This window comes from Tachysurus vachellii, chromosome 3 (assembly GCF_030014155.1).
Source record: "Tachysurus vachellii isolate PV-2020 chromosome 3, HZAU_Pvac_v1, whole genome shotgun sequence".
NCBI lineage: Eukaryota > Metazoa > Chordata > Actinopteri > Siluriformes > Bagridae > Tachysurus > Tachysurus vachellii.
The window spans coordinates 5,187,913-5,254,421 of record NC_083462.1 but is presented as its reverse complement, the minus strand read 5'-3'; the positions used below and the strand labels follow the sequence as shown (position 1 = coordinate 5,254,421).

The following is a 66,509-nucleotide window of genomic DNA, read 5'->3' as shown; positions in this document are numbered from 1 at the left end:
TTTTTTCATTGCCATATTTGTACTTTTATTTGCCCTTTTGTCCTGGGCGGCTGGGTGTGGCTGCAGGGTTTCATTCCATCCAAACAGAAGACCATGTCTGAGTCTGTTGAAAGCCAGAATTAATCAATTTACAGAAATCAACTTATTTTTATTCAGTGTAAACAAATGAGCGAGTCTGTGAGTCCGATCTAATATGTTTTTCTTTCAGTGTGTTTTAAACGTGTGTTTTTCCCTCTGTTGATAATCTTACACTGAATATTAGTGGTGAAGATAAATCTGAGCTGCATTTTAGATGAACAAACACTTGGAGCATCTCAAAGAGCAGAAATGGTTTTGATATCAACATTTATTCTGAAGATACAAACATCTGTGTGGAAAAAAATAACCTTTTTTTTTTTTTTTTGTACTTGGCCATGAATAAATCACCTCCTAGTATTGCAGAGGAAAACAGAAAACTATGTTCATCTGAGCTTCCTATTTACACCAGTGTGGAGTGAGACATGACAAAGACGTTCAGTGATTAACACGGACCCAACAACAACAGGAGCAGTCGAGCTGTTATGTACAGCGTGAGTGTTAGAGAGGGTGAGTTTGTGGAGACTGGACTGCTCTAATGGTACAGTGAGAAGATCTCCTGTTGTGGATGCAATGTGTGTGTTGATGATCTTCACTAACAGATCTGTCTGTGTTCAACTCGGCTGCCTGATGTCACTCCCCTGCTACAGACTTTGACCCTGATTCAAAGAAAACTCTGTAACACAAGAACATTTTCTTCTTCTGACTCGCATGATACTGGGACATGAGGAACCGATTACACTGTGATCTGATACTCACATGTGCCAGAGTTTCTGTCATAATCTACACAAATATACAGCAAAGAGTTTAGTACAGTACAAAGAAATAAAGGCTAAATCCTGCATTGCTAATCTTCTTCAGTTTCTTGCAATTGCGATTTTCTTTTACTTCAGTATCCATTTTTATTTGTTTCGGGTAAATTAACAGAACTGTATCAATGGGGGTCTTTCTTTCCAGTCCTTGGGTCAGACTTTGAAAAGGCTTTTCTGGACAATCATTGTTCACAAAACTCTCTCTCTCTCTCTCTCTCTCTCTCTCTCTCTCTCTCTTTCTCTCTCTTTCTGATGTCATGTCTCTGAGAAAAAACTCCAAGAAGTCACTCAGATTAACAACATGTCAGAGTTAGGAGTTAGAGTCAGCTATAAGTTGCACTGAAACTCTAAGATACAGTAAATTATTAATATACGTCATAGCAAATTTTTCTCAGTTATAGTAAACTAAGTTCGAGTAAGATGATTACTGTATAAGTCAGAATAAATGATTAAAAATTATATTAAATTGGTGCAAGTACAGTAATAGAAAATTATTTAAAGATGTAGGAAAACTACTTAAAGCTATAGTAAAAGATTACTTTTATATGTTATAGATTCTAATACATTATAATTTATAGTCAAATTATAAATATTTTATAACAAATTAATTCAATTAAGTAAATTAAGTTACAGAAGTTTGTTAAAAGTTGTAGTAAACTAAAATTACAGTAAATTATTTAAAGTTATAGTAAATTAAGTTATAGTAAATTACTTAGTTACAGTAAATTATTTAAAGTTATAGTAAATTAAGTTATAGTAAATTACTTAGTTACAGTAAATTATTTAAAGTTATAGTAAATTAAGTTATAGTAAATTACTTTTTTTAAATTACATTAAATAAAGTTACAGTAAATTATTTAATATTACAGTAAATAAAGATATAATAAATTATTTAATATTACAGTAAATAAAGTTATAGTAAATTATTTAAAATCACATTAAATAAAGTTATAGTAAATTATTTAAAATTACAGTAAATTGTAATTTCCCAACACTGAGTATTTAAACAGATGTAAAAACTCCACACTATGATGGAACTGCAAGATTAGGAGACAGATTGTTAACTTCTAAGACAAATATTAGTTTAAGCTTATGGAGCTGATTTTACTATGAAAAAGATCAGTGAGAGTTTTCTAGCTGCATTATATGTCAGTATGGCTGGGCGATATGGCCGAAAACTGTATCACGATATCAGTGTTTCATATCGGTCGATATCAATAATTATTGAACTTTTTTATGACCCTTTTAAAATAAGGACCAGGAGAAAAATATATTACATTTAAACATTATTTTAAACTTAACCTTCCTCTGATCATAATTTCCTCAGTTATTAAGACAGAAATGTCAACAAGCAGGAAAACCCCAATAATTAAATGTAAACATAAGTCTAAAGTCACAAGGTGCAAAATGAAAGAAAATGTAAGAAATGCTTAATAAAGTGTAATTTCAGTTTTTCTGCTCTCTTTGGATTAGCGGTGCGATTCCTGAGCCACACCTCCAACAGTGAGATCTTTTTCTTTTTATTCATCCTCGACGCTCTGAAGTGCTCTGTTCTGATGAGGAAGGTTGTAGTGCACTGCGAGACTGTCGTGTCCTACACGCACTCTTACCCTGAAACACTGCTGGACTTCCAGCCCCCTCACTCACAAAGCCTAAAAACTGGACTGAGAACAATGACTCTTTTGCCTTTTTTTTTTTTTTTTTTTTTTCTTTTGGGGGGGGTTACTCACAGGGAATTAAATATTCGCTCTTCTTCTACAAGTTTTGGCTTTTCCCGTTAGGGGCCACAGCAAATCATTTGTTTCCACCTAACTCTATCTTCATCATCCTCTACTCTTTATAACCATCTCCCTCCTCTGTACATGTCCAAACCATCTCAATCTAGTCTCTCTGACCTTGTCCCGAAAACAGCCAACCTGAGCTGTCCCTCTGATGTGCTCGTTCCTAATCCTGTCCATCCTCGTCACTTCTAAAGAGAACCTCAACATCCTCATCTCTGCTTCCTCCATCTCTGGCTCATGTCTTTCCCTCACTGCTTCTGTCTCTAACTCATACAGCAGAGCTGCTCTCACTTCTGTCTTCTACACCTTTCCTTGGATGAACAAACATCTGAATCTGTAGAGTTTCTATCTCAATACTTCATAATGGAAATCAAACACCTTGTTTTGTTATCAAAAATAACTTCTATTCATCTCTAAGAAGTTGAGAATTGAGATCACCATGGTGATATTATACACTCATATTTTATGGGTTTGTTTTGATTTTTTTCATTGCCATATTTGTACTTTTATTTGCCCTTTTGTCCTGGGCGGCTGGGTGTGGCTGCAGGGTTTCATTCCATCCAAACAGAAGACCATGTCTGAGTCTGTTGAAAGCCAGAATTAATCAATTTACAGAAATCAACTTATTTTTATTCAGTGTAAACAAATGAGCGAGTCTGTGAGTCCGATCTAATATGTTTTTCTTTCAGTGTGTTTTAAACGTGTGTTTTTCCCTCTGTTGATAATCTTACACTGAATATTAGTGGTGAAGATAAATCTGAGCTGCATTTTAGATGAACAAACACTTGGAGCATCTCAAAGAGCAGAAATGGTTTTGATATCAACATTTATTCTGAAGATACAAACATCTGTGTGGAAAAAAATAACCTTTTTTTTTTTTTTTTGTACTTGGCCATGAATAAATCACCTCCTAGTATTGCAGAGGAAAACAGAAAACTATGTTCATCTGAGCTTCCTATTTACACCAGTGTGGAGTGAGACATGACAAAGACGTTCAGTGATTAACACGGACCCAACAACAACAGGAGCAGTCGAGCTGTTATGTACAGCGTGAGTGTTAGAGAGGGTGAGTTTGTGGAGACTGGACTGCTCTAATGGTACAGTGAGAAGATCTCCTGTTGTGGATGCAATGTGTGTGTTGATGATCTTCACTAACAGATCTGTCTGTGTTCAACTCGGCTGCCTGATGTCACTCCCCTGCTACAGACTTTGACCCTGATTCAAAGAAAACTCTGTAACACAAGAACATTTTCTTCTTCTGACTCGCATGATACTGGGACATGAGGAACCGATTACACTGTGATCTGATACTCACATGTGCCAGAGTTTCTGTCATAATCTACACAAATATACAGCAAAGAGTTTAGTACAGTACAAAGAAATAAAGGCTAAATCCTGCATTGCTAATCTTCTTCAGTTTCTTGCAATTGCGATTTTCTTTTACTTCAGTATCCATTTTTATTTGTTTCGGGTAAATTAACAGAACTGTATCAATGGGGGTCTTTCTTTCCAGTCCTTGGGTCAGACTTTGAAAAGGCTTTTCTGGACAATCATTGTTCACAAAACTCTCTCTCTCTCTCTCTCTCTCTCTCTCTCTCTCTCTCTTTCTCTCTCTTTCTGATGTCATGTCTCTGAGAAAAAACTCCAAGAAGTCACTCAGATTAACAACATGTCAGAGTTAGGAGTTAGAGTCAGCTATAAGTTGCACTGAAACTCTAAGATACAGTAAATTATTAATATACGTCATAGCAAATTTTTCTCAGTTATAGTAAACTAAGTTCGAGTAAGATGATTACTGTATAAGTCAGAATAAATGATTAAAAATTATATTAAATTGGTGCAAGTACAGTAATAGAAAATTATTTAAAGATGTAGGAAAACTACTTAAAGCTATAGTAAAAGATTACTTTTATATGTTATAGATTCTAATACATTATAATTTATAGTCAAATTATAAATATTTTATAACAAATTAATTCAATTAAGTAAATTAAGTTACAGAAGTTTGTTAAAAGTTGTAGTAAACTAAAATTACAGTAAATTATTTAAAGTTATAGTAAATTAAGTTATAGTAAATTACTTAGTTACAGTAAATTATTTAAAGTTATAGTAAATTAAGTTATAGTAAATTACTTAGTTACAGTAAATTATTTAAAGTTATAGTAAATTAAGTTATAGTAAATTACTTTTTTTAAATTACATTAAATAAAGTTACAGTAAATTATTTAATATTACAGTAAATAAAGATATAATAAATTATTTAATATTACAGTAAATAAAGTTATAGTAAATTATTTAAAATCACATTAAATAAAGTTATAGTAAATTATTTAAAATTACAGTAAATTGTAATTTCCCAACACTGAGTATTTAAACAGATGTAAAAACTCCACACTATGATGGAACTGCAAGATTAGGAGACAGATTGTTAACTTCTAAGACAAATATTAGTTTAAGCTTATGGAGCTGATTTTACTATGAAAAAGATCAGTGAGAGTTTTCTAGCTGCATTATATGTCAGTATGGCTGGGCGATATGGCCGAAAACTGTATCACGATATCAGTGTTTCATATCGGTCGATATCAATAATTATTGAACTTTTTTATGACCCTTTTAAAATAAGGACCAGGAGAAAAATATATTACATTTAAACATTATTTTAAACTTAACCTTCCTCTGATCATAATTTCCTCAGTTATTAAGACAGAAATGTCAACAAGCAGGAAAACCCCAATAATTAAATGTAAACATAAGTCTAAAGTCACAAGGTGCAAAATGAAAGAAAATGTAAGAAATGCTTAATAAAGTGTAATTTCAGTTTTTCTGCTCTCTTTGGATTAGCGGTGCGATTCCTGAGCCACACCTCCAACAGTGAGATCTTTTTCTTTTTATTCATCCTCGACGCTCTGAAGTGCTCTGTTCTGATGAGGAAGGTTGTAGTGCACTGCGAGACTGTCGTGTCCTACACGCACTCTTACCCTGAAACACTGCTGGACTTCCAGCCCCCTCACTCACAAAGCCTAAAAACTGGACTGAGAACAATGACTCTTTTGCCTTTTTTTTTTTTTTTTTTTTTTTCTTTTGGGGGGGGTTACTCACAGGGAATTAAATATTCGCTCTTCTTCTACAAGTTTTGGCTTTTCCCGTTAGGGGCCACAGCAAATCATTTGTTTCCACCTAACTCTATCTTCATCATCCTCTACTCTTTATAACCATCTCCCTCCTCTGTACATGTCCAAACCATCTCAATCTAGTCTCTCTGACCTTGTCCCGAAAACAGCCAACCTGAGCTGTCCCTCTGATGTGCTCGTTCCTAATCCTGTCCATCCTCGTCACTTCTAAAGAGAACCTCAACATCCTCATCTCTGCTTCCTCCATCTCTGGCTCATGTCTTTCCCTCACTGCTTCTGTCTCTAACTCATACAGCAGAGCTGCTCTCACTTCTGTCTTCTACACCTTTCCTTGGATGAACAAACATCTGAATCTGTAGAGTTTCTATCTCAATACTTCATAATGGAAATCAAACACCTTGTTTTGTTATCAAAAATAACTTCTATTCATCTCTAAGAAGTTGAGAATTGAGATCACCATGGTGATATTATACACTCATATTTTATGGGTTTGTTTTGATTTTTTTCATTGCCATATTTGTACTTTTATTTGCCCTTTTGTCCTGGGCGGCTGGGTGTGGCTGCAGGGTTTCATTCCATCCAAACAGAAGACCATGTCTGAGTCTGTTGAAAGCCAGAATTAATCAATTTACAGAAATCAACTTATTTTTATTCAGTGTAAACAAATGAGCGAGTCTGTGAGTCCGATCTAATATGTTTTTCTTTCAGTGTGTTTTAAACGTGTGTTTTTCCCTCTGTTGATAATCTTACACTGAATATTAGTGGTGAAGATAAATCTGAGCTGCATTTTAGATGAACAAACACTTGGAGCATCTCAAAGAGCAGAAATGGTTTTGATATCAACATTTATTCTGAAGATACAAACATCTGTGTGGAAAAAAATAACCTTTTTTTTTTTTTTTGTACTTGGCCATGAATAAATCACCTCCTAGTATTGCAGAGGAAAACAGAAAACTATGTTCATCTGAGCTTCCTATTTACACCAGTGTGGAGTGAGACATGACAAAGACGTTCAGTGATTAACACGGACCCAACAACAACAGGAGCAGTCGAGCTGTTATGTACAGCGTGAGTGTTAGAGAGGGTGAGTTTGTGGAGACTGGACTGCTCTAATGGTACAGTGAGAAGATCTCCTGTTGTGGATGCAATGTGTGTGTTGATGATCTTCACTAACAGATCTGTCTGTGTTCAACTCGGCTGCCTGATGTCACTCCCCTGCTACAGACTTTGACCCTGATTCAAAGAAAACTCTGTAACACAAGAACATTTTCTTCTTCTGACTCGCATGATACTGGGACATGAGGAACCGATTACACTGTGATCTGATACTCACATGTGCCAGAGTTTCTGTCATAATCTACACAAATATACAGCAAAGAGTTTAGTACAGTACAAAGAAATAAAGGCTAAATCCTGCATTGCTAATCTTCTTCAGTTTCTTGCAATTGCGATTTTCTTTTACTTCAGTATCCATTTTTATTTGTTTCGGGTAAATTAACAGAACTGTATCAATGGGGGTCTTTCTTTCCAGTCCTTGGGTCAGACTTTGAAAAGGCTTTTCTGGACAATCATTGTTCACAAAACTCTCTCTCTCTCTCTCTCTCTCTCTCTCTCTCTCTCTCTCTCTCTCTCTCTCTCTCTCTTTCTGATGTCATGTCTCTGAGAAAAAACTCCAAGAAGTCACTCAGATTAACAACATGTCAGAGTTAGGAGTTAGAGTCAGCTATAAGTTGCACTGAAACTCTAAGATACAGTAAATTATTAATATACGTCATAGCAAATTTTTCTCAGTTATAGTAAACTAAGTTCGAGTAAGATGATTACTGTATAAGTCAGAATAAATGATTAAAAATTATATTAAATTGGTGCAAGTACAGTAATAGAAAATTATTTAAAGATGTAGGAAAACTACTTAAAGCTATAGTAAAAGATTACTTTTATATGTTATAGATTCTAATACATTATAATTTATAGTCAAATTATAAATATTTTATAACAAATTAATTCAATTAAGTAAATTAAGTTACAGAAGTTTGTTAAAAGTTGTAGTAAACTAAAATTACAGTAAATTATTTAAAGTTATAGTAAATTAAGTTATAGTAAATTACTTAGTTACAGTAAATTATTTAAAGTTATAGTAAATTAAGTTATAGTAAATTACTTAGTTACAGTAAATTATTTAAAGTTATAGTAAATTAAGTTATAGTAAATTACTTTTTTTAAATTACATTAAATAAAGTTACAGTAAATTATTTAATATTACAGTAAATAAAGATATAATAAATTATTTAATATTACAGTAAATAAAGTTATAGTAAATTATTTAAAATCACATTAAATAAAGTTATAGTAAATTATTTAAAATTACAGTAAATTGTAATTTCCCAACACTGAGTATTTAAACAGATGTAAAAACTCCACACTATGATGGAACTGCAAGATTAGGAGACAGATTGTTAACTTCTAAGACAAATATTAGTTTAAGCTTATGGAGCTGATTTTACTATGAAAAAGATCAGTGAGAGTTTTCTAGCTGCATTATATGTCAGTATGGCTGGGCGATATGGCCGAAAACTGTATCACGATATCAGTGTTTCATATCGGTCGATATCAATAATTATTGAACTTTTTTATGACCCTTTTAAAATAAGGACCAGGAGAAAAATATATTACATTTAAACATTATTTTAAACTTAACCTTCCTCTGATCATAATTTCCTCAGTTATTAAGACAGAAATGTCAACAAGCAGGAAAACTCACATAATTATAATGTAAACATGAGTCTAAAGTCACAAGGTGCAAAATGAAAGAAAATGTAAGAAATGCTTAATAAAGTGTAATAAAATAGTGCAAAGTGTTAAATATAAAGATAGAGAAACCTGAGAATGAAGTGTTTTAAAATATGTGCAGTGTTTTGTAAACATAAATAAAACTGAGTTAGATTGAGATAAATCTGTAATATAAAAAACAAACCTGATACAGTACAGTAACATTGTTTGAAATATAAAACCTGCAGAAATATGAAAAAGTAACAAGTTATTCTTACTCTAATCATACTTGAAGTTGAACTATTCAAGTATATTTCCCTAGACTTATAATTAGGGCTGTAGCTAATTATTAGTAATCGAGTATTCTGCCAAAAATGTCATCGATTAATCGAGTAATCTGATAAAATGTGTTTTTGCTTAATAAAAGAGCGATATTAAATATACAAGAGAAAATAAGACGGGTCTCTTAAAATGAAAAACTAATTGGTTTCCTTTTTTAGAAAAATTAACTTTTATTTTTTAAATGCATAGTATGCAAAGCATACAACAATATTTTCTATCAAAAATAAACATTTAGATATTACCCATTGTTCCTCTGTCTGTACTTGTACTATGAACAATGACAAGTTGACAAGTTGTGCTCCAGTGTGTGTTATATACACTAGGAGCTGTGCTCTAGTGTGTTTTTATATACACTAGGAGCTGTGCTCTAGTGTGTTTTTATATACACTAGGAGCTGTGCTCTAGTGTGTTTTTTATATACACTAGGAGCTGTGCTCTAGTGTGTTTTTATATACACTAGGAGCTGTGCTCTAGTGTGTTTTTATATACACTAGGAGCTGTGCTCTAGTGTGTTTTTATATACACTAGGAGCTGTGCTCTAGTGTGTTTTTATATACACTAGGAGCTGTGCTCTAGTGTGTTTTTATATACACTAGGAGCTGTGCTCTAGTGTGTTTTTTTATATACACTAGGAGCTGTGCTCTAGTGTGTTTTTATATACACTAGGAGCTGTGCTCTAGTGTGTGTTATATACACTAGGAGCTGTGCTCTAGTGTGTGTTATATACACTAGGAGCTGTGCTCTAGTGTGTGTTATATACACTAGGAGCTGTGCTCTAGTGTGTGTTATACACTAGGAGCTGTGCTCTAGTGTGTGTTATATACACTAGGAGCTGTGCTCTAGTGTGTGTTATATACACTAGGAGCTGTGCTCTAGTGTGTGTTATATACACTAGGAGCTGTGCTCTAGTGTGTGTTATATACACTAGGAGCTGTGCTCTAGTGTGTGTTATATACACTAACAGCAGCTGTTCTCTGTGTGTGTTATATACTGTAACCCCAGCTTCCGGTGTCTCTAAACCCCACTCCCCCCCTCTAAACCCTGGTGATTTCACCAGGGTTTAGAAATGTACAGTGTGAAACCTCAAATTAGGAGCATCTAACTAGAAGCCTCTAACTACATTACTGTAACGAGGGGTGTACTAGGACACAGGGGAACTATTTTACGTGTGAAAATCCCTGATGTTTCAGCATTTTGATCTGTTTTTAGGTTTAGATTAATAATCCAGTAAATGTAGCTGTAAACAGATAAAAATATGATGAGAAATTCATCTTTAAAAGAAATTAAAAAAAAATTTAATTTCTGACAAATTTCTGTAGTGTAAGAAAAATAAAACACATAATGTCAGAGTTGTGACATTAACTTTTCAAGACATGGTGTTTATTTTTGGTGTTTCTTAAATCCTGCTTTATAAGCTCCAGGAAGTTCAGCATCATTTCCTTTCAGCTGCGATCTGCATCATTGGCATGTTTAGAATCTCAGCAGAGACCTTTAACATAGAGGAGCTGAAAAAAGTCAGTGGCTCGACTTGACCTGAAACTGATCTGAGATAATGGTGCAGGCTGCTGTCTCATGCCCCTTTTCCACCAAAAAGAACCGAGTGCTGGTTCAGAGATAGCACTGGTGCTGGTTCAAAGTTGGTTCCACTGGTAAACCTAAGAACCGGTTTGCCTTTCCACCGGCTAAAGAGCCATCACAGAGCCGAGTCTGACGTCACTGTATACGTGTCACGTGTCCCAGCAACTTAACGCAGCAGCGGCAAACACAAACACAACATCAACAATGGCGGATGTTGCTTTACTGTTACTGCTCATGGCTTTGTGAACCTACATTAACATCCAAACGCGGCGAATCCAACGTGTACGTGCAGCTCCATGTAATTTGTATAAACAGAGGTTGTAATCGAGAAAGTACATAACGTTATTTTTCATTAACACAGAAAAAAGGTAGCCTTAGCATGTAGCTACTTACTATAATGAGTGCTTAAAGTAAAAAAGTATTAAACATTAGTATACTTAAGCTACATTATCAAATGCGCTAACAGTAGCCCCACCCCTAGCCCCTGACACAAGCGGTTCTTAAGTCTAGACCAGCAATGTTTTGGTGCTACTTAAGAACCACTTTCCCTGGTTCAGAGCCGGTGCTTTGGCGGTCGAAACAAAGAACTGGTTCTAAATTAGGCTCTGGCTCCGAACCAGCACTCGAACTGCCTCGGTGGAAAAGGGGCATCAGAGCAGGTCTCAGAGCAGGTTTCAGGGGTAACTTATGCTCCTCTTCTTATCTCCTTTCACTAAAATTCCTCTGTGTTGAACTCGCTCCCTCCCCACTCCCATTTCAAAGTGAGCCGTGCTGACCATCACACTCTGAAATGCAGTGTCCTTTCACTCTGGCCGCCATCATTTCCGTCACAACACTTGTGTCCTCTCATGTTTCATCACGTCAACCGTGAGCTTGTTTGAAGGATCTTTTTTGCTGACAGAAGGAGACCCTTAAAGATCAACCAGTGTAGCAACCTGTTTTCACTGTGCTCAGTCCCTTCTATGTTCTTTTACAGAATTTATTTATTAAAAGTTATCTTGAACATTTACAGTTCCTCAACTCCAACAGTACCAAATGGGTTCTTCATCAATCTCAGCCAGAAGAACTGAGGTACTTTCTTTAAGGATCTGTATTGTTTCTATCATTTTGAATGGCAGATACTTCAGCAAACTTTTATGTTACAGAGAGAAATTATTTTCTGCACGTATTTTAGGAAATACTGTACTCCTGGAGCGAAGAGGGTCAAGGGCCCTGTTAAAGGGCACAACAGTGTCCGCCTGGAGTGGAGGTGTCAAAGCTCTGACCTTTTGATCACTTACATGGAGCATTTAACCACTGAGCCATTTGATGGTCACCTAACACTGTAAATCAAATCATTTTTCTTCTTGTGAATTTCGGGGCAGTTTGAATAGAAATCTGGTGCTGGAGGCTGCTAAAGTAAACCTCTGACAATATAAAAAAAATAGTTTAAAAGAATGTTGTCTTCATTTTCTGAGCTTCATACTGGTGCTTTTTAGTATGAAAGTAATGAAAGAACGAATAAATAAAAAAAAAATAAACGTTAGCTAACGTTAATGTAAATTAAATCAGGAATACAGGACCTTCGTTTATCTAAATAAATACTCACTCATTGACGTAGATAATCACTGGCCTGATGGTCTTCATATATAATGATGTATTACAGTATAATTTATCAAGTCACTGTAAAAGGTGAATGGGGGAGGAGCAGAGTGAGTGAGTGGGAGGGGCTTATGATTGAAGAGCATATGTAGGATATTTAGCTGGTCTTACAATCAGCCTTCATGCTTCTAATTATTCAGATGATGATAAATGATAATGTTCAGTGTGCGTGAATTATTTATCAATAGAAATTTACTGGGGTGCAGACGGAAGGATGGAAGGAAAAAAGGAAGGAAGTAATGAAAGAATGAAGGAAGGAAGGACGGAAGGAAGGAAGGAAAGAAAGAAAGAAGGAAAATAAATCTAAACTGACGTTTATGTTTGTAATCATTATAAATCTGTCCAATCTGATACCTGTATCCATAAGTATTAACACCCCAGCTGAATCTAGCTCAGTAAGTTATAAACTTTTCCCTGGGCATCTCCTAAAAACGTCCTTGAACGGCGTTGTCCCAAAATAACCTTAGAGAAGCATATCAAATGAGAGAAAAACTAGTAATAAAAGAGACCAGCCCTTCACTTACATAAATAAACACAAACCCCAAACCACAGCGACATATAAAGAAAGATTTTCCAGTTTATTAATTGTTATCCTCAAAAAAAACATTTTATACATAAATTATACAGTGACAGAGAAGCAGGTGCAGTTCTGTCAGGTTAATAAAAGTGGCCTGTTGTAGAGACGGTACAGAGAATCAGTGTATGTGAACCAGATATCAGGTGGTTTTAACTGAGAAAATCAAAAAAGGTAGAAAACAAATGTTAAAAATTAATCATTAAAAAAGAAATTAAAATAAAAAAGATTTTCACATTATTTTTGTTATTTTTTAATATAATATAATATTAATAATATAAATTCACATTGGGTTAAAATGACCTCCGAATAAGTAGAATAAGACAATTCAGGATATTATAAAAGAAGAATCATATAAGAATCCTGTTATATTGAATCTAAAAAAGTTATTTCAGTAACATGAACTTTATGTACCATTGAGTAGGTTATGTTATGTTTGTGGAATTATTATTATTATGATTATTATTATTATTAATCTTGCTAAACGTGTATTTATTAGCATTAATGAATCATTGTGACGGAGTATAAAGCTACTTTAAATGAGAGACTTTAAATGCAATCATTGTAAACACAACATGACTGAAGGATTAAAGATAAAGTAAATCTTTACATATACACTGCCCATCAAAAGTACTCCAAATTCTTTTTAGTTGTAAATATTAATCAAAAAGCTAACAGAGGAACAACTCTGAGTGAATTAAGAAATGTTTACTATTCCATGAGCTGAAAAAATGGGACAATAAACCCAATAATCTAATCTAATATCTGATTCGATTAAACTAAATGTAATGTAATTGTAAATGGCCAAAACCTTTATCTATAACAGTTAATAACACTGCTGTACGTTTGGTGAGTCTTTTTGTTTGGTCTGTAGGGATAACGGTGATTAATCTGTAATTAAACAGTAAATCTAAAGCACAAAGTCAGTAAAGCAAATGTTACAATAACACACAATAAAAATCCATTCTGAAATGAAAAGCTAGCTTCATAGCTTCTTAGTTGTTGTTTTTTTTTCCCAACAAATTTAATACGGCATTCACATTGTAACTAGCGTCACTAACTTTTCATTCAAGCTGGCTCGTGCAAATTAGTACAAATTTTACATTTGACATTAAAAAGCATTTAAGACCTTAAGTGTATCTGTCTGGACTCGTACAATTAAACTAGTATATTAATAATATGCAGCTGTATTGATATTGGTTGATAAACTATTGTTTACACCTAATGCTGCAAAGGCTTTCACTCCTCCAGCCAAGAAAATAAGTCGAAATCATCCAAACTCTAGGTTTGTTGTGTGAAATTGCTAGGGTGCTAGTGTGTCCAAATAAGAGATGCGTTCAAATACTGTTTTCAGCTCAACTTCCTCCACGTCTTATTACTTCTGCTTTGCTCAAGCATGTAAAACGAGACACAAGGGATCAAGTCATCATGAGGGTCAGGAACAATGTCATCTTAGTTTTTAAAACTCTTTTTCATTTCAAGCTCTGATTTTAAGTATTTGCGTAATATGTGGATACCTTCTTAAAAGCCTGAATCGTCTTTGCTGTGTTCAAACAAACTACCCGTAAACGAGTAAGAAAATAGCCAGAAACCAACCAGAAACTAGATTTAAACTTGTTATAGAAACTCTTGTTTAACCAGAAACTTGTCATAGACGAGCCTAAATAGACTAAAATTGTGTTTGAGAAAAATTCAGCATAAAATGGAGGAATATTTTTCTTTTAAATGGAAACAGGAAAAAGAAATATGTAATATGTCCCTCACAAAGAAAGGCTAACTCTGCCATTTATACTGCACATGATACAGTAACTGTCTGACTTGATTCTGTTAAATAAAGTATTACCTAAGCTATGTCCAAGTGTATGTTGTTATAGTTCAAGCTGAAGCTTTGTTCCCTTTCCTGTTCCCTCGTGCTGTAGGTGGTCATCATGTGGTATGAGGAGTTGAGCAGATGAGGTTGATGACAGTATTTATACGCATGGCTATTGAAACGCATGGCTAACTGATCACACTAAAATAAGAAAGGATTGAAGTCCTTTGCATTATATTCAGACAAATGGCTTCAACATTTGAGTACATTTGATTTATCTGATGTCAGATTTGGGTTATCGGTGATAGAGAAATCGATACAGCATGTTTTCTTTGTTTTATATTGAATTTTGACAAGAAAAAGACCTTCTCAAGCTGCACCATGTAAGCTAACAATTTCTTCGGTCTTGTATCAAAAGTATCTAAAAGTCCCATGCTACATTTGTACTTTGTTCTATTTTTTTTCCAGGATTAGGAAACTGTGCTTAGAGCCTGACTAACATCTTTAATGCAATTTTATTTTTTTTTTTAAAGATTTCACGCCACTGGCTTCTTCACAGATTTTAGTTCTTTACTTCTTTATAGTGACCTATAAAACATGTCACGCTCACATGTCCTTCATATCCGGGACGTGATAACTTTGGAAGAGTCGAACAAGCAGTGGAAGTGACAACAATGTCACATTGATGAAGTTGTATCCAGAAAAACCAGTAAGATCTTGCTACACGATGGACTCCTTCAAGTTGTCGACGTAGTCCGTATCAGGGATAGTGAAAGGGGCGGAGTGTAAGACCACCTCGTTCTGCAGAGCTACACTCGGAGGCTTGTCAATCTTTTGTCTAAAGCTATGGGCTCCCAGTTTGCGAGGATGCTTGAGTTTGTATTTGCGGAAGGCTCTCTGGATGACGATAGCGGCCACTTCCTCCTGCTTCCTTCGGAGAGTGCTGGATATGGGCTCGTACGACACTTTAGACGGGTTATTTGCCATGAATTTCTCCTCCATACTCGACTTGAGCATGTCCATTTCCCCGGACTCACCCAGTACCTCGGCAGTGAGAGCCAGCAGGATGTCCAGACAGTGGATCCTGTCCCCGGGGACCATCGGCAGGTCCATAGCGATCAGCTTGACCGTGTTGGGCTTGGGGATCTTTAGTGGATCTTTCAGTGTGTCGCAGAAATCGGACAGCACGCTGTATTCGATGAACTGCGAAGCGTCCGGATCGAACTTCTCCCAGGTCTCGTAGAACATCTCAAAGTCTTCCTCGCATAAAGGCTCACTGCTCTCCTCCGTTGCCACGTTGAAGTTCTCCAGAATGATGGCAATATACATGTTCACCACCACTAGGAACGACATCACGATGTAGCTGCAAAAGAAGACTATTCCCACAGCGGCGTTCCCACAGTTTCCCTTCACATCCGTGCCAGGATTCTCAACGTCCGGGTCACAGTCTGGAGGTTTGCTGTCTAGGATCGGGGACAGTAGTCCGTCCCAGCCAGCGGACGTCGTGATCATGAACAGACATATGATACTGTTCCCAAAGGTCTCAAAATTGAACATGTCATCAATGCCGGCATCTTTTTTCACATATGCGAAGTTGGACATACCAAAGATGGAGAAAATGAACATGATCAAAAAGAGGAGGAGGCCGATGTTGAAGAGAGCAGGGAGCGACATCATCAGAGCAAACAGCAGTGTTCGGATACCTTTAGCACCCCGGATAAGTCGCAGAACGCGGCCGATTCTGGCAAGTCGGATGACACGGAAAAGCGTAGGTGACACAAAATACTTCTCGATGATATCAGCTAGGACTAAGCCTGAAAACAAGTTTTTAAAAGCAGATCAGGGGCTTAATATAGTTATATATTGAAATGCAAACAATATTTATGGCTCTGATTTAATAAATGCTTGAATGTGTATAAAATAGGAGGGGAAAATTTAAGCTCTCTGTTTAAGGACAATATGTGGATTGAGGCTTTTCTACTTAATAGTGCAAAATACAAATACACAATAACATAAATATGTGCAAATTAACACAACATAGCTTCAGGTGTCAAATTTGTGTTGGTTTGTTTTCGCTATTTGGAAACAAAATAATTTCCTTTTGTGTTGAAATTTCAATAAATATTGCCCTTTATGTAAATAATAAGTTTTTTCCCAGATTCACTGTATTTAATCTGATTGGTCAGTGAATTAGCATCTCAGTAAATCTGAGTAAATGAGTCTAGGAAAGCTAATATTAGCATGATTTTCTTTCCAACACTACTTACCCACAATTGAAAGTATGACTACGATAAAATCGAAAATATTCCATCCAACGTGAAAGAAATACTGTCGTAGTGCAATGAGCTTGAGCAGGCACTCTCCAGTGAAGACAACGATAAAGACAAAGTTGATTATGTACAGGATCTCTTCAACCTCTGTGCTCTGGTCATCCGTCTCCACCATCATGGTGACCATGTTCAGACAGATCAGGCCCATGATCAGGATGTCGAAGAACTGTTTAGTGACAATGTCGAAGACGAAGCCTTGCAAACAGTTCTGCAGGAAATCAGACATCAGATGTGAGGAAAAAGTCTTCAGCATGAGGAAATGATAAAATTAAGGGATTTTTAGACATGAAATAGTTCCCCTGGGACCGAGTACACCCCAGGTTAAGGTAATGCTGGGTTGCGTGGTTAGAGATTTCACACTGCTTCTACTTTCCCCAAGGTTAACACTGAATCCTGGCTCTTCATAATCTTGCTCTTCATAATGATGTTTCACACTGTCCTAAACCCTGGTGTGAACTTTTTATTTGCATATTCATGCATCAACAACCCTGATTGGATATATCTACCATGTGATCGCTTATTGCGTCTCGTTATTTAAAGTATTTTCATGTTTCGTAACCCTGAGGAAAAAAGACGTGCTTCATAACCTCGCTTCTGAATTACACATGTGAAACGTCTTCTACCCCAGGGGAAAAAGTGGGGTTTAGAGAGACGAGAACCACAGAGATAAGAATCCCTTACGAGATTTCATGTCAAATAACGATCATTTCCAACTCAAATTTATCGGTAGTTAATTAATTAGTTATTTCTCTGAGTACTCCAACCTACTTGAGGGCGTGGGATGGGTTTCTGTGGCTTCTTTGAGCCAAGTTTCTTCATAGCATTATAGTATTTCTTCTGCTCCTCTGTCATGAAGAGGTCTTGTCCTCCTAAGTAAGGTAACACAGGAAAACGATTATTCTTCATGTTTTAAATGCCCCCCAAAAAATATTAAAATAACATATTTCTCACAGCTTATGTGTTACTTATGGATACCAATTGGTGATTTTTATTTAATAATAATAATAATAATAGTAGTAATTATTATTATTATTATTATTTCTCCATTGCATTAGTTATCTACAATTTAAATATTTAAATATATCCATCCTCAAGCATTGTTTTTATAACTTTTATATTGAAAGCGTTTATTAATGAATATACGTTTTCGATATGTCATCGTTTCTTTAATAACAGCTCATTCACAGCCACAAGCCACATAATATTAGTTATTTAAGAAAAAAAGGATTAAAATGTGTTTACAACAAAAAATTTATAAATGTTTATTTAATTATGTTTTTATATATTATATTATATTATATTATATTATATTATATTATATTATATTATATTGTTGATTAATGATGGAAGGAGTCTCCAGTGTCAGTGAGCTCCACAGCTGGAAGGTCTTCAGAATGGAGGAGTTTATAATGTACAGGAAGTGATGAACTTGTTTTTGCAAACATTCCCCATAACAGCAGCAGTAACTCCATTTCAGGGTTAAGGTGGCTCAAATGGTTAAGGCTGGGCTGTTGATCAAAAGGCTCAGCTAATCTGCTGCTATTGGGCTCCTGAGCAGGGCCCTTAACTCTCCCTGCTCTGGGAACCCAACCTCCCAATGTGGAATATGTGAAGAAAATACTTCCAGTGTCCTGTATTGCATGTGTGACAATAATAACGGCTTCTTCTTCATCACGCCACTCTGCTGTTGATTGTTATCTTCTAACAGCACACTCTCAAATTGTTTTGTTCCTTATTCCCTGAAGAAACCCACATGATTAAACCCATGTGATTTCAGTGCAACTTATTTATCTATTCCACCTGAAAAAAGGAATTTTGTCCAGTAAACAATTTCAGACTGGTTTGTGTTAATGATACTTATCTTTGATTTCTGTTGGTTGAAGTTATCAATGATGACACCGATGAACAAATTGAGGGTAAAAAAGGAGCCAAAGATGATGAAAATCACAAAGTACAGGTACATGTAGAGGTTAGCCTCATAATCTGGCTGATCTTCCATCTAGTTAAAGAGTTAAAATGTGTTGATATTGACACAAATCTTGAACAAAGTGTTAAGTTTATCTCCAAAACTCGCTCAAACCAACACTTCAAAATTAGCTTGTTTGATCATAGAGGACCAAATACCACCCAGAAAGCACACATTATCACACAATTTTCAGAATAAAAAGTATTTCATCTGAAGACCAATTTTTCATGTTACTAACTCTATTTACTGTAACAAGAACAAATCAGAAATGTTTCAGTTTACTTCTATATCCTCTATTTTTTCTACATCTTGATATAATTGCATCATTCTCCTTCTCTCTACCACACTTCCTTTATCTGTGTTTCCAAACAAAATCATACCAAAATTTATACCAAAAGCTGGCATTGAGACTACACCTGAGTAGAGTTTTTACCTCTGAAGAGTGATGCTTACCTGCCGAGAATCCACTGCAGCGTACATGATGTCCATCCAACCTTTAAATGTTGCCTGTGAACCAAAACAATACAAGCAATTAGTATCTCTAACCCATAGCCATGCATCCTTGCATCCCCACATCCATCCATCTATCTATCCATCCACCTATCCAGCAACCCATTCCCACATCCATACATCTATCCAACCATCCATCCAGCCATACCCCTATCCTGCCACCCTTACCCACATCCATTGATCCATCCATCCATCCATCCATCCATTCATACCACCCTCCATTCATCCAGCTATCCATAATAACATTCATCCATCCATCCATCCATCCAACCATCCATCCAGCCATCTATCAAGCCATCCATCCATCAATCCATCCAGTCATCCATGAACACTAACCACTTGAAGCAGGGAGAGGTAGCCCATGCCCACGTTATCGAAGTTGACCTTGGTGTTCATCCATCTCACGTCGTCAGAACTAAGCATCAGCTCCATGCAATCGCTTTTGTTGTTCACCACTTCAAGTGTGAAATACTCTTCAGAGGTGGTGTTAAAGCAATAGTGGAATTTTCCAGCAAACAGGTTCACACCCATTATGCTGAAGATCAGCCAGAAAATCAAACACACCAGCATCACGTTAAATATGGAGGGAATTGCTCCAACCAGGGCGTTCACAACCACCTGAGGATGTTCACATGAATTCAAAACTGTCACTCCTGTCTACTGATGACTTTTCAGATCATTTTCCAGTCATGTCAGAGAGTTTTTCTTCCTCGCATTGGTGTCAGAGCATCTTGTTAGCTACACCAGCATGAAATAAAATCTATCTGCATGTAATTAAATTTAAAACTTTGATCAGTCTGAAAATACAATCTACACCATGTCAAAGGAGAAATAATGTACTTGCCCTCATTCCCTCAAATCTGGACAAGGCGCGAAGTGGCCTTAGAGCTCTCAATGTCCTCAGGGATTTGATGGGTCCAAGCTCAGAGTAACCCAGAATGTTAGCTGTCAAGCTGATCAGGGAGACCTGTGTGATGATTTTACAATTTCATAAGAAATAGGAATCATTACCAAAATGCTGACACTGAAGCTACAAATCTTGTCTCTTATTGCTTTTATTCGAGTTTAAAGTTAAATAAGTTTGATTTGAATAAATTGTTACTACACTGGAGGTACTTTTGCTTAGGTCAGTGTGTTATATGTCTCATATTCAGTGACTACATTAACAATGTTGGTTGAGTTATTCATTCTAAAGATATCACTTTTGCAATTGGCTTAGGGGCTTTTTACACCTGGTCACGTCATGTGTTTTCTGTGATCAGATAGCTATCAGATCGTAAAAAGACCAGGGGTCTCATTTATAAAACTGTGCGTAGGATCCCTACTAAAAGTTTGCGTACGCCCAAAAGCCAAAAATGGCGTACACCAAAAAAAATTCCGATTTACAAAACCGTGTGTACGCACTCCTCTAAGCAATGTTCCCTTTATAAATCACAGATCACCCACAGATGTGCGTACGTGAAATCCCGCCCTGTACACGCCCATTTTTAACCATAAATAGTCAATACAAATCACTGCGCGGGCACGAGAGTGGACCTCGTTATAATGAGTTTCCTCTGCGCTCTTCGGGTTTAAAAATGGGTTGAGGAGTCAGCGTCTCAGGGGGTAGCCACTGTCGCCTGCAGGTTATAATTATATTAAAAGCAACATTGTTATAATTATATTAAAAACAAAATTGTTACAGTTTCTACTTTTTAATATTGTTAAACTCACCAAGAAGCCAGCCATCACGTACTTAGTCTGTTCCCTACACTGCTATATGTCAAGATAAAGGAATCATGTGTTGAACCAGGCCAGCGTGCCACAATGTTTGTGAGGGTCATGTTGGAGTCACATATGATTTGCACATTAATAGAATGCACATGCTTTCTATTAACATAAGCAAATTCATATTCAGATGGTGCCCTTATAGCAACATGAGCACAGCCAATTGCACCGATTACATTTGGGAAACCAGACATTGCTGCAAATTGCATTTTAATTTCGGCCTGTTCTCGCATAGTGTAGGGGAACCTGATTTATCGACTACCCATATTAAGTATACCATTCAAAACGACAGATATTATGGCACTCAGGGACGGCTCTCCTTATTCTGCCATTGGCGAAATCCTCCAACAGTGCCAGCAGTGCCATCATGAAGCATTACATACCCGGGTCACCGGAGGATTTATATGTTTCTAGCACTTAGACTGATCGTTAACACCTTGACAAAATCACAGAATTAATTTGTCGGCGAAAATGTTATAGTGAACACATGCTTCTTCATGACGGTTTTGTAATGAACACCGTAATAGTTAGGACCGATGATGAGTAGCGATTGTGCTTCATAACTGTATTTGCAGACTTTGACATTTTATGATAGCTATATGTACATTAAGGAAAATATTTCATTTTTACACTGTGTTCTGCAGTTCTCTAATGAAAGGGTATTTCATGCTATTTTGTATCACATGTAGTCGCGCCTTCTCCTCCTGCGCTCCCGTTGTGGACAATGTGACTGTAAGGCAGCGCTGATTATTCATTCATTCATTCATCTTCTACCGCTTATCTGAACTACTCGGGTCACGGGGAGCCTGTGCCTATCCTCAGGCGTCATTGGGCATCAAGGCAGGATACACCCTGGACGGAGTAGCGCTGATTATTATTATTATTTTATTTTTAATACAATTTGAATTACGTTTGGATTTTACTAGATGTATATAGCCTAAAACAATCGGCACAAATAACACTGTTGGATTTAATCCTCATGATAATGTGGATATAACATATGAAATGGAGTGAAAATGAAATGTCATTAATTCTTATAATCATTCTTCTCACATGTATTTTCTACAATATAACTTCAGTTCACGACCTCACCATCTGTGTCGCCAATTCCCTTTGTCTCCATAATGTGCGTATGCACGTCTCAAAGTTTGCTTAAAGGTGCGCACATTTTCCCGTCAAGTTTGTTTTTTATAGATCACAACCTTTGCGTGAAAACTGGCGTACACACGTTTCCAGCCCCGTTTTGTGCGTACGCACGCTTTATAAATGAGACCCCAGGTCTAAATCCCCTTCAAAACGTTTTCGAGACAGATACAAATCCGATCGTTCAAACCATTTCAGGAGGTGGTCTGGGACGCATTTCAGATGAAACTGTACAGGTATAAATGAATGTGGTTGTTCAAGCCACATACGTCAGCGCTATACTCCACCCAAACGGAAGTACATCACTCACAGGTGACTCGCGAGTCGTGCATCGCACCAGAAACAAATATGTTTTCCCACCAGTACTGGCTCCGATCTTTCATACTGGTGTCTCGTTGGGTCTTAAAATGCGCTGGCACCACCAGCGAAAATGCAGCAAACAGTAAATGCTGTTTTTTGTAGCAACCACATACACCAAAGCATGTTCCATTTCAATTAACCCGGAAATGAGGTAAAATATATTTGTATTTTGGGCGGGAGTAGAAAGAGCGGATTGATATCTGATTTGCCGAGACGCATTTATGTGGCCTAATGTAAATGGAACAGTTTTAACAAATCAGATAGCTATCGGATCAGAGAAAACACATGAAGTGACCAGGTGTAAAAAGCCCCAAAGATACATGCTAAAGTAACTCATGTGCCTTTGTTACTACAGTGTCTCTCCAGTGTCAAGTTAGGAAACAATGGGTGCCTTCATTTCTGAGAGCGATTTGATGGAAAATTGCAAAGATTAGAAAGAAATAACAAAGGCTAGTTGCAGTAGTGGCTAAATATGCCAGGGCATGCATGGCCTTTTCTTTTTTCTCATAATGTTAATTCTACCCGATTCCTATCCCACTCATGTCCCATTGTTGTTGCTATCTGTGCTACTGAGCAGAACCAAAATATTTATTTTAATGGTACTTGGGAAACCAACATACCCCGTTGGAAAACATATGAAGGATGAACTGCTGTAAGAAAAATAACTGATCTACAACGTTCATGTCTGGTCAATCCTTCATTTACGGTATTATTTCCAGTTTCAGTCTATAAATATTGCTTATTAGGTTTCACTTTGATATGATAAACATAAAGACATACGTCAACAATGAGGAAGTCCAGCCAGCACCAAGCGTTGGTGAAATAGATCTTGAAACCATATGCAGCCCATTTCAGAAGCATCTCGATGACAAATATGTAGGTGAAGACCTGATCTGCATATTCAAGAATGATTTTAATCACTCGTCGCTGCTCAATGTAAATATCTTCAAATGCCTTATTGGGGAAGAAGAAAACATGACTTCAGTCTTCAATGATGTATGGTACCAACTATAAAGAAAAAAAAAAACTTTTTGTCTTTTTCCTCCAGCTCACCAAGGCACCACTGCTGAGGAGAATCATGAAGATGATGAAGGTCTCAAAGTAGTTGTGCTCCACAATGGCATAACAGGTCTTACGGATGTTCCACCATACCTTTCCTCTGCCCTTGGTGGTGTCCAAATCCAGGCATGGGCATCGTCTAATGCAGTCTTTGGTGCAGGGTGCGGGAGGTACAGGTATACAATCAAAATATTAATTACAATTTTATGAGAAAATGAAGTTCTCACTCAGATTCCATTACACATCTTTATTTTAGGAAACAGTACTTTAGCTCTATGCTGAAAAATCCAGTGTAGTCTGAGCAGCTGGTAAAGAGAAACCAGAATCTGAATTAAAGCTACTTATTCCATATTTTACCACTCTGCACTCAGTAAATTGATTTATTTTATTCTAGTGTTGAATCTGAGGTAACCTGCTTTCCATTTAGAGAGAACAGCACTTAGTGAGTCTCACTGTCTGTGAAGCAATCAGCTGGAGTAATGGGATCTGGTTCATCCTCTGAATCCGCTTCTTCCACCTCTGGAGGTTTGTCCACAGTGCTGCAGCTGGACGAGTCATCTGCATCTTTAGGCTGTCCGGAAGAGGCAATAAGTAAAAGAAAAACCCATCAGAACATCTTCAGATGTGCAAAATATGGAGAAGATTCCATTAACAATGAACATATGACATGCTACATACTAAACAACCAAAACAGATAATTGTCTTGCATTTATTTTTGAGAGCCACTGTGTTTTGCTGTACTATTTCTGTTTAGATTTCTTAGCCAGATTGCTCAGGACATCTTGTACAAGAATATATCTGATTTTACGGGCACAGTTCAAAAGGAGTTATATTTAGCAGTATGAAGAAGACACACCCCTCCTTGAACCGCCACCTTATTGTGGTGGAGGGGTTTGCGTGCCTGAATGATCCTAGGAGCTATGTTGTCTGGGGCTTTCTGCTCCTGGTAGGGTCTCCCAAGGCAAACAGGTCCTGGGTAACGGGCCAGACAAAGAGCAGTTCAAAACCCCTTATGAAGAAAGATAAAGCAAGGTCTGTGACGTCGCCCGGTATGGCGCAACCGGGGCCTCACCCTGGAGCCAGGGGTTGGGGCTCGCATGCGAGCGCCTGGTGGCCGGGTCTTACCCCACGGGACCCGGCCGGGCTCAGCCCGAAGGAGCGATGTGGGGCCGATCTCCTGTGGGCCCACCACCTGCAGGAGAAACCGTAAGGGGCTGGTGCAATGTGGATTGGGTGGCAGTCAAAGGCGGGAGCCTCGGCGACCCAATCCCCGGACACGGAATCTGGCTCTGGGGACATGGAATGTCACCTCGCTGGGGGGGAAGGCACCTGAGCTGGTGCGGGAGGTTGAGAGATACCGACTAGATATAGTTCGGCTCGCCTCCACGCACAGCTTGGGCTCTGGAACCCAACTCCTCGAGAGAGGCTGGGCTCTCTACTACTCTGGAGTTGCCCACGGTGAGAGGGCTGGTGAGGGTGGTGAGTTGGATCCGATGGCCGGGGAGGAAGTTGGACAGACTTGGCAGACCCAAACGTACTGTGAGGGTCCGCTGGGAATGTTTGGCAGAGCCTCCGGTCAGAGAGATCTTCAACTCCCACCTCCGGCAGAGCTTCAACCAGATCCCGAGGGAGGTTGGAGACATTGAGTCTGAGTGGACCATGTTCTCCACCTCCATTGTCGACGCGGCCACGTGGAGCTGTGACCGTAAGGTCTCCGGTGCCTGTCGTGGCGGCAATCCCCAAACCCGGTGGTGGACCCCGGAAGTAAGGGATGCCGTCAAGCTGAAGAAGGAGTCCTATCGAGCCTGGTTGGCTCGGGGGACTCCGGACGCAGCTGATAGGTACCGGAGGGCCAAGCGAGCTTCAGCCCGGGTGGTTGCAGAGGCAAAAACTCGGGTCTGGGAAGAGTTCGGTGAGGCCATGGAGAAGGACTATCGGTTGGCCTCGAAGAAATTCTGGCAAACCATCCGGCGCCTCAGGAGGGGGAAGCAGTGCCCTGCTCACACTGTTTACAGTGGGAGTGGGAATCTACTGACTTCGACTGGGGACATTCTCGGACGGTGGAAGGAGTACTTCGAGGATCTCCTCAACCCCACCGACATGTCTTCCACTGAGGAAGCAGAGGCAAAGGGCTCGGTTGAGAACTCATCGATCCCCCAAGCTGAGGTCACTGAGGTGGTTGAGAAGCTACTCAGTGGCAAGGCACCGGGGGTGGATGCGATCCGCCCTGAGTACCTCAAGTCTCTGCATGTTGTGGGGCTGTCTTGGTTGCCACGCCTCTGCAACATCACGTGGCGGCTGGGGACAGTCAGCCTCAGCCTCAGCCTCCTCACTCCTCAGCCTCCTCACTCCTCAGCCTCCCCGGAAAAGTCTATGCTAGGGTACTGGAGAGGAGAATTCGGCCGATAGTCGAACCTCGGATTCAAGAGGAACAATGCGGGTTTCGTCCCGGTCGTGGAACACTGGAACATCTCTATACCCTCACCAGGTTGCTGGAGGGTTCATGGGAGTTTGCCCAACCAGTCCACATGTGCTTTGTGGATCGGGAGAAGACATTCGACTGTGTCCCTCGTGGTGATCTATGGGGGGTGCTCTGGGAGTATGGGGTCCGGGGCCCTCTGCTAAGGGCTGTCCGGTCCCTGGAGTATGACCGGAGCAGGAGTTTGGTTCGCATTGCCGGCAGTAAGTAAGACTTGTTCCCGGTGCATGTTGGACTCCGGCAGGGCTGCCCTTTGTCACCGGTCCTGTTCATTATTTATATGGACAGGATTTCTAGGCACAGTCGGGGGCCGGAGGGAGTCCAGTTTGGGGACCACGGGATTTCGTCTCTGCTTTTTGCAGATGATGTCCTGTTGGCTTCTTCAAATCAGGACCTTCAGCGTGCACTGAGACAGTTTGCAGCCGAGTGTGAAGCGTCAGGGATGAGAATCAGCACCTCCAAGTCCGAGGCCATGGTTCTCAGCCGGAAAAGGGTGGCTTGCCCCCTTCAGGTTGGTGGAAAGCTCCTGCCTCAAGTGGAGGAGTTTAAGTATCTTGGGGTCTTGTTCACAAGTGAGGGAAGGATGGAGCGGGAGATCGACAGGCGGATCGGTGTATCTTCTGCAGTGATGCGGTCGATATACCGGTCTGTTGTGGTGAAGAAAGAGCTGAGCCGCAAGGCAAAGCTATCTATTTACCAGTCGATCTACGTTCCTACCCTCACCTATGGTCAAGAGCTTTGGGTCATGACCGAAAGGACAAGATCCCGGATACAGGCCGAAATGAGTTTCCTCCACAGGGTGGCTGGGCACTCCCTTAGAGATAGGGTGAGGAGCTCGGTCACTCAGGAGGAGCTCAGAGTAGAGCCGCTGATATTCCACATCGAGATTAGTCAGCTGAGGTGGCTTGGGCATCTGTTCCGGATGCCTCCTGGACGCCTCCCTGGGGCGGTGTTCCGGGCATGTCCAACCGGGAGGAGGCCCCGGGGAAGACCTAGGACACGCTGGAGGGACTATGTCTCTCGGCTGGCCTGGGAACGCCTCGGTATTCCCCCGGAGGAGCTGGAGGAAGTGTCTGGGGAGAGGGAAGTCTGGGTCTCCCTGCTCAGACTTCTGCCCCGCGACCTGGCCCCGGATAAGCGGTAGAAGATGGGTGGAAGAAGACACTGTGAATGATAAGTGTGCTGCATAAATCCATCGCTCAGATTTGGACGCTATCCCTCTTTCACTGATGTAGCCACATGTAACTGAAGCTTAAGGAGTAAACAGATCTGGCTGATAAAGCACAGTTCCATACTGTTTAACCATTAGCATATTTCCAGCTGTCATTTTTTTCTGGATAATTTCTGAATTAAACATTTTGTAGTACATTTCATTGTAGAGATTTAGACAACATGGCATAAGGTTTGATCTTATCTGGTTCTAGCTTTGGCCTGGTTAAATTCTAGTGAAGTAGAGCTGATTGCTTAGCACCACTGCCTCCACTTCTGCTATGTATCAGCTTCCCTGAGGAGAAACATGGCTGCAAGAGTAATGCCAAGCATTTAGACAAGCGAGAGTATGTTATGTGAGCCACGTAATTCAACCCAGTTTGCAAACATACCAACAAACAGTTGCCTAATGAGTCAGGGCCTATGCGCCTCATTGAAACAAATGTTTAACAAAATGTCTGACCTCAAGCGGCACTGCTTAGCTGTTCTACTACTAAAATGCACGAACAGACAAGTTTTTTTAGATACACGGCTATCTTATGCAAAGTGAAATTCTCGGTTGGAAGAAAGCGTGAAAGAGGAACCCAAGAGGTCAGGTGGTTGTCAAACAGGTTAACTAATCATGCTGCGCTAGTGCTGTTTCCCACGCTCCATCACTGTGACACCTGACCTCCAGTGCACCCATAAAATCACTCAGTGTCTATGTTTTATCTCTGTACAACCACATATTGGCCATGATATCCACAGATATCCTCTGTGTCGATATAAATGAGGTTTTCAGGTGTAGAAGTACTCATGTTTGTTTTCCTATCCACCACAGAGCTGTGATTGGTCAGACAGTCCAATCTTAATTTCTATATCTTTCATCTAACATAAATCATAGGATTATAGTAAGGCGCTCATGCTGATATGTTATTTTACTATATTAATGATGTATAGTAATGACTGATATACCTGGACGTTTATGGTGGATGCTGAATCTGTTCTAATATCATGGTGATAATTAAGCAAGACCGAGTTTCCTGTATGATGGTCCATCCATTCATCCATCTACCCATTTTCTGTAGTGATTATCCTACACAGAGAGCATAGACTTGGGCACAACGCAGGAAATATGCTGGATGGTGTGGCAACCCATGTCATGAACACATTTCCATGGACATTTCGGGGAGGAATACAAAGTACCCAGTGGAGAAACCCCTACCCCTGAGGTTTAAATAACACAGGCTTACCTCTAAGCCACCACACCCCCATTGTAAGGAGATGTTAATTTAAAATTGCTGTATTTCTGCAATTTAAGACAGTGTGTGGCAGGAAGGCAACTTGGAAGGCAATTGGGCAATAATTAAATCCTATCATAGTGCAACAGCTCTCATATAGCTCAAAAAAAGGTTAATATACAAATTATTTACATTTTAGTGATGGCTTTTTTTTTTTTTTTTTTTTAACAAACCAGAATATTCTTGGATCTAGATTAGAAATAACTATCAAATCAATATTTCTGTTAACAATAGGTCAGTTCTTTTCTGTTATGTTGAATGTGTGAACTCACTTCCTTTTTTTCATTGACCTTTTCTTCATCTTCAAAAGTGCTATCATCTTCATACGGGCTTTCAACATCAGACTCTCCCTTTGCAATTGGAACAACAGCCATTCTAAGAGCACCATCAAGTTCCAGTTTCAGCTCCTCCTTGGTCTCATCCCCTGACTCACCAGTGTCCATGTGGTTTAGGACCAAATCATTTCCTTTCTTATCCTCTTCCTTCGGTTTCAGCCCCAACAAATGCCTTATGTGTGTGATAACGAAGGCCTTGACCCAGTCGATGCCCCTGGTGATTCTTGATATGGCAATCTGAAGGTTGTTCATTTCACCATCGTCGTCTGATGATGACAAATTATCTCCACTGAAGGAGCTAAGAAGCAACGCCAGGAAAAGATTCAGGACCTGCAAGAAACAAAAGCCATGCGTATCAATTTTTTTTTATCTCAGAAAACAGTCTGAAACAGTTCTCTTATTGTCGTAAGAAAAACGTGTAATAGTTCTATAAAAGAAAAATCTATATTGAACTAAATGATCTGCTATAATTTGTTAAGTGAATTATTAACTGTTGACCAAGATGGTTCCTGGTTTTAAGGTTAGCTTAGCTGAATTTGCAGTTTCAGAAATTGGGACAATTCATAAATTACACTGCATTTTTTCACTTCTTGTTGTTTAAAATACTACCCATTACCCGAAATCCCAATTTTCACATCCCCAATCAAAATATCTCAGACAAAAGCTCCTTTTGCTAGTTTCACTAGCTCACTGGACAAGCTGTTTCCTCTCGACTCTATGAATAGCTGAAACGGAAAAATGCTTGCTTACATTTATAGTAAATGGTTGGTTGATACTCAAAGTAAATAAGCCCTATGTATTATTAGCTTCTAGTGAGAGGATCACATGATGGATGTAAGGTCTATGACAGATCTGTCTCCACAAGAACAACGGATAACATCCACTACAGCATGCTTAGGGATATCAGACTTGCAGGAGAGTTTAAAGTGGCACGTCACAAGTTAATTATCTCAGAGAGACCTGTCCAGTGTTTTGGAACTTTCATGGTAATGGATGACACAATTAGTGTACGGGCCTCAGTAGATGTTGAATGTTGTGAGGTAATGTTTCTTTGCAATTTCACTTAGTAGTATGCTTAAAGGAATGTGAAACAAATTCATTTGGTTTATATTAAAAGATTCCTCATGTAGTTAGTGATTCAGGTAAATCCAGGTAAAAAACTCTACCTTAAAAATGTATCTGTATGTGTAATAACTCTGTTAATGCTGAACCAATCGTAGACCAATCTGGGCTCACGAACGCCCAATTGAGAAAGCTTGAAAACCAAAACAACAAAACAAACAGACCCCGTTGTGACTACCTGACTGAGGTGATACTCACCACCAGGTTTCCAATCACCATGACCATCATGAAGACGGTAATGCACATGGGCTGGCCTGCCACCTCCATGCAGTCCCACATGGTTTCAATCCACTCGCCACACAGGATCCGAAACACAATTAGGAATGAATGGAAGAAGTCTGTCATGTGCCAGCGTGGCAGCTCACAGTCTTCAGCGATTTTACAAACGCAGTCCCTGTAGCTCTTCCCAAACAGCTGCATGCCCACCACAGCAAAGATGAAGACGATGATACCCAGGACGAGCGTCAGGTTCCCCAGGGCACCCACAGAGTTACCAATAATCTTAATCAGCATGTTTAGGGTGGGCCATGACTTTGCCAACTTGAAGACACGCATCTATATTGAATATTAATCACAACATGGTTATATAATAGTTAGCTTTAAATAAACCAGCAAGAAATACCAGTTTGTGGTCAGATGGGACATAATTTAGTGAGCTGACAAGCAATGCTAACAAACTTTCAGACTGCAATGTTTGAATACTAAATAAAAAGTTAAGCAGTTGCTAGTTAAAGGTAGGGTCTCCGATTTTTGAAAGCCAATGTTGACATTTGAAATCACCAAAACAAACACATCCCTAACCCAAATGGGTCCCACCCCTGTATTGATAGCTCTGCCCACACAAACATAAGCAACCCAGGCAACTAATGGAAAGAAATGTGTCTTTTTCATCGCTGAAGGGAAGAACAATACGATTGCAGATGAACAAACAAGCAAAAATGACACGCAAGCATAATCATGCAAAGGACAGCATATATTAGTTCTGTGTAACAAAGCAAAACCAACGTTACTCACCTATCGAGAAGGAAAAAAGCGCCTTGTTGGCCGCAAGTAAAGTTGGCCGCATATTCACAAATTCGAGTTTCCCGAGTCAATAACTCCTGAGCTAAACGCTGTTACTAGCAAAACGAGGTTGTAGCTGCGCCTCTACATTACTACGATATAAAAGAGGTGTTATTTGTGTAGTAACAGTGTTTAGCTCAGGAGTTATTGACTCGTGAAACTCCCGCTCCTTCAGTTCTCTCCAGTGCTGGAAAGCTGATCCTATATTAACACAGGTCCTACTTCTTGCCTTATCATAAACCTTTCTTCACTTTCTTTCTTTGTTTTTATCCTCCATGTCAATGTTAAAACCACTTTCTGCTAATGTCACACGTGCGCACTGAACACTCTCTCCGCACATATTGACAAGATCCGCCCCTTTCTGCTCATTGGCTACACATTAGTTTTGTTTTTTGTTTAGTATTCGGCCCGACTCAGTTTTCTGAAGCATTTCTCAAAAATCGTAGACCCCACCTTTAATACTAAATAATAAATACTGAGGGAGGAGTTTAAGTAATAGTAATAGTAACTTCTATGGCACATTTACTATTATCCTATTGTATTGTATAATGTGACCCACTCAAGAACTATCATGATCAATCACATCAATCATGAACACCACAACCAATCCACCCCTCTGTTCCCACCTGCCAAAGTCTGCACTCATTACAAATTTGAAAAGTCTGAATTCATTACGAATTCTTTGGATAAAATGATTGGAAATTGGCCCAGAAATCATATAGATCAAATACACCACTTATAAAGTACAAAGAATACTAAGCATGTGTGTACTATAACAGTGTATGAAACTGAATGCAATATAACATGACACAGAATGCTGCAAACACACAACAGGTTAGCAACAAATGTCTGTGCGAGGGTTAACTGAAGCCATTCATTAGCTTTAGGCACATAGAATATGTGTGCACACATTTTGTGGCCAAGCAACACAGGATTGTAACATTTACAGTCACAGGCTGATCTGTAGGGAAACAAAAGGAAATTCTTGATAGCTAGCTGTCATAATGTAAACAAAAACATTCTGCTATCATATGATTTGAAAAATAAAAAACAAAAGAAGCCATGGATAAAATAAGTATCCTACTAATTCACACACTTTGCAAATTCATTAGACCTGACAAATACCAACATGCCTCAATCATTCGGACCAATCCTGTCCCTGTCACCGATTCTGCCTCAATACCAGTCTCTATTATAGATCCTGTCCCTGCATCACCCATTCTGCCTCAATACCAGTCTCTGTTATAGATCCTGTCCCTGCATCACCCATTCTGCCTCAATACCAGTCTCTGTTATAGATCCCGTCCCTGCAACACCCATTCTGCCTCAGTACCAGTCTCTCTGATAGATCCTGTCCCTGCATCACCCATTCTGCCTCAATACCAGTCTCTGTTATAGATCCAGTCCCTGCATCACCCATTCTGCCTCAATACCAGTCTCTGTTATAGATCCTGTCCCTGCATCACCCATTCTGCCTCAATACCAGTCTCTGTTATAGATCCTGTCCCTGCATCACCCATTCTGCCTCAATCCCAGTCTCTGTTATAGATCCTGTCCCTGTATCACCCATTCTGCCTCAATACCAGTCTCTGTTATAGATCCTGTTCCTGCATCACCCATTCTGCCTCAATACCAGTCTCTGTTATAGATCCTGTCCCTGCATCACCCATTCTGCCTCAATACCAGTCTCTGTTATAGATCCTGTCCCTGCATCACCCATTCTGCCTCAATACCAGTCTCTGTTATAGATCTTGTCCCTGCAACACCCATTCTGCCTCAGAACCAGTCTCTCTGATAGATCCTGTCCCTGCATCACCCATTCTGCCTCAATACCAGTCTCTGTTATAGATCCTGTCCCTGCATCACCCATTCTGCCTCAATACCAGTCTCTGTTATAGATCCCATCCCTGTAACACCCATTCTGCCTCAATGCCAGTCTCTCATGTAGATCTTGTCCCTGCATCACCCGTCCTTCCTCAGTGCTGGTCTCACATGTCGATTCTGTCCCTTTTCTGTCTCAGGCCCTCACACTGACCCAGGCTCTTGATCAAAAGCACACAAGCACTAAGTGCACATTCCAACACATTGACAGGCCAAGTATGGCAAGCTGTTGAGTAGTCATATACTCACAGAATACAGTAGCTTGGGCCTATTGCTTCACGCATAATCATAATAAAAGTGCAAAGTGCAAAAACTCTCCAATTTGTCTACAGAAATGCCAACACCACACTATATGATTCTTCCCATATGTTTGCTTGTTCATTGATGAACTGAATTTGCCAATAAATATGAAATATACATATTATAAAATTTGCATCCTATGAACTATGAGAAGAATCAGTTAGTGTGAGGTCAGCTATTTACCAAAACAAAGGTGTGAAGTCCTCCAATAGGTTTCTTGTGCTCCAATCGGTCATGTCCAACTAAAACGTCCGCCGATTGTAGGTCAAATTCTTCATTCTTGCTTCCAAGCGTTTATTTAACATGAAATAGAGGGACTAGTGTAATGAGTGTGAAATCTCAGATGTTTGGATACGAGAAGCAATAAGGCTTCCATCATCTTAACTGTAATATTCAGTATGCTAGCAGAGCAGGCCATTGCATCGAGACGACTTATGTACAACCTTATTAGCAACAATTGATAACGTGTAATTCTCTGCATCTGTTTATATACAGTTTCTGTTAAGTGGATAAACAATTACTTACAAGTCGGAAGGACCGGAGCACAGAGAGCCCTTCTACGTTAGCCAGTCCGAGTTCCACAAGACTCATGGTCACGATGATGCTGTCAAATATATTCCAGCCAACCTGGAAGTAGTAGTATGGGTCCAGCGCTATGAGTTTGAGGACCATCTCCGCAGCGAAGATGCCTGTGAACACCTAGAAATAAGTACTCATAACTAAGGTGGTTATATTTGAGGGCCATTTAGAAGATGCAAGTGGAATAAACCGGTGTCTGGTTTGTGCCTATCACCTTACCAAATTCCCAACAGATAAGACATGTTCAAAGTCAGCAGTCATTGGATAATGCTCCATGGCCATGAAGACTGTGTTTAATACGATGCAGATAGTGATGCCCAGGTCTACAAAGGGATCCATCACAATGAAGTGCACCCATTTTTTGAATTTGATCCATGGTACACAGCAATTCCACTTTAGAAAAATGTCTGCAAACTTGTACCAGCAAGGTGGGCATGGCCTTTCTAGCTCTTCCAATTCTCAAAAAAAAAAAAAAAAGAAGAAATTTATAGGATATTATTATCATGATTATTATTATTATTATTTTAATGCAAACAATACCAGCATCCAGTGAAACTTTTTACGTTTTTTTACCCCACAAATATGTAAACTGTTTTTGTTCATCAAATCTGTTGAATCACATTTCATTACTCATAAACAAACTAAAGAATTTACCTTCTAGTGTATGGCTTGCAGCGCTTATAACACTGGCTTTCCTGTTTTGCTGGCCAGGTATTTCTAGTAAATCCATGCTTCCTTTGGATCCATTTGATTTTTTCACCTCAATACACTTTAAAGACATGGCAGAATGGAAATAAAATTAGTGTCTAATTGGACTGTAATGTTTTGGCAAGATTTAAAGTATGGCATGAAAAATGTTTTATTATATATATATATAAAACAGTAATTCACCATGGATTACATTTACATTTTATTCTTAAATAAAGAAAGTAACACTAGAGACTCTTTGCATTAAATACCAGTTGAACATCTCCTAACAGAGAACTTATACAAGAAATTCATTAACACTTCATCACAACTAATCAGAATTCAGTACAGGTCAGAATTTAATACTGAATTTCAGTTCAGGTCTTATGTAATAAAAGTACAGAGAATTTGTTGGTGTTTGTGTGTTACCTCTTCATGATTTTCATCATACTCTTCTTTCTTATTGCTCGAGAGCGAAGTCAAGCTTTCTTTCACCATCGCTTTTTTTTGCTGGTCGGACAAATAAAACTAATAGATTACTATTTTATGCAAATTTTTTATGGCAAATTGTTTTCATGTTCCAAATTTTGCATGTATTTTCTAAAGCAGCATCCAGAACAAAATTTGCGAAAATTGTTAGGAAAATTACAAGCCAGAAACAAAGTCTCAGAGGTGAGCTGCCCCTGAGAAGGCTATGCTATTAGCCATGCTAAATAGGAATGAAATGAACAACATTATGAGAGAGCATGCTTGCCTCAGATTGCATTTTGAGCTGCTCCATGATCATGGCATACTCCTCTTCTTTCTCTTTAGCTTCAGCTCTAGTGGCTTCGTTCTGCTCCGCATACGCCATTGCCACCACAGCCAAAATCAGATTGATCAGATAAAAGGAGCCTAAGAAGATGATGACTACGAAGAAGATCATGTAGGTCTTCCCTGCTGACCGGAGCGTCTGAAACACAAGAGACAACATGAGAAAATGTTTATTCTGCAGTTCTCTAAAATGATTTCCTCTTTTTAAAAAAAAAAAAAAAAAAACATATTACAAATGTGCTGACTTCATTGTACGATTTCATTTATTTTAATTCACCTTTAATGATTTTTTTTAAGTATTTATATCCGCATTATTTCCATTGTTAGGATGGACTTGTCACATTACTCATATAATCACACACAAAATGTATTTATATTTTTCCTTAAAGGTGGGGTCTCCGATGTTTGAAAGCCAACGTCGACATTTGAAATCACCAAAAAAAAACACGCCCCTAACCCAAATGGGTCCCACCCGTATTGATAGCTCCGCCCACAAATACATACATAACCCAGGCAAATAATGGAAGGAAACGTGTCTTTATCATAGCTGAAGGGAAGAACAATACGATTGCTGATAAACAAACAAGCAAAAATGACACACAATCATAATCATGTAAAGGACAAAGGCATATATTAGTTCTGTGTAACAAAGCAAAACCAACGTTACTCACCTATCGAGAAGGAAAAAAGCGCCTCGGCGTCTTAAGTAAAGTTGGCCACATATTCACAGATTGGAGTTTCCCGAGTAAATAACTCCTGAGCTAAACACTACACAAAACACGGTTGTAGCTGCGTCTCTACATTACTACGATAGAAAAGCGGTGTTATTTGTGTAGTAACAGCGTTTAGCTCAGGAGTTATTGACTCGAGAAACTCCAATCTGTGAATATGTGCCAACTTCCTGCTCCTTCAGTTCTCTCCAGCGCTGGAAAGCTGATCCTATATTAACACGTCCTACTTCTTGCCTTATCGTAAGCCTTTCTCAAAAATCGGTGACCCTGCCTTTAAGCGTAATTCTCTCTGTCTGTGCTCCATAGTGAGAGTGGTAAGTAAAATATAAACATGTTTTGGTACTTACTTCATCACTACACAGCTCCGTTAGTGAAGCATGACAAAGCAAGCATAAAGAAAGGTGAGAGGAATAATGGATGTGTAACAGCATGCGAGACTCGTGGAAAATGTGGATGTACAAACCAGCTGGAACAAATTTTCCCAGTAGTCTTGTGTCATGAGGCGAAAGAGGGCGAGGAAGGCCCAGCCGAAGTTGTCGTAGCTGGTGTAACCGTAATTCGGATTCCTTCCTGCTTTCATACACACGTAGCCCTCGGGACACACTCTGTCAATATCACAGTACAGCTGAATTATACAAAAAGACCAGATGGATAGATAGACATTTTGTATTAAAAGGGAAAAAAATCATGAGAGCCCAATTAATGTGTCTAAACCTATTTCTTCTCTTTAACTCCAAGTGTCATGACAAGATTTAAAGCTTAAACGTGTTTAATGATGTGTTTTACCTCAGCACAGCACCACAAATTCATTCATTCATTCATTCATTTTCTACCGCTTATCCGAACTACCTCGGGTCATGGGGAGCCTCAGGCATCTCAGGCATCATCGGGCATCAAGGCAGGATACTCCCTGGACGGAGTGCCAACCCATCGCAGGGCACACACACACACTCTCATTCACTCACACACTCACACACTACGGACAGTTTTCCAGAGATGCCAATCAACCTACCATGCATGTCTTTGGACCGGGGGAGGAAACTGGAGTACCCGGAGGAAACCCCCGAGGCACGGGGAGAACATGCAAACTCCACACACACAAGGCAGAGGCCGGAGCACCACACATTTGTTTCTATAATTGTCCATTTTCCAAAATAAAGATCATATCATAACTAGTGAAGAGGAAACTCCTTGTCTGACCAACATACCCAGAGTCTGAACTGTTTCCACAAAGAAGTGGGTCCAGGCTACCAGGCAGGAAGTAGAAATACTCTGCAAAACAAAACAAAACAAAACAGAGAAGTCCCTGTCAGCGTACAGAAGAGCAGCATGACAAACAGACTCCTGCTAAACCTTCACCATTAACATCATATCATTTGATACTAATCTGGCTTCAGATCTATGCTCCAGTTACCAGGATCGTTGATGAATTGTTCGTAGTCGAAAGTGCTGTTTGTGTCTGTGTTGTTGACGAAGCTCGGTGGAGGCCACAGGACGCATTTGTTGCGCAGAATTCCCATGAACAGCTGCAGGCCAATGAGAGCGAAAACGGCCAGACAGAAGATGGTCAGGATCATGACGTCTCCCAGCTTCTTCACAGACTGAATCAGTGCACCAACAATGGTTTTCAGACCTGCAATACACACACAGTAAGTGTAAACTGTATTTGCATATACCCATCTCTTGTAAACTCTCTCTCTCTCTCTCTCTCTCTCTCTCTCTGACTCCTTAAAGGCTTATGTGATATGATGTGGAATGCGGTTAAGGACGCACCAGGAATTACAGTGATTGTTTTCAGGGCTCGAAGCACACGGAAGGTCCTCAGAGCTGAGACGTTTCCCAAGTCCACAAACTCAGTGATGTACCTGCAGACACACAGCATCCAGAAATACAGACTCATTCAGCACAGCCACGGTGATGTTTTCACAAGACTGCTGAGAACATCAGCGTGGGCTTCAGACTGTAGCTCAGCTCAGCTCTCTAACATCTCACTTAACGTAATTATGGAGTGTTTACACACACTGTCCACATTAATAATAACACCATCTGCAGGGGCAGGTAAGGACAGAGAGACAAATGATCAAATAGTGAATAGGGAGATATGGTTTCAAGAAATATAACAGAAAGAAAAAAGGACAGAAACAAATGTTGGTAAGTAAGAGAATGTGGAAAAAAATATGAACGGGAAAAACTGAAAAATAAAAATAAGGAGAATGAGAGAAAGGAAAATGAGAACTATATGGAAGAAATAAACTATAAAAAGAGGAAAAAAGAAAGAAAGAAAGTAGAGTAGTCCTTTTTCTAAGTGTAACTGAAGTGAAAAATAAATATAAATTAAATATATTTAAATGTTTGCACATCTTCTACTCACGCCATGCTGATCACCATGAAATCCAGCCAGTTCCACGGATCTCGAAGGAATGTGAAGTCTCCGATACAGAACCCTCTGGATAAGACTTTAATCAGAGCCTCGAAGGTGTAGATCCCTGTGAACACGTACCTGACACACAACACACACACGAACTGAGAATGTGGGAAACACGCTGGAGTGTGAGGAGATAACTGAGCTGTGAGATACACCATGGATGTATTTTAGATGGAGATGGTTGTGTATTCAATAGAGGTTCAGACTCACTCCATAGTTTTGCTCCACTCAGGCGGGTCGCTCATGGTCATGAACACGCAGTTGGACAGGATGGTTACCATGATGAACATGCTGAACAATTTACTGAACAGTTAAGGAGCAGTGAGTGTGTGTGTGTGCATGTGTGTGTATGTATGTGTGTGTGTGTGTCTATGTGTGTGTATGTGTGTGCATGTGTGAGCGTGTGCATGTGTGTGTATGTATGTGTGTGCATGCGTGTGTGTCTATGTGTGTGTGTGTATGTGTGTGCATGTGTACAGTATGTGTGTAGGAATGTGTGTAGGTATGCGTGTGTGTGCATGTGTATGTGTGGGTGTGTGTAGGTGTGTGTGTAGGTATGTGTGTGTGTTTGTGTGTATGCATGTGTGTGTGTGTCTATGTGTGTGTATGTAAGTGTGTGTGTGCATGTGTATGTGTGTAGGATTGTGTGTGTAGGTAGGTGTGTGTGTGCATGTGTATGTGTGGGTGTGTGTAGGTGTGTGTGTGTGTAGGTATGTGTGTGTGTTTGTGTGTATGCATGTGTGTGTGTGTCTATGTGTGTGTATGTAAGTGTGTGTGTGTGTGCATGTGTATGTGTGTAGGATTGTGTGTGTAGGTAGGTGTGTGTGTGTGTAGGTATGTGTGTGTGTCTATGTGTGTGAGTATGTGTGTGTGTGCATGTGTATGTGTGTAGGTATGTGTGTGTGTAGGTATGTGTGTGTGAGTATGTGTGTGTGCGTGCATGTGTATGTGTATGTATGTGTGTGTGAGTATGTGTGTGTGTGTGCATGTGTATGTGTATGTATGTGTGTGTCTATGTGTATGTGTGTAGGTATGTGTGTGTGTAGGTATGTGCGTGTGTGTGCGTGTGTGCGTAGGTGTGTGTGTGTAGGTATGTGTGTGTGTCTGTGTGTGTCTGTATGTGTGTGTGTGCATATGTATGTGTATGTGTGTGTATGTATGTGCGTGCGTGTGTGTCTATTAGGGATGAGCGAGTACAGCATTATCTGTATCTGTATCTGTTAACCATATGAATTATCTGTATCTGTATCTGTTAACCATATGAATTACCTGTATCTGTATCTGTACTCGGAGTGGATGAGGCCTAACCCGGAAGCAGGCGGGGCTTGTCTTGAAATGGGCAGGGCTTTAACCGGTATGTTATTTTAAGCATGCAATTGATATGGGTCGATCAGAAATTGTTATATTTATTGCTGATTAGAAAAATATTTACAGGACAGCATCAGGATTGAGCTTCAGATCAATGGTTTTGATCACGATAGCAAACGATTATATTACAGAACAGGTTTTGCGACAATGAAAACAAAACAATGCAGTGCAATTATGAAGTAAAATGTAATGAACAACATAACTTTCTTTTTATCTTTTAATTTTTTTTTATGATCAGTGTGATTTTTTTTATTTTTTGGTTCTTTTTTATTTTTATTATTTCCACACCAGGTGTGTGTGTGAGTGAGTGTGTGTGTAGCTTAATAATTAATTTGTAATATTTATAACACTAGCTTGCTACCTTTATGTTTTTATGAAATACAGCAAAAACGACTGTGAGTGAGCAGACGAGACACAGCAACACAATACATCTGTATGTGTGTAGGGGAGGGGCGCTGTGACTAGCCTATCACAGAACGCTGACACAATCAGCTACCCAATGATGATTTTTATTCAATCCGAGCACAGATATTGACTCGTATTACTCGTATAATACTCGTACTCGGCAGAAGTGCTTTATCCGTACCGGATACTCGTTTCAGCCCAGTATCCGGCTCATCTCTAGTGTCTATGTGTGTGTATGTAAGTGTGTGTGTGTGTGTGGTGTGTGTGTGGTGTGTGTGTGTGTGTGTGTGTGTGCATGTGTATGTGTGTAGGTATGTGCGTGTGTGCGTAGGTGTGTGTGTGTGCGTAGGTGTGTGTGTGTGTAGGTATATGTGTGTGTAGGTATATATGTGTGTGTGTGTGTGTGTGTGTGTGTGTGTGTGTGTGTTCATAAATGGTTTGAAAAACAATGAAATAAGGCTTTTATTTTTTAGTACTGAACTCATGGAAGTCTGATAAGAGATCAAACAACAGACATTTATCAAGGATCCGGTCACATTTGTGCAAATCAAGGATATGAGTGAATGAGGACTCGGATGGAGAATCTGCGGATGGGGTTAAAGGGGCTGAGGAGGTAACATGCTGACTCAACATTGAACCTGTTGATTGTATTCCCTTTGCTGATCACAATGAAAGTCTGTAAAGACACAAAAATACATTAATCAAATAAAATGAAGACAATCAGCTACACAAAATGTCTTCACCAGACATTCACCAGACCATAGCTGTGTGTTTACTGGTATCCTGGTGTGGTAGTAAAAAAGCTGACTGATTCTCTATAACAGTGTGTCCTGTAGTGGTGCATGTCTCTTTTTACACTCAGGCGCGTTTGTGGTTAAAGACGTTACTTCCTGTCCAGCTATACTCAATCGTTCCGTTGCTTCTTTTCAATGATGATGATGTTAATAAGACGAAAACATGCAGCATGTTACAGAGAAACCAGAAATCTGCAGCTTTAGTTCTGATTGGGTGTGTGTGTTCACTGTGTGTGTGCACTTTGGATGGGATGGGATCTGATTGTTGGGATTTGGGAAAACTGCAAGATAAAGCAAGAATTATTTTATGAGGAACATCCAACGTATATGTTTCTCTGTGTTGACTGTTACTATAGAAACGATGACATTAGAAAGAGCATTAAAATAAACTGCCGTTTCATCTCCCGCTCCATGTTTGTCTAGAGTTTAAACTTTGACCGTGATTTCAGAAAAACACTCAAAGGCCTGAAAATAACTCTAAACATATGACTGAGTGTGATATCATGGTGCACAGAGAGGAGGCAGGACTGACTTTCTTGGATTTGTAGTAGGGATCGAGTTCTTCCAGAGGGATGTTCAGGAGCTCAGGTGGAGGATCTCCATAAATAAATGGTAAGGGTTTTCCAGCTTCCAGGTCTTTGGAGGGTTTGGGCAATTCCTCCTCAGGGATCTCGATGTTCTGGGCTTTCCTGTTTGCATTTTCAGCATCTTCCTCTGCTTTAAGTCGCTCGCACTCAGCCAGCGACTCTGGAGTGAAGCGGCGTAACACATTGGTGCCTGCGTGGGGGAGCAAACAGGCCATCTTCACATTCTGCTGGACGAGAGATGAAACCAGCTCGGGGTCTCTCAGTAACGCCCTGCCCAGAGAGGAGAGACCAAAGGTGAACAAGTGAGGGGTACTAGACAGAGGAGGAGAGGAGAGGAGAGGAATGTAGAGGAGAGGAGAGAAAAGGAGAAGAGAGAAACATAGAGGATAGAGAGAGAGAGAGAGAGAGAGAGAGAGAGAGAGAGAGAGAGAGAGAGAGAGAGAAATATAGAGGAGAAGAGAGGTGAGGAGAGGAGAGAAATGTAGAGGAGAGAAGAGAAATGTAGAGGAGAAAAGAGGAGAGGAGAGGAGGAGAGGAGAGGAGAGAGACGATCAAACAAGAAAATTCTCCTTTCCCACATTGTTAACTTGTTTTTTTTAGTGTTGTGGTTTTTCCATCTAAAACACAGGGAATGAAGACAACTACATTCTCACAGTAAACCTCTCCAACATTTTGCCTTTTAGTACATTGTGTGTGTGTTTGTGTGTGAGAGAGAGAGACACTATAATGTAAATGTAACTGCATTACTGATCATGTCTGACGTCTTTGACATCTTTAAAGAAAAGATGTAAATTATAACACGACAAGCTGAATATTTATTTACAGTCGTATGCAAAAGTTTAGGCACCCCTGACAATTTCCATGATTTTCATGTATAAATATTTGGGTGTTTGGATCAGCAATTTCATTTGGATCTATCAAATAACTGAAGGACACAGAAATATTTCAGTAGTGAAATGAGGTTTATTGGATTAACAGAAAATGTGCAATATTCATCAAAACAAAATTAGACAGGTGCATAAATTTGGGCACCCCAACAGAAAAATCACATCAATATTTAGCAGAGCCTCCTTTAGCAGAAATAACAGCCTCTAGACGCTTCCTATAGCCTGTAATGAGTGTCTGGATTCTGGATGAATGTATTTTGGACCATTCCTCCTTACAAAACATCTCCAGTTCAGTTAGGTTTGATGGTTGCCGAGCATGAACAGCCTGCTTCAAATCACCCCACAGATGTTCAATGATCTTCAGGTCTGGGGACTGGGATGGCCATTCCAGAACATTGTACTTGTTCCTCTGCAGAAATGCCCGAATAGATTTTGAGCAGTGTTTTGGGTCGTTGTCTTGTTGAAATATCCAGCTCCAGCATAACTTCATCTTTGTGACCGATTCCTCAACATTATGCTCAAGAATCTGCTGATATTGAGTGGAATCCATGCGACCCTCAACTTTAATCAGATTCCCAGTACCGGCACTGGCCACACAGCCCCACAGCATTATGGAACCTCCATCAAATTTTACTGTGGGTAGCAAGTGTTGTTCTTGGAATGCTGTGTTCTTTTGTTACCATGCATAACGCCCCTTGTTATGACCAAATAACTCAATCTTTGTTTCATCACTCCACAGCACCTTATTCCAAAATGAAGCTGGCTTGTCCAAATGTGTGTTTGCGTACCTCAAGCGACTCCTTTTGTGGTGTGTGTGCAGAAAAGCCTTCTCTCGCATCACTCTCCCGTACAGCTTCACCTTGTGCTGAATTGTTGAACGATGCACAGTTGTTTTGAGGCCTCCATGTTGCCACTCTTCAGAGGAGAGTCAAAGAGAACAACAACTTGCAATTGGCCGCCTTAAATACCTTTTCTCATGATACTGTAGGATGCACCTGTCCATGAAGTTCAAGGCTTAATGAGTTCACCAAACCAATTAATCAGTGCTAAGTAGTTACAGGTATTCAAATCAACAAAATGGCAAGGGGGCCAAAATTTATGCACCTGTATAATTTGGTTTTGATGCATATTGCACATTTTCTGTTAATCCAATAAACCTCATTTCACTACTGAAATATAACTTTAGTGTCCTTCAGTTATTTGATAGATCAAAATGAAATTGCTGATCCAAACACCCAAATATTTATAAATGAAAATCATGGAAATTGTCAGGGGTGCCTAAACTTTTGCATATAACTGTGTGTATATATATATATATATATATATAAAACTCCTGAATATAACTCCTGGGTTGTGAACATAATCAAGCATATCTTCGTCTCAATGAATCGTTTAAACAACACACCGACGGCTAAATTGTCCACAATCATGCACGTTTTTCTCACTTACATTCGCAGCCATAGTTTCAGTTTTTCTGCTCTCTTTGGATTAGCGGTGCGATTCCTGAGCCACACACTGCGAGACTGTCGTGTCCTACACGCACTCTTACCCTGAAACACTGCTGGACTTCCAGCCCCCTCACTCACAAAGCCTAAAAACTGGACTGAGAACAATGACTCTTTTGCTTTTTTTTTTTTTTTTTTTTTTTTTGGGGTGTGCACTCACAGGGAATTAAATATTCGCTCTTCTTCTACAACTTTCGGCTTTTCCCGTTAGGGGCCACAGCAAATCATTTGTTTCCACCTAACTCTATCTTCATCATCCTCTACTCTTTATAACCATCTCCCTCCTCTGTACATGTCCAAACCATCTCAATCTAGTCTCTCTGACCTTGTCCCGAAAACAGCCAACCAGAGCTGTCCCTCTGATGTGCTCGTTCCTAATCCTGTCCATCCTCATCACTTCTAAAGAGAACCTCAACATCCTCATCTCTGCTTCCTCCATCTCTGGCTCATGTCTTTCCCTCACTGCTTCAGTCTCTAACTCATACAGCAGAGCTGCTCTCACTTCTGTCTTCTACACCTTTCCTTGGATGAACAGAAATCTGAATCTGTAGAGTTTCTATCTCAATACTTCATAATAGCTGCAGGGTTTCATTCCATCCAAACAGAAGACCATGTCTGAGTCTGTTGAAAGCCAGAAACAATCAATTTACAGAAATCGACTTATTTTTATTCAGTGTAAACAAATGAGCGAGTCTGTGAGTCTGATCTAATATGTTTTTCTTTCAGTGTGTTTTAGACGTGTGTTTTTCCCTCTGTTGATAATCTTACAACTAATCTTACAATACACTGAATATTAGTGATGAAGATAAATCTGAGCTGTATTTTAGATGAACAAACACTTGGAGCATCTCAAAGAGCAGAAATGGTTTTGATATCAACATTTATTCTGAAGATACAAACATCTATGTGGAAAAAAATAACCTTTTTTTTTTACTTGTCCATGAATACAGTATATCACCTCCTAGTATTCCAGAGGAAAAAAAAAAACTATGTTTATCTGAGCTTCCTATTAACACCAGTGTGGAGTGAGACATGACAAAGACGTTCAGTGATTAACACGGACCCAACAACAACAGGAGCAGTCGAGCTGTTATGTACAGCGTGAGTGTTAGAGAGGGTGAGTTTGTGGAGACTGGACTGCTCTCATGGTACAGTGAGAAGATCTCCTGTTGTGGATGCAATGTGTGTGTTGATGATCTTCACTAACAGATCTGTCTGTGTTCAACTCGGCTGCCTGATGTCACTCCCCTGCTACAGACTTTGACCCTGATTCCAAGAAAACTCTCTAACACAAGAAGAACTTCAAGAAGAACATTTTCTTCTTCTGACTCGCATGATACTGGGACATGAGGAACCGATTACACTGTGATCTGATACTCACATGTGCCAGAGTTTCTGTCATAATCTACACAAATATACAGCAAAGAGTTTAGTACAGTACAAAGAAATAAAGGCTAAATCCTGCATTGCTAATCTTTTTCAGTTTCTTGCAATTGGGATTTTCTTTTACTTCAGTATCCATTTTTATTTGTTTCGGGTAAATTAACAGAACTGTATCAATGGGGGTCTTTCTTTCCAGTCCTTGGGTCAGACTTTGAAAAGGCTTTTCTGGACAATCATTGTTCACAAAACTCTCTCTCTCTCTCTCTCTCTCTCTCTCTCTCTCTCTATCTTTCTGATGTCATGTCTATGAGAAAAAACTCCAAGAAGTCACTCAGATTAACAACATGTCAGAGTTAGGAGTTAGAGTCAGCTATAAGTTGCACTGAAACTATAAGATACAGTAAATTATTATACGTCATAGCAAATTTTTCTCAGTTATAGTAAACTAAGTTCGAGTAAGATGATTATAAGTCAGAATAAATGATTAAAAATTATAGTAAATTGGTGCAAGTAATAGAAAACTACTTAAAGCTATAGTAAAAGATTACTTTTATAAGTTAGAGATTCTAGTACATTATAATTTATAGTCAAATTATAAATATTTTATAACAAATTCATTCAAGTAAATTAAGTTACAGAAGTTTGTTAAAAGTTGTAGTAAACTGAAATTACAGTAAATTATTTAAAGTTATAGTAAATTAAGTTATAGTAAATTACTTAAAGTTATAGTAAATTATTTTATAGTTGTCAGGACTCAGCCCGGACTTTGGCCACGTGCATCTGTTTACGTTCTTCGTCACGTGTCTGCCCTGCCTTCGTCTGCTCCTCCCTGTCTACACACCTGTTTCCTATTGTGATTACCCTGTGTATTTAACTGTGCCGTGTTGCCTCGTACAGCGCGGAATCTACTGTTGTCTTGTCCTGTCTTTAGTCCGTGTGTTGTTTAGTGTTTCCTTTGTTATTAAACCCTGTTTGTTTTGCTATCCTGTGTTTGGGTCCGTTTCTATCCCGCGTCATGACAATAGTATTTTTTTAATTACATTAAATAAAGTTATAGTAAATTATTTTATAGTATTTTTTTAATTACAGTAAATAAATTTATAGTAAATTATTTAATATTACAGTAAATAAAGTTATAGTAAATTATTTAAAATCACATTAAATAAAGTTATAGTAAATTATTTAAAATTACAGTAAATTGTAATTTCCCAACACTGAGTATTTAAACAGATGTAAAAACTCCACACTATGATGGAACTGCAAAATTAGGAGACAGATTTGTTGTGATATTTGGAAGGTAATTAATTGTTAACTTCTAAGACAAATATTAGTTTAAGCTGATGGAGCTGATTTTACTATGAAAAAGATCAGAGTGAGAGTTTTCTAGCTGCATTATATGTCAGTAGGGCTGGGTGATATGGCCGAAAACTGTATCACGATATCAGTGTTTCATATCGGTCGATATCGATAATTATTTAACTTTTTTATGACCCATTTAAAATAAGGACCAGGAGAAAAATATATTACATTTAAACATTTTTATTCTAAACTTAACCATCCTCTGATCATAATCCCCTCAGTTATTAAGACAGAAATGTCAACAAGCAGGATAACTCACATAATTATAATGTAAACATGAGTCTAAAGTCACAATGAACACTTAACAATTATCTCTTAACATTTAAGGTGCAAAATGATAGAAAATGTAAGAAATGCTTAATAAAGTGTAATAAAATAGTGCAAAGTGTTAAATATAAACATGGAGAAACCTGAGAATTTAGTGCAAGTTTAGTGCTAGGAAGTTCACTAGCTGTTAAACTATTCAAGAATATTTTCGTAGACTTGAATATTTGAATATTTTAGTAATCGAGTATTCTGCCAAAAATTTCATTGATTAATCGAGTAATCTGATAAAATGTGTTTTTGCTTAATAAAAGAGCAATATTAAATATACAAGAGAAAATAAGACGGGTCTCTTAAAATGAAAAACTAATTGGTTTCCTTTTTTTAGAAAAATTGACTTTTATTTTTTAAATGCATATTATGCAAAACATACAACAATATTTTCTATCAAAAATAAACATTTAGATATTACCCATTGTTTCTCTGTCTGTACTTGTACTATGAACAATGACAAAGTTGACTGAGAAGAATTAAGTACATTTAAGTGCCAAACATTCTGGGTTTTAAATTAACCCTTTTCTGAGATGTAAAAACAAAAAAATAAATTATTTTAAAATTACTTTACTTTACTAAACTAAGGCAATACATTAAAATAAATAGTAATAATAATACAAAAATACTGCCTTTAAGTCATGCAACTTAACTTTCAGAACTAAAAGATTCTAAATCTACAGCTCAGGCATAATATAAGCCTTTACTGTCTAATTTGGAATGTTTGTGGTACTGTAATTAAGAGGCAAAAAACATGGACAGGAACTTGGACCTAGAGGGCATGCATGGTTTCACACCAAGTGCTTTAAGCATATATATATTAATCATAATATAAAAGTCTCTCTCTCATCATGTGTGTGCTTTAAAAGTCTTTAAAGGAACATGTGATGGCAACAAAAAAAGGTAATAACATGCTCAGAACTGAGGCTTGTCCTGTGCTTTGAAGCAATGTTTCCTACTGCTGAAAACATGGACAAAACCTGGACATTTTCTGTCGTTTTCTCCTGTTTGTTTCTTCTCTTTGCTCATTGACATTGTTATCGCGCCCTTACATTTTGCAGCCCGCACACGCCCTCAAATCAAAAGACCGCTAACTCCTCGCGTCTCCTTCCGCTTTTATGTAAGCGCGCTGTCATACACACACACAGACACACACAAAATAATTGCACCAGAACGTGACGTGAGCTTTGAAATGAATTAAAAGAATCTTCGAGGCAGAGGAATTTGCCTCGAACAATTTTTGTAATCGAGTTGTACGAGGAATCGTTTCAGCCCTAGTTATAATATCAAAAAAAACCTTCCATACTGGCGAGCTGACTTTTCCTCTTTTATTTACAATTTCCTCGCTCTCTGCGGCTCATTTTCTGCTTATCAGTCACCGGTTACTGAAGAGGAATCCAGCACCAGCACGAGACAACGATATGGTGCAACCAAAATGATACTGTTACATGATTGGCTGTTAGAGTGTTAAGCAACTTGCAACTTGCATTTGTTAATGCAACCAAACTTGCTTCGCAACCTCTGTTTTCTTCCAACGAAGAATAAAAAATAACGAACGTCACATTTTTTATCGATATCGATCACGTGTCTATCGCGATACATATCGTTATCGTTTTATCGCCCAGCCCTATATGTCAGTTATGATAAAATAATCCTGGAGCCCCACAAACTGTTCTCATGCTTCGGTATCAACCTGACTGAAGACATGAATAAAAAACTGAGGAAACGGGAAACATCTAAAATATTTTACCCTTATATTTCACCATATATTGTATAAATTTATATTGTAATTATTTGTCATGTTAAATGGAGATTTAATTGGAGGTTCTTCAAAAGAAATGAAATAATTTAATTTAAAATCAATTTAATTTAAAATTAAGTACAGATATTTGTGTGCAAAGTGTGTGTTTTTTCGTGTCAGATGTTCAGATTGCACAAAAACTCACTTCTTCTTGAAGTGACACAGGATCACAGGAGTTAAAGAAACAGAACATGGAGGTTAAAGGATTTCAAACATCCTTCGAGGTGTTCGCCGAAGCAGGAGCAGCTGCTGCAGCCGATCACACTCTGCCTCGGTGTTCAGTTACATCTCTACAGATGACTCGACTCATTCCACACTCATTTCGGACTCAACTCATTTCAGCTTCGCTCTCACTTTTATCGGCCCCGCCCATGTCAGAAAAGCCACGCCCACTTTCAATTAAAGTTCATAGATCGTTATTACTCGATCGTTGATCATTATTAATCAATAGACATGAAGTCATAATTTGTAGCATAATCTGTGCTAGATGTGCTTCACAAAATTAAAAGAAAATAATATATATAACATGAACATAACCACTGTTCAGTCCTGTAGAGAAGGAGCTCTCGATTCTCTTCACTGTCACTCTATAACAGAGTGGTGGTATGGAGTGGTGTACAGGCAGCAGGGTTAGGACTGAGGTGTGTGAGCAGTGAGTGATATACTGAGTTCAGATCATGTTTCATGCCGTCTGCCAGACAGAAGACTGACCAGATTCCCACAACTATAGAGCTTCAATGCGCCATTCCAGTACACACACTCTAATACAATCCATCCATCCATCCATCCATCCATCCATCCATCCATCTTTCTATCTGTCAGTCTGTCAATCTGCCTATCTAATTATCTGTACTATCTACTGTCAAAATACTTATTATGTCGCTTTGTAGAAGCCAACATTCTGTTTTCCTATTTAAGCTTAGACAAAAATTTATCAAGAGTAACTCCTCCTAGGGCTTTCGAGCCACATTCACCAAATTCGGATATGTTGTAGATCCTGGTCTGAAGTTTGTTGCTATTACTTTTCTAAGCGATCCAAGTACCGGTACTTCTGGTACCGGGTCTCAAATTGGCCTTTTTTCCCATAGACTCCCATTATAAACTTTGGAGGTTTATAACTCGGCAAGGTCTCGAACTATCTACACCAAACTCGGCCAGCTCCTTTAGGGTGATACTCTGAACAAAGTTTTAAATTGGTGTACCGACTGGCCTTTCGATTGTCCCACAGCCCCACCCCCAATATATGCAAAATCGAAAAACTTTTTACAACATGGGCATGTGACATATCAAAACACTCAGCCCAATGAGGGGAACTTCCTCACGGGTATTCGGATGACGTCACATGCTCGTCTCTACTTGCCTCCAAATGTTTTGGCACCCTAGCTTTCTGTCCTCTTGCCTCCAAACGTAACACTGATCCTTATGTCCACTCGCCTTCAAAAAACCTTTGCGAATACTTGCTTTGTCAAAGCCAACATCAAAGTTTGTCATGACAAACTTTACAAATCTAGTTATAAGTTATTTTTGTCTGTCTGTCCGTCTCTCTCTCAACCCCCCTCTCTCTCTCTCTCTCTCTCAACAATCCCCCCAACACACACACACACACACACACACACACACACAGTGCTTCCCACTTCATACACTAGCTCTGTATTTTGTTGTGAATATTTACATTGATCACATTCCTAAAATGCTGTCCTTGTCAATCTTCATGTCAGCTTTAGGAATTTTTCAAATTGGCTGATCAGACAGACAGATAGTCAGACAAGCTGTAATAAACAAGGACAAATGACACGAAAATAAGCGCTTGTTGCATCACCACACCATTAGCGCCGTAGCATTAGCTCGTGTTTGCTAGCTCTCTGTGAGGATACAGGAGTTCTGTGTGTGTGATATACACTAGGAGCTGTGCTCTAGTGTGTGTTATATACACTAGGAGCTGTGCTCTAGTGTGTGTTATATACACTAGGAGCTGTGCTCTAGTGTGTGTTATATACACTAGGAGCTGTGCTCTAGTGTGTGTTATATACACTAGGAGCTGTGCTCTAGTGTGTGTTATATACACTAGGAGCTGTGCTCTAGTGTGTGTTATATACACTAGGAGCTGTGCTCTAGTGTGTGTTATATACACTAGGAGCTGTACTCTAGTGTGTGTTATATACACTAGGAGCTCAGACTGTATGTGTTATATACACTAGGAGCTGTACTGTGTGTGTTATATACACTAGGAGCTGTACTGTGTGTGTTATATACACTAGGAGCTGTGCTCTAGTGTGTGCTATATACACTAGGAGCTGTGCTCTAGTGTGTGTTATATACACTAGGAGCTGTGCTCTAGTGTGTGTTATATACACTAGGACCTGTACTTTGTGTGTTATATACACTAGGAGCTGTACTGTGTGTGTTATATACACTAGGAGCTGTATTGTGTGTGTTATATACACTAGGAGCTGTACTGTGTGTGTGTTATATACACTAGGAGCTGTGCTGTGTGTGTTATATACACTAGGAGCTGGTCCCTTTGTGTAGCCTGCACCCCAAAGGGTCACCTGAGCCCAGTGAAATTTAAAGCATTCCATTAAAAACTGTAAAAATCTGATCCATCCAAGCTGACAATAAACAGGCGAGTGTGAGGCCAGTTGGCAGCATGCTCACAGCCTGTTTTCACTCCAGTCACTTGAGCGGAGGAAATGTATCAGTGGTGACACTCAGATTAACCCCATTGTGTTGACAATGGCCGTGCCGTTTAGCACCATCCCTCCGTTCCACGCTTCCACACTTATACAGAGGAAGAGAGACAACCAGAGGTCCATAAAAAAAAATCACAAATCACACGTAGTGATAAAACGCTCTATACATCAGGTTTAGGTGAGTGCTAAATGATTCGATCAGTCACAAGTTAATAACAATAAATCAGCTTCAGCACATCACCCTATCACTGTTTACTACAATAATGCACATTATATTATTAGATTATTTATTAGATTTAGATAGTTATAGATATTTATTAGATAGAGCTGTCTATATATTTACCTGTCTGTCTGTCTGTCTGTCTATCTATCTATCTATCTGTCTGTCTGTTTATAGATTTCAGCCATCATCATACTGTAGTCCAGTTGTTCTGTAGTTAACTCATACATACAGTTGAAGATGTTTTCCTGCTCAGATCTACTTCACACAGATACAAGCTCGAGACCAGACGCATCCATCAGCAGACGCAGAGCCGCTCGGAGCTGATAGTGTGACGCCACGTGAAGAGGCTGAAGATAGAGAGAGGACTTTATTTTTCTGTCTGTCTCCCTCTCATCACACTCACCTGTTTGACTCACTGCTGCTGTTATTTTCCTCCCCGTCTCCTTTCCTTCTCTCTGGTGTTCTGTCTTCCTCACTCACATCACACTCGTCTTTCCTGCAGTAATGCACTGCTCACAAAGATACCACTGATATGATAAGCCACAACTTAACATGAATAATTTGTGCAGATTAAAGGAAGTATTTTCCAGAACATGTTCAAAATGAATTAAAAATTATTTTCTTCTGATTTTCCTCTTCCTCTTCCTCAGTTTTGTCCAAACTGAAAAAATATCTTTGTATCTTCATTTGCGATGCTTTGTACAGAAACCTGAGAATCCACATTGGGGGAGAGATTTTACTACAAGGTGTGTTTATATGTTGATAAAGAACAGGGGAAATAATATTATAAATGAACTTGCTTGAAAGTTCGCAAATATTGTACGTTAAACAAAAATGCACCAATTAAAAATGGTGAGAGATTTTAAAAAATTTAAAAAAATTTTTAAAAGATTCAATAATTCTGTCAAAATGATTAAACGTAAAAGAAAACACAAATTTCCAAGTAACATTTACCACACATACTTTACTTTCTCTCTCTCTCTCTCTCTCTCTCTGTCTCTGTGTCTCAGTCTCTCTCTCTCGCTCTCTCTTTCTCTCTCTCTCTCTCTCAGTCTCTCTCTCTCTCTCTCTCACTCTCTCTCAGTCTCTCTCTCTCTGTCTCTCTCTCTCTGTCTCAGTCTCTCTCTCTCTGTCTCAGTCTCTCTCTCTCGCTCGCTCTCTCTCTCTGTCTCAGTCTCTCTCTCTGTCTCAGAGCAAGAGAGAGAGAGACAGACAGAGCGAGAGCGAGAGAGACTGTCTCAGTCTCTCTCTCTCTCTCTCTCTCTCTCTCTCTCTCTCTCTGTCTCAGTCTTTCTCTGTGTGTCTCAGTCTCTCTCTCTCTCTGTGTGTGTCTCAGTCTCTCTCTCTCTCTCTCTCTCTCTCTCACACACACACACACACACACACACACACACACACACACACACACACGCACACACACACTGTTCCCTGCAGAGTTTCATGTGTTCGGTGTAGTCTGTGAACACAGTGAAATGTGTAACATCATTGTGATTTGATTTTCTTCTCAGTTCTGTCTGTCTATCTGAAGGACGCTGTCAGATGTGTCTCCTGCTCGCAGTGAAACTAAGACCAGCGGTGTGCAAAATAATTCCCATGGTGACAAATTTCATCCCCACATGCGCAGCAGCGTCCTCTGTCTATCAGACACCCCCGAGTGTCCTTCGTCCTTCGCTGGAGAAGTGTCCTAGCAAGAAGTTGCAACTTCATCCAGCTAATCACACACACACACACACACACACACACACTCACAGTTTAAGTGTTGACAGCTGGAGAATATAGAGATCTATCTCCAAAGTCTAGTACTTTGTTTATGAGCTTTTCAAAGCTTTAATATGATTTAGTTTTTTATACTATTTTTATTTTTTTGAGTGCAGGTTGATGGAAGTAATTTCCTGAAGTTTTCCTTTTCTTTTACTATAACTGTATATAGTATTCTTATTTATTCTTTTTATTTATTTATTTTGAATTAATTTTTTTCTTTTTTTTTTGGAGGGGGGGGTGTTGATATTGTTTTTTTCTTGGGATTTTTCTTTTTCCTGTTTGTTATCTGAAACTCAAACTACAACTTGTGTAGAAAGAATTAAATTTCACTAACAATAAATGCTTTAATTACTAAAGATGGATTGTATTTAATTTTTTTTTCCTGAGAAATACTGTGATGTGAAGGTTTCTTCACCTATCGTGATATGATAATTTTAACATTTGGCAATAATAATAATAATAATAATAATAATAATAATAATAATAATAATAATAATAATAACTAGAACGTACATTTCCTGAAGAAAATGTGAATGGTGCTTGCACGTGGCAAATCCCAGAGGCTAGTCGAGACGAGCATGTGATGTCATCTGAATACTCTTGAGGAAGTTTTCCTCATTGTGCTGAGTGTTTTGATATGTCACATGTCCATGGTGTGCTAATTTTTTATTTTCACGTGACGTCATCAAAATACACGTGAGCATTGTCGTGAGCACCATTAATAATAATAATAAACTTTATTTTCTGTAGCGCCTTTAAAATTAGCATCTCAATGCACTTCGCAGAAGAAAAAGGAAACATACAATTATACAAATAATATGTAAGTAAGATATAAAAACACACCAAATAAGAACATACTATCAAAACAAGTAAGTTAAAAAAAATAAATTTAAAGTAAAAGCTACCCTAAAGAAATAAGCATAAGGGAGGATTTAAAGACACTAAAGGGACTCTGATTGCCTAATCCGAACAGGCAAGGAATTGCAGAGTCTTGGAGCTACAGAAGATCACCCATAGATTTTAAACAGGTTTTTTTGTTTAAAGGCCAGTTTATGATTAAAAGGCCAGTTTCCGAAGAGCGAAGAACATGCACAGGTGTGTAGGGGGCTAAAAGCTCAGTAAGGTAATGAGGAGCCAAACCATTCAAAGCTTTGTAGGTAAGAATAAGAACTTTAAAATCCACCCGGAATCTGACAGGGAGGACTGTAAGGACTCCAAGACCGGAGTGATGTGATTCCTTGTCCTGGTTCCAGTCAGGAATCGGGTGGCTGAATTTTGAACCACTCACTCACTCACTCATTTTCTACTGCTTATCCGAACTACCTCGGGTCACGGGGAGCCTGTGCGTAATCTCAGGCGTAATCTGGCATCAAGGCAGGATACACCCTGGACAGAGTGCCAACCCATCGCAGGGCACACACACACTCTCATTCACTCACGCACTCACACACTACGGACAATTTTCCAGAGATGCCAATCAACCTACCATGCATGTCTTTGGACCAGGGGAGGAAACCGGAGTACCCGGAGGAAACCCCCGAGGCACGGGGAGAACATGCAAACTCCACACACACAAGGCGGAGGCGGGAATCGAACCCCCAACCCTGGAGGTGTGAGGCGAACGTGCTAACCACTAAGCCACCGTGCCCCCCAATTTTGAACCAGCTGTAATTTATTTATTTAGGCAAACCTTATTTATAGTTATTATAGTTTTTAAATAATTTTAATTTCAATGATTTTTCCAGGCTGTCACACAGGTTGCAAAGCCAAGCGGTTGGTATACGTATATATGATATATATATGACTCGAGGATGAAACTATAAATCACTATTTCAGAAAAAAAATCACTGGTTGACCCTTCATCAGACTTTGCATTCCAAGAATCTCCAGAACTCTGGTGCACACGGACACACACTCACACACACACACACGCCAAGCACTGTTCAGCTCCTAAATGTCACAATCTGGAGGACAAGAATGAAAACACTCATCCAACACAGAGATCATTGTGGGAGACAAACGACAGAAATAAAATGTCTGTCGCTCACACAGCTTGTTTTCAACTCACTGTGAGAACGAGCCACACACTCGCATCACACAAGTCCTTTATTGATGTATTGTCCTCCCTGTTCTTGGAGGAAAGTCATGAGGAGGGAAGTAAAGGAGGTCAAGCTGATGAGAGACGCTGATATAAGTAAGAAGCTCCAAATTGATCTCTCAGTCTAATGAGGACCCCAGGGGGTTAGGAAACACACCCTACACACACCTCACACACTCGCTCAGGCTGTCCAAGAGCAGGGAATAGGGCAATACATTTATCTAGCAAAATAATCAGAACTAAATAAAATAACAAAATAACCATTTTAATAAATGTTGAATATTTAATCAGATCTGTGATTAAAGTTCATGTAAAATATGCAACACTGAGTTACGGTACATACACAAACATGTTCATGTTACAGATAAAAGTGTCCCAGTTTGTTTATGTTCAGACGTCACAGTCCAGGTTACAAGAAGTCATTCATTTTACTGGCCAGATTAAGGGCTGTGGTGGAGGGCTGTGTGGTGCAGGTATGTGGTGTTAAAAGTTGGTGGGGTTGGGGGGGGGGGGAGTTAAGGTGGACGGATGCAGTGTTAAGGGAGGCGGGGCCAGGTGGAGGGCTGCAGTGATCTTAGGAGGCGGGGCCAGATAGACAGCTGCATGATATACAGTTGAAGTGATATGAGGGGCCAGGACCAGGTGGGCAGTTACAGTGATATGAGGGGCCAGGACCAGGTGGGCAGTTACAGTGATATGAGGGGCCAGGACCAGGTGGGCAGTTACAGTGATATGAGGGGCCAGGGCCAGGTGGATACTGATCCGGATACGGAAATCACCGTTATTAATAAATATATTTTTCGCAGATGTCAGAATATGTGACATTTGGAAGGATATTTACTTTAAATTTTGACCACTGAATTTTAAGTCACATTGTGGTTCATAGTGTGTGTGTGTCTGTGTGTATGTGTGTGTGTGTGTGTGTGTGTGTGTATGTGCAACCCTAATTACCAGAGCAAAGATTATTCCCTCAACTCTCACTGAGTCTCCCATGAGTCTGTCTCGCTCTCTCTCTCTCTCTCTCTCTCTCTCTCTCTCTCTCTCTTTCTCTCTCTCTCTCTCTCTCTCTTTCTCTCTCGTGTACGATGTTTTCATAGATCCTCAGCCTCAACCTTTCAGCTCATGTTGCGTGTCTCTGGCTCTCCTTCACTCGAGTGTGAGGTCAGCCTTTGGAGCAGTGCAGTGGGGATTTGCTCTCAGGCTTACATTCTGTAACAGTGTAACAGTGATTTTTTTAATCTCACACTGTGTTATCTGAAGTTTTACTGCACTGCCACCTGAATGTCCTCTGGGATCAATAATCTATTTATCTATCTATCTATCTATCTATCTATCTATCTATCTATCTATCTATCTATCTATCTATGATTTTTTACTCTCTGTGCTTGTGTAATAGTGTAATGTGTGATTCGCTCTGGGATGTATAAAGTGATCCATTGCACTTATTTGTTTCTTGTTTCTTTTCATTCGTTCATTGTTTTGAAGTCTGAGTTTTATCCTGGTCTGTTGTTTTGCTTTTGAGAGGAATACAGAAGGAAACCTGAAGAAAACGAGGAAAGAACCAGACAGTAACCAGAGCTAGTGTAATGTAATGTAATGTAATCTAATCTCATTGAAAACCTTCTAGTCTGATCAAGCTTTTTAATTCTGTTTATTTGTTCAATGATTTCATTAATGAAATTTTCAAATAAAATCTATCCCTAATGAGCCAGAGCTGTGAGGAAAAAAAGGAAGTCGTCCTCAACTGGGTGACACCGGATAGTGTGTCTCAATCATTTCCCTTCTCTAACTGTGTACTATATGAGTATTAGATTATATTTTTATCTGTTGCTTGGAATAAATCTCACATGTGTTTACTTCTCTTGGTGGAAGTTTGTGAATACAGTATAACTTACAGGCTGTGTCTCAAACCACAGACTTTATAGAAGTGTCCAGTTCACTACAGCAATAAAACTCTAATTTTTGTGCAAGGAAATCAAAATTTAAATTTAAAGACATACAAAATCACGTGCAAAATTGTTTAAATAGCACATTGGAACGTCTGAAGGGCAACACGATTAAAAATAATTCGGATGGAGATCCAAGTGAAAGATAATTCTCCAAGTCTTTCTGATGAGACCTAAATTTAAACGGTCAGTTTTTTCCAGTCCTGTCGGTGATGTCACTTTTTTGGCTTACGGATCAAATACAATCCGGAGTCAGCGAGCGAAGAAGCAGGATCGACTTTTCTAAATTCAGACTTTTAGTTCTTGCACTTTTATGAAGGATAATGCAGGAAAAAAAAAAACAGGAAGTAGGTCCACCTTTAAAACCGTTGGCATGAGGTGTTGTATTTTACCGCAAAGTGTAATAATAGATTTTTGCTGTTAATCATAAACGTCAACGTGATTATTTTTGTCTTGCAGAGTCTAATTTTAATATATTATAAACACCATGGAGCTTATTGTGTTAAAGCAAGCATTTACAGAGAAAATATCAAATTTTTATAAAACATATAACATATAAAAAATATAAAGTTGTGTTAAGTTGTGCTCTAAAAGTGTTTAACGTTTTACTTCATGTCAATATGGATAGTTAAATACAAATACATAATAATTTTATTTATAATTCTTAACACTTTGTTTAGATACCTGATTTGAAATAGTCCCAAATTCTGATCGAGATCAGATCAGATCAGATCTGTGAGTAAAACATAAACTTTATCAATCCTGAAGGAAATTTGTATCAGTCTTTAGACGTAGAAGTCACTTATTATTACAGTTAAGCTCATTAAAACTTACGCTTTGAATTTAGAAATTGATTTTATTTATTTTTTTTCTTACTTTATATGTATTCATCGATATATCGGTTGTATAAATAATCTGGAAGATATGAAGAATGTAATCTAACCCTTTTGGGTTATGGGTACACTGGTGTTCCAGTCCGCCGACAAAAGGAAATGGACATTTTTAGTCATTCGGTATAAATAAATGAGTGATGTGTCTGTGAGTCTGATCTACTGTGAGTTAGGACTTGTGTGTTTTTCCCTCTGTTGATAATCTTACACTGAATTTTAGTGTTGAAGATAAATCTGAGCTGCATTTTAGATGAACAAACACTTGGAGCATCTCAGAGAGCAGAAATTGGTTTGATATCAATATTTACTCTGAAGATACAAACATCTGTGTGGAAAAAAACACATATAATTTCTATGAATATATCACCTCTGGTATTGTAGAGAAAATACAGAAATACTAAGGAATCACTACAAATTCTTAAAGTCCTGAGTGTCAACTTTCATATGAGGTTCATATTAGCACCACTGTGGAGAGAAACATGATGAAGATGTTCATCATCAACATGGACACAACAACAGGAGGAGGAGGAAACTCCATCTTTTGGCCATTGAGAAAATAAGGCATGGCTTCAGCAAAAGTGCCTTAGTTGCCTGAGAACATCATTTTAGAAAGCTGACTCCTGTCAGTCATTTTACTGACTCTTTGTGACAATAGAAGCCAGCTCATTAAGCATTAGAAATTTTTGAGTAGTCCATTTTAAAGGTGCTTTCACGGTACTATGGCACTATTTCACAGAGAGTGGGGTCAGTGAAGTGGACCAGGTGGTGGTAGAAATCAAAACCCCCTTTTATAAAAGTCACATTTATTACCTTTTTTTTAATAGTTATTACCCTGTTTGGCTGCTCAGGTGAAAAGAGTGTGTTTAATCCGAATCTTGATAACTCAGAAACCAAAGAAAGAAGAAAGTTAAGGAACAAACAGTCCTAATCGTACCTCATGAACCTTGATCACACATATTGCTCTGTGAAATTAGTCCCTATAAAATGTGTCTTACCTTAAGATAAAATATGAAGATTGACATTTTTATTATCTGTTTATCACTGAAGTATTACTTCGAATTAAGTCCAATTCAAAACATTATAAACGTCACATTTTTATATCAAAACCTTAACAGGAGTTATAAATACATCATGAAGATACCTGGTCATACTGTATGTTCTTCTCTGTGATATGTGTGTGTGTGTGTGTGTGTGTGTGAGAGAGAGAGAGAGAGAGAGAACTGAGTAAAAAGTGTCATAAACCTGCTCTAAACAAAATCACAGCTCAGGTTTCGTAGCATCAGCACTCCTTCCTAGACAATTTACATTTCCCAAGTAAGAGCCACTGCACCTAAATAGCAGCATCTTTCTCAGCAGGGCTCGATTTTGCAACAGGTGAATGCCTTTTCCATGTGTGAGTGCCTCTGTGCTCTGTCTTATGTTACTGTAGATCTCCGGCTATAACCATGCCAAGCTCTGCTGCGTGCCAGGCTACCAGATCACATATTCGTAGCTCACAAGGGGGAAAAACAAGAGCCACACATGGTTAAAGCACATGTACTAGTGGTCGTTTAGCATCACCTGCACATGGCGCTAGCGTGAAACACCTAAAAGTTACAGGAAAGATGTCAAAGCAGATAGTGGAAATGTGCGAGCCATGTGTGTATGCATGTGAGACCTTCTAAAAGGAGGTTTCAGACCTCTTTCACTGGGGTTTGGACAAGAACGTAATTGTTTACAGCAAAATGAGTGTGTGAAACATGATAACCACTAAAATATAGCAAAGAACACAGCAACAAGGAAGTGACATAATGTCTTAAAGATACGACGGCGCCCTGAGGAAAAGATACAGATTTAACCTCCGTCTGGAAATAAACACCTCCATGGCAGCGCAGTTTCAGTTCTCCTTTCAATTAAATAGAAAATTATTCGCACACGTCTGTGGAAACACGAAATCGCGACCGAAAAAATACACCGCAACCTCTTCGGTGTCATAATTAGAATGAACAGCATAAACACTAAACACTGCACCAGTCTGTTTATTACTGTGGCTGTTTGTTTAACACAACTGATATCTAAACACTAAACACTGTGCCAGTTCATTCAATACTGCAGGTGTTAATATAACACAACAGTTTCCTAAACACCAAATACTGCAACAGATGATTTGATATTTAAAGTGTTAATTTAATACTGCAGGTGTTAGTTACTGTAGTACAACAAAGCTGTTTTCGTTAAACACGGCAGATGTTTATACAGCTGTAACCTAAACACTATAAAGATACATTTAACATTTTGTGTTCTCTCAACGTAAAAAAAAAAAAAAAACACAACACTTATCTAAACACTAAATAATGTGATGTTTCCTTTAAAGCTGCAGGTGTTCTTTTAACACAAATGTTTTTAAAATGACATAAAAACTAAACACTGCAGATGTTTGTATATAAAGTTGGTGTTCAATCAATGGAACAATTACGTAAGAATTAAACACCTTACAGGTTTGTTGAACACTGCAGGTGTTAATTCAACACATCTGTTACCTAAATACTATAAACTGAACCGGTTCATTTAATACTGCAGGGTTTAATACAACAAAAAATTACCTAAGAACATAAAACTGTAATGGTTTGTTTAATATTTCAAGTGTTAAGTCAGACACTAAATTCAATAATGCAGGTGTTTATACAAAAAAAAGTAAAAAATTAACACTGGTTTGTCTAACACTGCAGGTGTTAATACAAAACAGCTGTTACCTAAACACTAAACACTGTCAATATACATTTAATATTGCAGGTGTTAATGGTAATATTTATTTTAGTCTGAATATAAACACCTACAGTATAAACACCGTGCGTTACATGTGCATCAAGTGAAAGCGAGAACATCATAATCAATACTGAAGTACATCACTGTTCAAACTGCAGTCGATCATCTGGTATTATTTAAACACTGCGTTAGTTGTGAGTCAACTGATTTATTATAGATTAGCTTATTACATAAAAGACAAAGAATGGTATTAAACTAACCTGATGTGTTTCTGTGAATCAAGAGAACTTTTGTACCTTGAACAGAATCTTTCATGTTTAATGGAAATCTGTAAATTCCTTTGAAATGGTTTTCATCAATGGAGCTCAGTAAACACTGTTAGACCTTTAATTCATTGTTAGAGCACAAGTTTTACAGTACTAGGGGTGTTAAAGAACTGATTGTACTGTACGGTACTAAGGTACAAATGTAGTACCTTTTTTCTAGGAGTGTATTAATAAAACTGTAGGCTATTAATTCATATATATTTCTCATTAGTGCCAGAGCATCAGGGAGCTCAAGGGTGCCAATACATTCAGATGCTCTGCTCAAAAGTGTGTAATGTGTAATTCGGGGATAAAGGGGGCTAAAGGGGTTATTAGTGTCTTACACACACACACACACACACACATACACACCAGCTCCATGCTGAACCTGAGAGCGCTTTTTAAAGTAATGAAACACCGCTCACTCTTTACCTTGTCGGTTAAACCCGTAGTGTCCGTTAAACAGCGGTGTTTAGGCCCAAGCTTCTTCACTCTCTGCGACTACACACTCGCGCTGAGCTACACTGAGTGCGCGAGCGTCTCCTCTACACACACACGCGCGCGCGCGCGAGTGCGAAACCTGAGAGTTTACTTCAGGTACCATCACCAACCATCTTGCATGCGCAAGCGCACACACACACACACAGATGCGCTTTCTGGCACTTTCCGGGTAACGGGAAGAGTACGGAAAAGGGAAACATTTTCTAGGCGCTGGTTCATTCGGGATAACCTTCAGGGATAAACACGCGCGCGTGTAAGCACACGTGCTCCACCATGCTTTCAGCAACACGCGCGCGCACACACACACACGTGCCACCAAGCTTTCAGCAAGTGTCAGCAAACACACACATACATACACACACAGCCATACTTAATGGATGGCAGCATTGAGGCATGTGTTGTGAGAGATTCTTTTCTAATAATGATATGATTCTGTGTGTTTTATTCGTTTTTTTATTCGTTCGTTTTATTCAACGGATGGTTTGTCTTCTAGGGTCAACAGACCTGTCTATTGACATTGTCTCAAAGCAGCTGTACAGAACATAAACATAGAACAAAAGGTTAATATAAAGAATAATATAAAGATTAATATAATTAAAAAAAAATCAAGATTAATAGATATATTTAAATGTGTATGTATTTATCCCACATGAGCAAGTCTGAGGTGACAGGCAGCAGTGGCAAGGAAAAACTGCCTTAAGCCCTATTCGGACGGGATTAGTTTTACCTGGGGACGTGGAGTAATGCAATTTTACCTCAGGACGTCTGTAATATTGATTGGCCAATTCGCACGGGACAAGACATCTCAGTAAAACTAGCAGAAGTGGGAGGGATAACTCGCTTTACGCACCACAGTAACCTCCTTGTTGTCATGTGCATATGACGTTGCTTCCTGTTATCACGTGCGCAAATAGACAACATGGCGCCTCCATGCTTGCAAAACGCGCCAAAAACTACTTTTAAACAGGACATGACGGAATTTTACCGTACATATTTACAGCGGGTCTATTCGGATGGGATTAGTATTACCTGAGGTAATTTTTACGGACCGCTTTACAGAAGGTAAAAGTCACCGTAATCTTTACTGACATTGTCCGTAACGATTACCGAGATGGCACATTCGGACGGGACTAAAATCACAGGGAAGCTCTGTTTACCCCCACGTCCCCATGTAATACTAATCCCGTCCGAATAGGGCTTTAGATGGTAAGGAAGAAACCGTGAGAGGAACCAGACTCAAAGAGGAACCCATCCTCATATGGGTGACACTGGAGGGTGTGATTATAAATATACAGTCTCACAAATGTTGTATTGATGCAAAAGATCACATGCAGTTCACATCTCCTCAATAGTATTGCAGAGTCCAACTGGAGCTGGTAGATCTCTACATCTCAGGATTCTCACAGAGTCGGCCTCATCTCAGTGGAGGTCCAAAATCTTCATCGCACGGAAGACAATCAGAGCTGGTACAATTTCTGGATGCCTCGGGATGGGTAGAAAGAGAGAAGCAGTGGGAAGTGGGAAGCAGTCCTAGTGAGAACTCTGGCAGCTGCATTTTACTATTTACAGTATGCAGGACAACCACCTAGTCATGCATTACAATAGTCCAGTCTAGAGGTCATGAATGCATGAACTAGCTTCTCAGCATCAGATACAGACAGGATGTTTCTCAGCTTGGCAATATTTCTAATTTGGAAGAAGGCTGTTTTTGTAGTATGGGCGATATGATTTTCAAAAGACAAGTTGCTGTCTAATATAACACCCAGGTCTTTCACTGTCGAGCTAGGTTAGGTTAGGTCAACTTTATTATCCCCGAGGGGCAATTTGTTTCACAGCCAGCAGAATCCATACAATCCCAAACACACAACAACAAACAGTACAGAGGAGAAAGAAAAAAAAAACTAGTACTACTAGTAACAGAACAATCCCTTGAATTGTGAGAGTTTTTGTGTACTGGTTTTTGGACTGATAAGTAGTATTTCTGTCTTATCAGAGTTTAACAACAGCTAATCCAATCTTTTATCTCTCTAACGCACTGCGTTAATTTTGACAATTTAGCTATTTCATCTGGTTTTGATGAGATGTATAACTGTGTATCATCAGCATAACAGTGGAAACTAATCCCATGTCTTCTAATAATGTTCCCTAATGGAAGCATGTATATCGAGAAAAGCAGAGGTCCTAGGACTGATCCTTGAGGGACCCCATAGTTAACTGGCAATAAACTGGAGGATTCACTATTTAATTCTACAAAATGGTATCGATCAGACAGGTAGGAGCTAAACCAGCTTAAGGCCTGTCCATGAATACCTGTGTAATTTTGTAAGCAATCTAGGAGAATGTTGTGATCTATAGTGTCGAATGCAGCACTAAGGTCAAGTAGAACTAATAGGGACATACAGTCTTGGTTCAAAGCTTGTGAAAGTTCAAATGACTTGTTCCAGTTTCTGTGCTATGATGGGGTCTGAAACCTGACTGAAACGCTTCAAAGATATTGTTCTCCTGTAAGAAGGAGCACAGTTGAACAGACACAACCTTTTCTAGTACTTTAAACATAAACGAAGATGAGAAATAGGTCTGTAATTTGATATTTCATTAGGATCTAAATTCTCTTTCTTAATGAGTAGCCTAATAACTGCCAACTTGAAAGATTTAGGGACGTAACCTAAAGAATGCGAGGAGTTAATAATATTAAGAAGAGGCTCACCAGCTTTATGTAACACTTCTTTCAGCAATTTAGTTGGAATGGGGTCTAGTGAACAAGTTGTTGGTTTAGCTGTAGTAATAAGCTCATCTAACTCTTCCTGTCTTGTGTGTATGTGTGTGTGTGTTGTCACATGTCAGGCACATCCCCATTTTGGGAGGTGTATGATGATTCTGCACACACTCGCACAGACATGGCGCCTGGTTACGACTATTGCAGGATCCCAGCGTGTTAATGCAGCATGCGTGTTAATTTATGTACATGACATGGCAGCTAACAACAGATCCGACACACACTGAGAATGCGAACGTGACGGAGCCGACATGTGGAACTTGAGAAAACGCAGCATGTGTTTCAGACATTGTAAAGGTTTTGGATTAGAACATAAAACAAAACATTTACAGCTTAATGTTCTCATTAAAAAGGGGAAAAACAAATCAGGAAATGATTTCTCTAATTCTTTAGATGATGACTGGTCTATCTATCGATGGAATGATTAGTTAATTAATACAAGTGTTTTATTTCTCTTACAGCAATTTCAATCTTTTTTAATTCATTACAGAATGACACATCATTCAGTTTTTTTACATTTAAGTTACATTTACATTTTACATTTCCAGCATTTAGCAGACAGCTTTATCCAGAGCAACATTTTATCTCTTTTTTTTATGCAACTCAGAAATTGAGGGTTAAGGGCCTTGCTCAGGGGCCCAACAGTGGTGGACATGGGCTTCGAACTCACAACCGTAGCAACAAACCAATTGGTAGCAACACCTTAACCACTGGGCTACCGCATCCCTAGTTTGTTTATTAACTAGTTTGGTGATTTTGTGCCTGGAGTATTAGATTCAAAATATGATTGGATCATATTTGTTTGTCCACCACATCCCACAGACACTCAATTGGATTGAGGAATTTGGAAGTTGAGAACGGTTCCTGATGGATGTATGGAGTGTGGCAGGGATCATTATCCTGCTGAATGTCACAAAGTGCTTACCTAAAACAACAAAAATCTTACCTAAACATCTCCTTACAGAAAACTTCACCATGCCATCGTACAAATCTAATCTGCATTCATATATGCATATTCATATTTATTATAAATATAGTGTAATTATGTGTAAACTTAATGTGTGCTCTCACACCACCGTCGTACGTCTGTCAGTCTGAGGTAATATTTTCCATGAACACAATCTGAGGACAGTCTAAATCCTTATCATAACCTGGCAAGCAGAAATGCTAAAAACTGATCCAGGGACAGAGTAATAGACTGCTTTCTGACCACCGATCAGCAGGTGCCTTTTAAGCCAATTTATAAAACGACATTTTTAGTGAATATGATATAATGCTGAATGCACAAGTAGCCGACTAAAACTTTTTTTGGAGAAAAAACAGAGGAGAAAAACAGGATATGTAATGAATGGGGTGCTTTCATGTACTAGTTGACATCTTCCAAACAGCCTGCTCATAAACTAAATGCATTCTCTCTCAAAAAAAAAAAAAAAAAAAAATAAAAAAAAACTGTTTTTACTCACAATCTTTGCAGTTTGCAAAATTTTATACCATAATCATTTGATATAATCCTGTTATAATGATATTCTGGATTCTGATTGGTCATATGGTGTTGATTCGTTTCCTATAAAAGCAGATCTTCCAGCAGTGTTCCAGCACTATTGTGTAAGAGTGTGTAA

General features: G+C 39.0%; 1 protein-coding gene across 2 annotated transcripts; it reads right to left on the bottom strand.

Annotated features, from left to right (window-relative positions):
- Positions 1-12,707: 12,707 nt before the first annotated feature.
- scn4ab (sodium channel, voltage-gated, type IV, alpha, b) lies at positions 12,708-62,175 on the bottom strand. 2 transcript variants are annotated; one of them, XM_060865467.1, is made up of 26 exons: positions 62,046-62,175; positions 41,651-41,975; positions 40,882-41,000; positions 38,762-38,851; positions 38,498-38,626; positions 37,900-37,991; positions 37,541-37,759; positions 37,335-37,398; positions 36,590-36,731; positions 35,337-35,534; positions 35,012-35,092; positions 34,550-34,664; positions 34,115-34,353; positions 33,842-34,015; positions 30,272-30,628; positions 28,889-29,281; positions 24,102-24,219; positions 23,643-23,797; positions 23,370-23,543; positions 20,164-20,286; positions 19,656-19,937; positions 19,263-19,316; positions 18,701-18,842; positions 17,612-17,712; positions 16,781-17,051; positions 12,708-16,327 (listed from the first exon to the last, which is right to left on the bottom strand). In XM_060865467.1, exons 2-26 carry the CDS (start codon positions 41,918-41,920, stop codon positions 15,234-15,236), a joined length of 5,196 nt encoding a protein of 1,731 aa, XP_060721450.1. In that variant the 5' UTR covers positions 41,921-41,975; positions 62,046-62,175; the 3' UTR covers positions 12,708-15,233. The 2 variants fall into 2 exon arrangements, with proteins under 2 accessions (XP_060721450.1, XP_060721449.1); XM_060865466.1 differs by lacking the exon at positions 62,046-62,175 and adding an exon at positions 52,272-52,287.
- Positions 62,176-66,509: the final 4,334 nt, after the last annotated feature.

Excerpts from the sequence above, each read along its gene's own strand:
- scn4ab (XM_060865467.1), bottom strand. The coding sequence starts at position 41,920 with ATGGCCTGTTTGCTCCCCCACGCAGGCACCAATGTGTTACGCCGCTTC. Across the intron at positions 37,760-37,899 it reads AACAATCACTGTAATTCCTG|GTCTGAAAACCATTGTTGGT; the intron begins GTGCGTCCTTAA and ends TGTGTATTGCAG. Across the intron at positions 34,016-34,114 it reads TCTTATCTGTTGGGAATTTG|GTGTTCACAGGCATCTTCGC; the intron begins GTAAGGTGATAG and ends ACTTATTTCTAG.